This window comes from Neomonachus schauinslandi, chromosome 2, assembly GCF_002201575.2.
Source record: "Neomonachus schauinslandi chromosome 2, ASM220157v2, whole genome shotgun sequence".
Classification (NCBI taxonomy): domain Eukaryota; kingdom Metazoa; phylum Chordata; class Mammalia; order Carnivora; family Phocidae; genus Neomonachus; species Neomonachus schauinslandi.
In genome coordinates this window covers 148,405,596-148,477,684 of record NC_058404.1, presented here as the reverse complement: position 1 = coordinate 148,477,684, position 72,089 = coordinate 148,405,596, and the positions used below count along the sequence as shown (strand labels likewise).

Genomic DNA, 72,089 nt, shown 5'->3' with positions numbered 1-72,089 from the left:
ATTGAAATGTTTGATTAGCTAATTGAAGACATGATAATTTTTCTTACTGTGAGAGGCGTGGTTTCTTCCATGGACTCTGTGATGTTAATTCTAAAAATCTCTACATTGGTAACATACAGTCCCATATGTTCAAGTCAAAAACAGAAAATTCAGTTATTCAAAGTTTAGAAATCAGTCTGGGATTTTATTATCTGGAGTAAAAGTTCAAGGGAATGAAATTGCATTCAGGTATGTCACTTCTCTTTTGGCTTTGCTTTCCCTCTATAATGGCTTTATTCTTAGTTGTAGTCTAAGTGTTCTAAAAATGTCCATCACCACCTCCAATCTTCCATTATCCATATACTTAACCAGTGTCAGAAGGAGAGAGACCAGTTTTCCACTGAGTTCTGTATCATTTCCTCAGAAGGACTGAATAGCCATGATAGTTTTCATGGAGCCAGTTCTGATCTAATGTGTGTTCAGGGAAGTGGGGTACTTTGACCAGCCAGTGTGGGAGGCAAAAGAGGCAGGTGATAATACGGTCAGCTCCAGGGGAATTACATCAGGAAGGGCAGTTTCCAAATGACAAAGTAACAGATGTCTGATCAAATTAAATGCACAATCTCATAGAACTATTATCTGGATGTGTGACTTTTCACTCAGAATATTTTGTCATAGGCATAGCTTTCTTCTGGATATCTCTTTTCATCCTGCTGTAGAATGCATTGGTCACTCTTCTGAGGGACATAGATCCTGCTTTGTCATACTATTAAAATTACCCCAAGGGATGTTGGATGTATGGAATAAGAAAAAGGAAATGAGAATTGTTGCCAGCATTTCACTGACTATTCTAGAGTTTCCTGACCTCAAGGTAAGGGTGACTGACACATGAATCGTTTTATCCTGATTTTTAAAATTGTTTGATTTGGATAGAAAAAGTGCCTAATGCAATTTGGTACACTTACTAAAATGAGGCACATGACATTATTGGGCCAAACTTCCTTTTTGTGGTGTGGGTGGCAAACTTTTAGACCTCAAGTTCACTGTAATAGGGATAGGAATCTTAACAGTTTAATTTACAGTCATCCGGCTCATCTAATTTTTTGCCTCCTCCTCGTTTTTAACTCTCACACTTTTGTGTTTCCCTTTCAGTTTCTTCTTTCTGTGTGTCTGTGTGGCATCTGAAAGACTGTTCAATCCTACTAATGATATTCAGGGTGTAACAGGTCAGTAAACTCTTGTCATAGATTTGGCTTCCACTGATGTCACTGAAAGGAACTTTATTTTTAAATTATATGGTAGGCAAGAAGACAGGCGGCTACAGTTAGCCTCTCAAAGTTTCTAAGGGACTCAGTGATTCTGAAATGTAAGCTGTTTTTAGCTGAAAATATTAAATCAGTTGGCAAATAATTGGCTTATCAAATGCAAAGATGTGTACTTCCCTGTTCATTTGTAGTATATTTGAGAAGTAGATGAGAATTTTGGTACAAATTAAGACTTTTTAAAGATTTTATTTAATTTATTTGACAGAGTACAAGCAGGGGGAGGAGGAGAGGGAGAAGCAGGCTCCCTTCTGAGCAGGGAGCTGGATGCAGGGCTTGCTCCCAGCACCCTGGGATCATGACCTGAGCTGAAGGCAGAAGCTTAACCAACTGAGCCACCCAGGTGCCCTGATACAAATTAAGACTTAAGTGGTTTTTATGGGAACATTCCCTTTAGATGAAGTATTTTCCATCTATTTAACTTTAGAGAGTTTTTAACTGAAATCTATGGGGATAGAATGTTATTGGGATTAATTTTAAGCTTAGAACATTAACTTGTTCTTTTTTTATTTTTGTGTTTTCAAACTTTAAATGCATATGAAATATATACTATATACAGACTTCCTTTTGGGGATTTTGGATAAGGTTAAATTCCCATTTTTGTCATGTCTTATTTCAAAATCACATACCCATGTTCTGTTGTATAGAAAACCTCATGCAAAAACTGAGGCTATCATCATACTTTGTAAGCAGACATCTTTAGAAACATACATTGTAATATAGCAGCTGTCATTACTGCCATGAGGACACACAGTTTTGAGAATTTGAGAACAGACCCCACTGACTTTTTATTATTAAATGTTAAATAATGGTTATGGTGAATGTTACTGATTTCCTATATGGCCACCATTCTTTTATTTATCCTGACAGTTCTTTAACTATCACTTAAGTATCCTGTCCCACCTTGTGAATTAGGAATAGCTGGCCCCATCCTCAGAGTAGACTTGATTGGCCTATATTAGTTTATTTCCCTAGGAACTCCTAAATCAGTAAGGGCATGGCATTCCTTTTGCCAGGGCTTGGCTTAGAACTGAGCAGTTTTACCATACATAGATAGGCCAGTGAAATGCCATGGGAGTTTTTCTGAGGATTTCTGGGAAAGAGATTTATTTGCTCTCAGGAGACAGACACTAGAAGAGATACTTTTTCACCTCAGGGAACTAAAGTATGTGACTGAAGCCTGGAATTGTTCAACTATTTTGCCAGCTTCAGGAAACTGGTTTAAGATAAATCCAACAAACAAGAAGACAAAGCCCGAATTACCTTGCATGATAGAATAGAATAGAACTTTTTTTAATCTTTGAGGAACTTTTCTTTTTCACTGGACCTTGAAACAAAGACCCTGCAAGTACAGTCAAGGATTTGGAAAGAGGTCATAGATCTGAATAAAATATAGAGGATGAGGGCGCAGGATCATTAGGGACAAACACATTATGTTAAAGTACATTTCAGCTTATCCAGAAGTCATACAGGGATATGTCTTGTAACTGGACTCATCAGATCCAAGTGTGGATGTGGAGGAAAGGTGCTCAGAGCACATTGGAGTTGCATAATAAAAAATAGGGTAAGGAGGAAAATCAAAGGAGAACTTTTATAACGTCACATTTAATCATCATCTCTGGTGGGTGCTTCAGACTATTGCATGCAATAAAGTCAGGCTTTTTGGTTTTTGTTGTTTATTTTGAGCCTCATTATTTTAACTCAGTAGCCCACAATCCTATTTTTTAAAATTTGAGGTATAATTGACATACAACATTATATTAGTTTCAGGCATACAAGATAGTGGATTTGACATTTATATATTTTGCAAAATGGTCATCACGAAAGTTTGGTTACTGTCTGTCACCTTACAGAGTTAATGCAAATGTTATTAACTATATTCCCTATGCTGTACATTGTATCCCTGTGGCTACTTTTATAACTGGACCTTTGTACTTAATTGCCTTCACCCATGTCTTCTCCCACCACCACCTCCCTCTCTGGCAACTACCAATCTGTTCTCTGTGAGTCTGGGTTTTGTTTGATTTTTGTTTTAGAGTCCACATATAAATGAAATCATATGGCCTTTTTCTCTGTTAGACCTATTTCACTTAGCATAATACCCCAAGGTTTCTCTGTGTTACTCAAATGACAAGATTTCATTCTTTTTATGGCTGAGTAATATTCTAGCGTGTGTTTGTGTGTGCACGTGCACATGCATGCGTGTATCCTGTCTTTACCCATACCCATTTGTTCACCAGTGGACACTTATGTTGTTTCAATGTCTTGGCTGTTGTTAAGTAATGCAGTGAAAGTCGGGGTGCATATATATCTTTGAACTGGTGTTTTCATATTCTTTGGGTAGATACTCAGTAGTGGAATTGCTGGGTCCCATGGTAGCTATAAAATTTTTTGAGGAACCTTAACACTGTTTTCTGCAGTGGCTGAATCAATTTACATTCCCACCAACAGTGTACAAGGGTTCCTTTTTCTCCATATCCTCAACCACACTTGCTATTTCTTGTCTTTTTGATAATAGCCATTCTTACAGGTGTGAGGTAATACTTTGTGGTTTTGATATGCATTTCTCTGATGATTAGTGATGTTAGCACTTTTTCATGTATCTGTTGGCCATCTGTATGCCTTCTTTGAAGAAATGTCTATTCAGATCTTTTGCCTAATTTTTTTTAAGAATTTTTTTTTCTTGAGAAAGCACACATGAGTGGGGATGGGGAGGGGCAGAGGGAAAGGGAGAAGCAGACTCTCCACTGAGCAGGGAGCCCAACTCAGGGCTCAATTCCAGGACCCCAGGACCATGACGTGACCCAGAGGCAGACACTTAACTGACTGAGTCACCCAGGTGTCCCTTTTGCCCATTTTTTAAATTGGATTCTTCTTTTGCTATTGAGTTGTTACTAATTCTTCATATATTGTGGATATTCAGCCTTTATCAGATACGTGATTTGCAAGTATTTTCTGCTCTTCTGTAGGTTGCCTTTTCATCTTCTTGATGATTTCCTTTGCTGTGCAGAGGCTTTTTACTTCGATACAGTCCCACCTTTTTATTTTTGCTTTTGTGGCTTTTGCCTTTAGAGTCCTATCTAAAAAATCATTGCCAAGATCAGTGTCAAGGAGCTCGCCACCCATGTTTTTCTTCTGGATTTCTGTGATTTCAGGTCTTAAGTTCAGGTCTTTAATCCATTTTTTTTTTTTTTTAAGATTTTATTTATTTGAAACAGAATGAGAGAGAGAGAGCACATGAGAGGGGGGAGGGTCAGAGGCAGAAGCAGGCTCCCTGCCGAGCAGGGAGCCCGATGCGGGACTCGATCCAGAGACTCCAGGATCATGACCTGAGCCAAAGGCAGTCGCTTAACCAACTGAGCCACCCAGGCGCCCCTCTTTAATCCATTTTGTGTTAACTTGTGTATGGTGTAAAATAGTGATCTAGTTTCATTTTTTTGTTTAGGGCTGTCCAGTTTTCCCTGCTAACACCATTTATTGAAGAAACTGTTCTTTCCTCATAGTATATTCTTGCCTTTGTTGTGAATTAATTGACAATATATGCATGGGTTTAATTTTGGATTCTGGATTCTGTTCCATTGTTTTGTGGTTTTGTTTTTTAAGTAGGTTCCATGCCCAGCATATAGCCCCATTGTGGGCCTTGAACTCATAACCCTGTGATCAAGATCTACACTGAAATCAAGAGTCTGATGCTTGCCTGACTGAGCCACCCAGGCGCCCCACCAGTACCCTTCAGTTTTAATTACCATAGCTTTGTAATGCAGTTTGAAATCAGGGAGTGTGATGTATCCAGCTTTGTTCTTTTTTCTCAAGGTTGCTTTGACTATTCAGGGTCTTGTTTCCATACACATTTTATGATTGTTCTTCTATTTCCATTGTAAATGCCATTGTGATTTTGGTAAGAATTGCACTGAATAGGGCGCCTGGGTGGCTCAGTTGGTTAAGCGACTGCCTTCGGCTCAGGTCATGATCCTGGAGTCCCGGGATCGAGTCCCATATCGGGCTCCTTGCTCAGCAGGGGGTCTGCTTCTCCCTCTGACCCTCCCCCCTCTCTTGTGCTCTCATTCTCTCTCTCAAATAAATAAATAAAATCTTAAAAAAAAAAATTGCATTGAATATGTTGTTTTGGGTAGTATGGACATTTTAACAATATTAATTCTTCCCATCTGTGAGTACAGAGTATCTTTCCATTTATTTGTATCTTCAGTTTCTTTCAGCAATGTCATAGTGTTCAGTATACAGGTCTTTCATTTCCTTGGTTAACTTTCTTGCTAGGTATTTTATTCTTTTTGATGCAATTGTAAATGGTTTTTCTTAATTTCTCTTTTGATAGTTCATTATTAGTTTGTAGAAACGCAACAAATTTTTTATATTGATTTTGTAGCCTATTAACGTTACTGAATTTATTAGTTTTAACAGTCTCCTGAGAGCATCTCTATAGGCCTCTAGAAGTGTGCTATACCAGAAGGCTGGCCCTTAGGCCAAAGCTCCTGGAAATAGGCCTCTCTCTCAGAAAGACTGAGGATGTGCTTCTGTCTGCTATCTGTGCAGTACCCTTGGGATAGTAATCTGCCAAGAGCTGCCTTCCCAGTTGTTATAGCCCATGGGACCCAGGAATGAAAGCCCAACAGGCCTCCCAGGGCTGAGTGATCAAGGGCTTCCTCTGAGTTGGAGCCATAAGGTCAGGGACACTAGATGTAAAAATTGGGGATCAGAGGAGTGTAAAAGCTTCCCTCTGGGGAATTCTGGCACTCTGGAGAGTGGTTGGTAGAGGGAGAGTATGAAGATGATGAGGAGGGGGGAAAGTTGTCAAAAGTGGCTCCCAGCAGCCTCCATCCCCTGAGAGTATCCCAAAAAACTCCTGCCCTTCTGGCCAGTGCTTTTAAAGTTAGCAAATGAGTTTCTTTCATACAGGTTTGGAAACTTTTCAGATAGCTGCTTCTGCGCTGGGCCCTGTGGTGAGTGATTCTGCATGCGAACCCTTTTTAAGAGCTGTTTCTCAGTTCATTACAGTCCTTTGGGTCTTGTGGACATGAGCCCATTAGCTTTCAAACCATGTGTTTTGGGGGTCTTAAAGTTGGGGTGTCCAGGGGCGTCTGGGTGGCTCAGTCGTTAAAGTGTCTGCCTTCGGCTCAGGCCATGATCCCAGGGTCCTGGGATCGAGCCCCGCATCAGTCTCCCTGCTCGGCAGGAAGCCTGCTTCTCCCTCTCCCACTCCCCATGCTTGTGTTCCTGCTCTCGCTGTGTCTCTGTCAAATAAATAAAATCTTAAAAAAAAAAAAAAAGTTGGGGTGTCCAATTTGGGGGACTAAGCCTTTGCTCTTCAGGAAGAAGTTTCAGGGTTGTGAGTTCCCTCCCAGTTGTGGTTCACTGCACTTGGGGTGGGGTTTATGGTGAGATTGGGTCTCAAGCTCTCCTGTTTGCCTTAATGTGGCCTCTTTCTCATTTGCCCAATGTAAAGGCATTGCTTAGCTAGTTTTCAGGTCTTTCTCAGAGGTAATTATTACATATGTAGCTGTAGATTCCATGTGTCTGTGGGAAGAGACAAGTTCAGGATCTTTTGTACGTTACTATCTTGAACTGCCTCCTCCAAAAACACTATCTAGTCTTAGAGCTTCATTAAAAAGGGTAAGCAAATCTGAACTAATATTTGTAAGTATATTCAATACAGCATGTCAGTAAATTTACATTAAATTCAACAAAAATGTATGATACATTTTCAGTGGGATACTTTGGGAGATAAAGAGATATAAAAGACAATCTTGGGCGCCTGGGTGGCTCAGTTGGTTAAGCGACTGCCTTCGGCTCAGGTCATGATTGTGGAGTCCCAGGATCAAGTCCCGCATCGGGCGCCCTGCTCAGCGGGGAGTCTGCTTCTCCCTCTGACCCTCTTCCCTCTTGTGCTGTCTCTCATTCTCTCTCTCAAATAAATAGATAAAATCTTTAAAAAAAAAAAAAAAAAGACAATCTTTGCCTTCAAGGGGGTTAAATCTTATATGGAGATAAAATACATATTCAGGGGGCGCCTGGGGCTCAGTCGTTAAGCATCTGCCTTTGGCTCAGGTCACGATCCCAGGGTCCTGGGATCGAGCCCCACATCGGGCTCCCTGCTCCTCGGGAAGCCTGCTTCTCCCTCTCCCACTCCCCCTGCTTGTGTTCCCTCTCTCACTGTGTCTCTCTGTCAAATAAATAAAATAAAAATAAATAAATAAATAAAATAAAAAATAAAATACATATTCAGGGAGAATGTGAGTTTAAACTCAGATGATGAAGCAGGATTGTTTGGGGAAGTGGATGAGATTTAGAAATGGTATAGACGTATGGGTGGGGTTTTGGAAATGGGAGAGGACTATAGTTGAAAATGTATTCAAAGCTATGTTAGAGCTAGATTGCCAGGAATTATTTGCTGGGGTTGTTTTTTTTAATGTAAAGTAATACTTTGGAAAATTCTGAAGTACTATAATTATCTATTGAAATTACAACAGTAGTAGATACCCCTTGAACAAATATTAAATCAAAACGTACATAAAATGTGATAGTCTCACTTTCCAATCTTAATTTCCATGGGAAGCGTTATCAGTTTGATATTTATTATTCCAGGCTTTTTAAAAATATTTATATAATCATCTGTATGCTTTAAGATTATTATTTTAGAAAATAATGTATATTTTTGCAAAGAGCTTTTTTGCACTGCACAGTGTACCATGAACATTCTTCTCAGTGTGTATTGAATGCCTTTTTTTCTTTTTAATGGCTTCATATTTTCTAATAATGAATGTACCAAAATGTCTTTTATCCATTTACTTATCCTTGGACAGTTACAGAACTTCTAAATGTTGCTATTACAACTATGCTATAATGAATATTCTTGTACCTATATTTTAATACTTAAACTATTTTTCGTAAGATAGTCTTGAATGATATGGTTTGGTCATTTTACATTTTGATAGGTATTGTCAAGTCCTTCTTCAAACAGTTGTACAATTTACTTAAACAGTCTCTGAGATTTGCCCGTTTACTACATTCTCTTATCAGTACTAGAATATTTAGAGCCCTTAAATTCCTGTGAGTCTAACAGGAGAAAAACACTATTTCATTTTTGTATTAGTTTGTGTTTCCATACTTACTTATAAATTTGAGCATCTTTTCATAAATTCATTTAACCATTTATATTTCTTTTCATGGCAATTGCCTTTCCTAGTCTCTGCTCATAGATTTGTGAGTACTTTTTTATTATGCTTTAAGTATGTGAATAATACACACATGAATATTAATTGTTTGTGATGTGTATTCTCTACTAATGATCAGTTATCTGTTTATGGTATCTTCCTTCATACAAAACTTTAAATCTTCATACAGTTAAATACATAAGTAGTTTATTTATGGGCTCTTGATTTTCTGCCGTTTTCACTGCCAGTTTCTTTTATATATTTTTAAATTTTAAAGTTTTTTTTTTTTTAAGTCTGTACTATTTGATCTGAAATTTCTTTTTCTAAGAATATGGCTTTGGGATCTCATTGCATATTGTCCCATCACCATTTATCATTGAGTAATCATGTCTGAATGATTTTCCAAGCCTCTTTTATCACACACTGAATATCTATATACACCTGGTTCTGTTTTGGATGTTGTTCTGATACTTGATCTCCATATCTATGTCTGCACCAGGGCCACAGTATTTTAAAGCTGTGGTCCACCCTGTGTGTATTGTTCACTTTCAGTTTTCCTTTTTGTACATTTAATATTATTCCATAATAACAGTATAACATTTTCGTGCCTTTTAAAAATATTTTTGGGATTTTGAAATAGATTCATTGAGCCCATTAACTCTTTGGAGGGAATAGTTTAAATGTTGAGATTACCCATCCAGGTACATGGTAGTTCTTGTCATTTTTTCATGTCTTTGTTTATGTTTTTAAGTAAATCTTTATATTTTTCTTCCAATATGTATTACACATTTCTCATTAGGATTATTTTTATTTATTTTATGTTTCTGTTGCTATTGTGACAAATTCTACAATACCTTATGATTGATTTTTTTTCTCTCTTAGGAAATAAACTGATTTTTATTTATTTAAAGATTTATTTATTTATTTTTAGGGGTCAGGTGGGGAGGGGCAGAGAGAGGGACAGAATCTTCAAGCAGACTGTCTGCTGAGTGTGGAGCCAGAAGGGAAGTCGGGCTAGATCTCACAACCATTAGATCATGACCTGAGCCAAAATGATGAGTCAAGATGCTTAATCAGCTGAGCCACCCAGGTGCCCTGGAAATAAACTGAGTTTTGATACTGCTCTTATATTTGGTCATCTTACAGAATTTAAGTAATCTGTGATAATTTTTCATTTGTTGTGTTTGATTTTTCTCAACACCATATTACTCACAAATGATGACAAATTTTCTTCCTGTGTTCCAAATTTTATTATTTTTACATATTTTTCTTTTGAATTGGCTAGGCTTTCCAGTACAGTACTGAATAGTTAAGGTTAACAACTAAACATTCTTGTCTAGTTCTTGACTTTAATGATAATACTTCATTGAGGAAGGGGAAAAAAACCAACTTAGCAAAAACTTAAGAATTCATACTTGTGGTTGAACATATCAAATGGTATCTATGGGCTTATATTGAAAAAGAAGTATCTTACGATCAGCCTTATTTAACCATTTCAGTTTTTGTTTTTGCTGATAGTTGTCACATCTCTAAATAATAGTATATAGCTGTTTCAAAATTTATAAAGTTTAGATAAATAAATTTATCCAACCCTCATAAAACTTTTGCCTCCTTCCAAATCAGCCATATTTTTAGTCTCAGTTCCTCCACTGAGAAACTGTGACCACTATCTTTTTTTAGAGAAAGCTTCACTTGTCTCTTCATTTTGTAAGATGAGGAAATTGGTTCTTCTTTCCTTCTGCTTACCTCTTTACTTCCATTAACCTCCTGCCTTCAGCTAACTACTCTAAAATATGCTGCTTTTACGTTGTCAAGGTTGATAACGTTTATATTGTTTTGAGCTGTAGTTAAAGCTTCTGTCATTTGTAGATTGATTCTTAACATAGTCCATAAATACCATTTTCTTTGCTTTGTATATTGCAACTATTCACTCCAAAGCCAAATATACTGCTTGCTTCTTTATGTGTTACATGTCGTGACACCCATGCTCCTGAATGGGATAATATTCCTAGGGTAAATTTTAATTGGATTTCTCCCCCCCCCCATCTTTCTTCCTCTTTTTCCTCTTTCTTTATCTCTTTACCTCTTCCTCCTCCTCAATCCCCTTCAACACCCCCTGCCAGTAATTTTCTTCATTTCCTCACTTTTTTCAAGTTTCTCAGTCATCCTCTCTTTCACTTATTTTTTAACCAAGAGGTCTTCTGCTGGAGGCATGTGTCTTCCTTTTCCAACCTGACTATAGGACTTGGCCCAGCAAATCCACAGAATCACTGTTTAGTGATTCCAATTCCTTTTTGTTTCTTGGTTTAGAGTTTTGTTTTTTTGGAGTAAATTCTTCACATAAGTACCTGAGAAAGTTTAATAGTCATTAGTGCTGTTTACCATATATTTTTTTCCTCTGCACACACCACCCACCTTCTAGGTTTGTATGTTTCTACTGCCTAAAGTTAACTTGCTTTCTTTAGTGAAAAGCCTCTTTTCTTATGTGAGAGTCACCAGATAGTGGCAGTTTTGTCAGCCTGGCTTCTAGGCTGAGGATAATTTGACACAGAACTTCCAGTGTAACTGCAGTGGACATGGAACATGAGAGAGAAATACACCTTTATTGTTTTAAGACTGGAAAATTTTGGGGTTATTGCAGCATAACGTAGTATATTCTGACTGATGTAGGAAGGATGTGTGAGTTTGTCTTAATTCCTAAAATATTTGAAAGTCTGTTTTCTGAATACTTGATAGCTAATTTGGAGAGATGTAAAACTCTAGATTAATAAAATTTCTCAGAAAAATAAAGACATTGATCTGTTTGTCCTAGCATTTCTTGTTGCTGATGAGATGCTGGGGGAAATATAATTCCAGTTCCTTTGCAGGTAATCAAAAATTTTCCCTTCCCAAATCTTTTAGGATCTTCCATTTATCCTCGTTTAAAATTTCATAGTAATGAAAATTTTTTTTTTTTTTTAAAGATTTTATTTATTTATTCATGAGAGACAGAGAGACAGAGAGAGGCACAGGGAGAAGCAGGCTCCCAAGGAGCAGGGAGCCCGATGCGGGACTCGACCCCAGGACCCTGGGATCATGACCTGAGCCGAAGGCAGACGCTTAACCATCTGAGCCACCCAGGCGCCCAGTAATGAAAATTTTATGCATCCAGCTTGGCTCTCCATTGGCTGTTTTTGAAGATCACATACATGTCTACTGTGGAAAACTTCATTGCATTGTTCTGCTAATTGCTGCCTTTTTACCTTCTCAGTTCTTTTTTCTTCAGTTTATCTTACTTGGACCCCTACCTAGATTAATACTTTCTCTCATTTCTCACATTTTTTGTTATCTTTGTCTTTTGTTTATACATTCTAAGAGATACCCTTATATTATGTTCCAACATGTCTTTTGTTTTCACGTATTTCAAGTTCAGCCACTATATTTTTATCTTTCAAGAATGTCTCTCTCAGGGCGCCTGGGTGGCTCAGTTGGTTAAGCGACTGCCTTCGGCTCAGGTCATGATCCTGGAGTCCCTGGATCGAGTCCCGCATTGGGATCCCTGCTCGGCAGGGAGCCTGCTTCTGCCTCTGACCCTCCCCCTTCTCATGTGCTCTCTCTCTCTCTCATTCTCTCTGTCTCAAATAAATAATAAATAAAATCTTAAAAAAAAAAAAAAAATAAAAATGTCTCTTATCTTAGTTTCCCCCAGAAAGCTGCAGTTAAGACAAGGACTTGCATGTTAGTATTTTGTTTCTCGAACTGATCCTATGAAACAGGAGTGTGGGAAAAGGAAAATGATATAAGGAAGGAGGGAAAGCCAGTACCAAGGTATCAACCTAGTCACTGTTGTGGAGAATTGGTTTCTATCCTGCTGGGACCATCTACAGTAGTATGTAGAATAATGGTAGAGGAGAGAATGTATTATGGCTCCTGTCTCCCCTTTGTCAAGGGTTCTGTATGGTGTATCTCTGCTGTATTTGGATCTTCATGTGGTCAACAGAGGTTCTCATAGGTGTCCCACACAGTAACATCGGAGAGACTCAGGGGCAGAAAGCAAGATTGTGCAGGACAGCTGGTAAGTGATTGGTTATCTCTTTAAGGAAGCTGATTGATAATGCAGTGGCTGAAGGGAAACAAGGGTGGTGGCGGGATAGCAGTGAAGAGGTGAGGTGGGGCAAAATTAATGATAACTATAGTCTACATTTTGCAATGCTCTTATCCCTTGGTGCCCTCTCTTAAGTCCATTCAGTGACAGAGTTTTCAACATGGTGGCCAAGTTCAGCCTTTACAAAGGGGTGTTAGTAAGAACAACGTTTTGTCCTCACTGTGCAACTGGTTCTGAGGGAATAAGTATTTATCATCTTCCTCCTCTATTACAAATTTCATATTTCCCTCTCTGTGGGCCAGCAGTTTGGCTCTTTGTTCTGAATTATTAGTCTGATGGGATGACATGAGCCTTCATCCCCAAGTTACCTTAGCCTTCTTGGACATGGTTGCTGCAAGTACATGCTTAAGAGTTACCATTAGGCACTGAGTTCCTATCTCTCTGAATTTTAGGCATTCCTTTACATCTCCTGGGTCTTGGAACAATCCCTATTTCTTTCCTATCATGTAACTGTGATCCTAATCAGAGTAATTGTCAGAGTCAGTTGTCCCCACTAATAACTATTTTCTGTCTCACTGATACGAGGAGTCCAAAATGACCAAGTCATAGCTTTAGTTGGTGGAAACCTTACTGTGTCCCCTGATAGATTTTTCTCTATCAACCTACCCTCAGAAGCAGAACCCAGAAGAATCTGGGGATTCAAGATTTTCAGGCTTTTCCCCACACCCCAGGTCTCAGGGTTCCATTCTTTTTCTTTCCAGGCCCTGAGTTTGGCATAGGAGGCCTGTTGAGGTTGTGAGTTGGGTCTCTTTTGTAGCTCTGCTATCTTTGCCATTAAATTCTAAACCTGGTTTTCTGATGCTTTAGAAGAAAAGAGTCTAAACACTGCCAAGGAGAACTTCTTTCACAGCATCTTTCGATTTGATATTTGTTTAAACTGAGCTGTCATTTTGTTTTTACAAGCCTTCTAAAACTGTTAACAAAGCTTTTTTCACTCTATATACTATGTAATTAACGGTTGTGCCCATATAGTCTTAAGTCAGTACTTTACTTCCCCATTCTTTACTCCCCTGTATGAATCAAAAATTGTGATTTTACTGAATTCTAGGAGTTGTCACCCTTGCACATGTCATCAGCAATGAGATGATTCTTGCCAGTTACGAGTGAATTGTCCCATTCCCAAGTTTCATCTTGCGGATCTGCTTTTAAAGCCAGCTCTGGTATATGTGATATCAGTCTGTGTTCTCCTCAGAGCCTGAGATAAGGATCAGAATGCAGTAGTTTATTTTGAGAAATCCAAGGGTTCCAGGAGTAAAGGACAGGGAAAGGTGAAACAGGAAAGTCCAGGAAAGGGAAAAAGTCAGTACCTGTGTATTACAAAGCTGATCATCACTGTGGACAAAGTTGATCATCACTGGGACTTAATCCCACTGAGACCCAGTAAGCAGCTATGGAATATACCCACAAATGACTACCTGAAGGATAGGAGAGAGCTCCTGTTGAACATACTGCTAGATTATACACATAAGTGCTAGGTGAGTTCGTTTAGCAGTTGTATGCAGTGGTGCATGGTGCAGAAAGTGAGAGATCTGTGCTATTAGGTTATAACTGTACAGTAACTCCTTGTCACAGCAAAAACTGGAGGAAAAAAAATGGGCTGAAAAGATAGGAGATGGAGCATCAGAGGTGTGAAATATACAAAAGCTCTCCCTTTTTTGTTTTATTTTACAGTATATTGTATGGATTAAGTATTTTTGATATCTGAAGTTATACAGTTAATCTTTCATTTTTAAAAATTCTCTCTTCATTAGGTCCATTGTGAGGGTGTGTGTGTGTGTGTATTTGGCACCAAAATACACACATTGCCGTCTTATTAGCTTTCCCCAATGTTTGCTAATCTTTGGTTGTCTGTTTATATTTAAGAATGAGGCAATAGAATGACTCACTGGGATCTCTTTGTACCAGTGAAGGACTTGATAATGATGGATTTTTGTTTGTTTTTTTAAGTTCATCTAAGACTTTTATTTTTGGCCAACTTTGACATTCATGCTGTTTGTATATACTAGGCATTACCTAAGGGGCCCTGTAAATGTCAGAATAAGAAAGGCTTTACTTAGATGTGTTACATTGATTCTAGTTAATTTATTTCACCCTAGACAATTTATTTCCTTTAGAAAAGGACCCAGATTTTTTGGTGGTGGGGAGAATAAGGAGGGTAGAGGTAGATAGGGTGTAGGGACCATAGTATAAGTGTCTAGCTTCTAGACTTTTTTTTCCTGCACCAGGATCCAATCCAGGATCATATGTTACATTTAGTTGTCAAACCTCTTTAGTCTTTTTTAATCTGAGATAATCTTTTAGTCTTCTTTTTTTCTTCTTAATTTTAACACTTTTGATGAATTCTTGGCCAGTTATTTGATAGAATGACCTTCAGTTTAGGTTTGCTTGATGTTTCTTTGTGATTAAATTCAGATTGTGCATTTTTGGCAAGGATATTGCAGAAGTGATGTGCTCTTTTCACTATCATTTTCATGAGGCATATGCTGTTAATGTATCTCATTAACTCTGATCACTTGATTAAGATGATGTCTGCAGGTTTCTGCACTATAAAGTTAGATTTTTCCTTTTAAAATTAAGTATTTTATAAGGAGATACTTGGAGATAGTGTAAATATCCTGTTTGTCATCATGCCTTTGCCTTCCAATTTTAGTATCCATTGAGAGATAATTCTTGCCTAAAACAAATATTACTGTGGTGTCTGCCTACTAGTGATTTCTGTATCCATAATTTCTTCTATAATTATTAATTGGAATTCTACCATGAGGAAGAACACCTCCTTTCCTCCACTTACTTATTTTTGTTTCTTTCAATATAGATTTATGGATATTTCATTTATCCTATGAGTCATGATCTATAACTATCATTTTTTAATTTTATTGTTCAAATTATTCCAGATTTGATTCAATGGAGCCCTCTCCAGTTGTTTCATATTTCCTTTTGACATGTTCCCATCATTTAATATACTTCAAGATGATTCATGCTTATCTTGTACTTCTCTTGTTCCAGAACTAAAATCAATCATTTGTCTAGGAAGCTATGGTTCCTATTATTGAGGAATAATACCTAGAAATTAAGATCTGGGTTGTAGCTATGCTCATTGTTGCTAGGATGTTACTGCTTCTAGGCCCTTCCTGTCAGAGAGAGTTGAGAAATATATGTATGTACAGTGTAACTTTTATTGGCAGTTGAGAAAAAACATTTTGATCATTCTAACAAAAAGGCAGGAAAAGGAGAATGCAGTGAGAAAAAACATGGTAATTAAATGTTAAATTGTTACAGGTAAGTGCAAACTTTTAATGTAATACATTCATTTCATTTAATGTAATACATTTACATTAAATATGAATTAAGTAAACTCACCTATGAAGAACGAGTATCAGACTTTTTAATCCACCTTTTATTGTTTAAAAGAAAAATAACTAATACAAAATGACCTAGAATTATTTTATATATGTGTGTATTTAGCCAGTACTAAGTGAAAATTAATGTAGTACTATTAATATCAAAGTAGAATAAAAGATGCAAAGTACAACGTGTGATAAAGAGAAACATTTCTATGGGTAGAAGTAATTCACTACGAATTAACAAATAAGAAAAATTGTAAGATTTTAGTATACCTCAGAAACTGATAAATCAAGCAAACGAAAAATTCATATGAAAATTCTTTTGGTAACAAAAGTTGGAAGTTGTTTATTTTAGCAACGGAAGTGACAAGATTCATCAATTGAATTCGGCAGCTCACAGAATGTATATACATTCTTTTCAAATGCAGATGAAAAACTTTTAAAATTGAACTTAGGGTCACAAATTCTAAAGTAGCTCTGTAAAACAACTCTGGACTATAGTGCAATAACATTTTTAAAAATCATTAAAAGGAAATACCCTTTCCCCAAACATAGACATTTAAGAGTACCATTCAGTGTAATAGACGGAGCTGATTTTAACTGACTCAACCCTTTTCCACTTCTGCTTCAATTGCATATACATCCTGAAGAATAGACAACATAGAACAACATACACAGCCAAGTATGAAACCAAGAAAGGATATCTGCCAATTGTTAGCATAAAAGTAAATACCATAAATAGATGCTTATAGGAGCTATTAAAAAAGTGGCTTTGGGAAAGAAAAAAAAAAGATAAGGGCCTCAACAGTAGGCATCGAAATTTACTCTTACTGTAGAGTGCAGTGACTTCAGGCAAAAGAGTAAATTGTAATGAAACTGGTGATCCTGCTAGGCTGCAGCAGAGGCAATCAAAAAACATTCTGAAGGGATGCTTTCACAATACAGGATGTGTGGAATGTTTGCAGAAGTCAATACCTGTTTAAGATTAATTCATGAAAACCACATGAGGGGATAACCGACTATACAAAATAGGATGATTTGCACTTAAAGATTGTAGATAGAGAAAAAAAGTTGTTTAGACATGAAAGAGTGGTTAACATAAGAATGGACTGGGTTGAGAAGGATGTATAAAACCACCATTCTAAAATTCTAGAAATCAGTCATTTATTACATGAAATATAATTGATTATTTGAAATAAAATAGAACTGAATGGTTGAATAGAAGAATGAACAAGACCAGTTGTAGAGAGAATTAGTGAATTTTCTGTTTTCCTGACTGAACCTTAGACAAAGGCCCTAGGAATTTCCAGTAAACTGATTAAAATATAGGTGTTACTTGCCAGCCCCTTACATCAGAGCCCTCCTAATTACCTGTTGTTCTTCTAAAGCTCTCTTGTTTCTAATTGTTTTCCTGACCTTAACCACCCATCCTGTGCTTCATTGCAGCATTTGTGATTGAGTCACTGTATTTGCCTCAATTTTTGTCATTCCACTCCGACACTTGTAACTTAATCATAGCTCCAAAAGTCGTCATCTTTGGGTTAGGATATCTGATTAATTTTTACCAGTTTATATCATTTTCATTGATCTTATTGCTTTGTCAATCACTCTGAGCCACTGTCATCCCCAGAATTCTTTAGATTTTTTACAGATAACAAATTTACCCTTTGTAGCTTCTTGTCACCAAAGAAGAGTCAGTAGAAAAACACCACAGTAGAGAATGAGTGCAGTACATGCAAACAACAAACCTGAATAGACAAAAACATACAAAAAGATGGCCAGTGAGATAAAGAATTAGGGATTTGCCAATTAAATCAATGAAATACATTTCTGTATCTTTTGAATTGGTAAAATACATATCCACGGTAGGAGAGGCACCAAATAACGGATCACTCTAGTGCTGGTTCAATGGCCGGCTGAACAGATTGGTGATGAGTGCAGAGTGGTTACATGTGGGCCTAACAGAATGACTCCCTCTAACCACTACTGCCCTAGCTACTACTGATACAAAGACTCTAGCCTGCTAGTGTGTCTATTCTGATTATACATTTGGAGATCAATGAGGCTACAGACTTCATGGGCCTCCTTCGGCCTCATCTTTGAGGCTGGACTTCCCTATAACCCCCCATTTTGCAAACTTCATTTTAAAATTATTCATCTGAGTTTTACCATGATGCAGTGCCCAAAGGTACAAAATCTTTGGGATTCGAACAAATGAGAAATGTGGAATACCATCTGCTGTGCCGGTTTTCAGTGTATTGTGTCTCAGCTTCAGATTCAGCTTTGTGATATTGAATCTGAACACTGTCAACATTTCTTCTTTGCTAACTGGCTAAATGTCAAGCTTCATCAGTAGAGGACATTGGGGCGACTGCATAGTGTCAGGGGGACCCATCCCTTTAAAGGCCTCATCTTTCTTTATTATTCAGTAATTTTTGTGACTCTTGTTGGATTTTAAGAACATGTAAAGAATGTATTTCAAAATCCTAAAGATATACTAAACAGTATAAGAAAACTAGTAGTATATTCGTATTACTTATCCTTTAATAAACATTGCATTCTATATGAAATATGGAAATTAAAACTCTTGGTTACATAGTTCCTGACATAGATGGACCCAGCTTCCTACATTATTATCAATCATTTGATTTTTGTCTTCGACTTCTATGGTGCTTATGTAATTCTGGTTGTAAGCAATATATTTGAAATAAACAATACTAGCACAGAGATTATAAAGATGAAAAAAGTTACATCAGTTCTGTCATTTTGTGTAACCACTTGGGAGTTTTGTGTTTAAATTTTTTGGACTTCTTAGACATTTCAGAGCCGCTAGAATCAATCTTGAAGAAACGGATAGTATTGCAATTTTTGGAATTTATAATGGGATTTTTGTGACTGCTGAATGTGTCTTTATGTTTACATCTTTTCCTAACTATAAGTATTACATTGCTTTATGAGAAACTTTTCAAAATTAAAAGGAATGAGAATTCCTGATCATCTATGATTGGACATAGGTTTATGTATTTGGCTGTATGGTCTAAGGATTGCAAAGATCAATTTTGACAAAGTCATCATTTGCAGAAGTTACTGCATTAAGAGAAGTAGATTGGAATTCAGCTTGGGTAGTACACGCAGAGCTTCATTATGCCTCAGGCTAATGTGTATGTGTACGGTTTCGCTCCTTCTCTGCCCCCCCCCACCTCACTATTTTTTCAAAAAGAAATTAATGTAATTAAAGAACATTAATGCATTACTTTTTTCTTCTTTGTACTTTACTATTTATTTTTTACTTTTTAGTGAGATGATTATATATTCTAAGTTTAATAAAAGAAAATATTCATTGTTTCCTTTCTGGATATTATTATTATAATTAGTTTCATCAGTGATTATTGCTAAAAGTAATTTTGTTGTATAGAGGAATGCTATAAAAATCTCCTCCATATAATCAAAAGTGCTAAGAATGCCTCATTTCCATCCAACTGTTTAAATATATCTCCTGTCACGCAGAAGAGCTGCTCTTAACTTGGTTTGCTTTTTCTTTTTGTGGTTTACTTTGTAAGTTGTGTTCTGAGTCTAAAGGCTCTATTACCAATATTTAAAGGCAAGCACTGGAGACCTTTTTGCTATTTCAAATGCTTTCTTATGCATGTACTTTAAAAATTGTTGCACAAAATATTTGGCTCTTTATGTCATCTGCAATTTGCTTTTCTATGTGATGTGAGAAAAGAATCAATAAAAAGGTTATGTAAGTTTCTGTTTTGATATCCTCAGTATCCAATGTATTAAAGGAGTTGGAAATATCTGACTTGAGAGGGTAAGGCCAAAAAATGGGAGATTATTGTAGGAGGAGGGGAATCTTCTAACATTATAATCCAGAGGAATTGGACTAAATCTTGCTGGGCCCCACCTATCATTTCTATTCTTTTATTTCGTGTCTTACTATCCAGTTATAAAGGTTGTTCAATAAAGTGAGAACAGGAATTCAGACATAGCCAAGGCTTTGTGTGGAAAATATCTTTTGTCCTTTCAACAAAAGATTTTACTGGTTGCATAGTTTTAGGTAAGAAGCCAGTTAGAACCATTCAGAATTCCTGTAACAAAGGAAATTTACAGGAAAGAATATTTTGTATATCGAGAGGATTGTGAACTATAAACTCAAAGGACTTGTCTAAACACTGTGCTAAGGCTCTTGACCAAACTTTAACTTCTCTTCCATCTGTACTTAGGTCATGGCTTGTGTCCTTAAAGATGGCCCCACCTCCTGTGTTGAGTCCTTGCTCAAGAAAATGTGATCCTGCCAAACAACAAAACATACATTGTCTAACTCACTTAGCCAAACCATTTTCAGTAATTTTCCACTTACTCCTTTCTGTAATTTTCCATTTCCACATAGCCCCCTAGTCCCTTTTTTTTTTTTTTTAGGGTTTTTTTTAATTATGTTAATCACCATACATTACATTATTAGTTTTTGATGTAGTGTTCCATGATTCATTGTTTGTGCATAACACCCAGTGCTCCATGCAGAACGTGCCCTCCTCAATACCCATCACCAGGCTAACCCATCCTCCCACCCCCCTCCCCTCTAGAACCCTCAGGTTTGTTTTTCAGAGTCCATAGTCTCTCATGGTTCGTCTCCCCCTCTGATTCCCCCCCTTCATTCTTCCCCTCCTGCTATCTTCTTTTTTTTTAACATATAATGTATTATTTGCTTCAGAGGTACAGATCTGTGATTCAACAGTCTTGCACACTTCACAGTGCTCACCATAGCCCATACCCTCCCCAATGTCTATCACCCAGCCACCCCATCCCTCCCACCCCCACCACTAGCAGCAATGTCCACAATAGCCAAACTGTGGAAAGAGCCAAGATGTCCATCGACAGATGAATGGATAAAGTAGATGTGGTATATATCTACAATGGAATATTATGCAGCCATCAAAAAGAATGAAATCTTGGGGCACCTGGGTGGCTCAGTCGTTAAGCGTCTGCCTTCGGCTCAGGTCATGATCCCAGGGTCCTGGGATCGAGCCCCGCATCGGGCTCCGTGCTCGGCGGGAAGCCTGCTTCTCTCTCTCCCACTCCCCCTGCTTGTGTTCCCTCTCTCACTGTGTCTCTCTGTCAAATAAATAAATAAAATCTTAAAAAAAAAAAAAATCTTGCCATTTGCAACAATGTGGATGGAACTGGAGGGTATTATGCTGAGCGAAATAAGTCAATCAGAGAAAGACATGTATCATATGACCCTAGTCCCTTTTTTATTCCTTTCTCTTTTTACTTGTGTATAGTTCTTTTTTGTTCCCAGTTGCTCTCCCTTTAAAAACCATCAGTCACCTTTGTCTTAGTTGGAGTTAAAAGTTTATACTGGAATCTCTCTTCCCTACTACAGTAGTATGAATAACATCTGTCTTGCCACCTTTAACAAGTATTCAGCTGTGTTTTTCTTTGTCAGGGGCACATGTATTCTATTTGATTTTATTTATACAGCAGATATTTCTGAAAATGCATGGTAAAAATAATCAGGCTTCTTAAGTCACAGACTAAAACGCTAGTGAGTCTTTTTTTCAGTTATGAGATTATATATGTCCATATTAAAGTAGAATTATTTGAGGATTTTTAAAATGAGAATTGCGAATGGAATATAATCCATCTTTATAGGTAGCATGTCTCTTTGGTTTGATGAACAGAATTGAATAATGACAAGAACATTGAGGGAAGTAGATGTCAAAAAATACATAGGATCATTTACCCCTTAGGGTAGAATGGATTAACTAATACAATATATTTAACCAAGAGTAAAATATTTGGGTGAGGCACAAGTCTTATAAAATGTGGAGGAGAATCTGTCACAACTTGATCCACAGTGGTTGAATTAAATGGAGTGATCTTACTTATGCTTGCTAGCTTACTTGCCTACTATGTCTCAAAAGTCTATTCCCTTTTTTTCTTTTCTTTCTTAAACTTTTTTTTTTTTAAGATTTTATTTATATATTTGACAGAGAGAGAGACACAGCGAGAGAGGGAACACAAGCAGGGGGAGTGGGAGAGGGAGAAGCAGGCTACCCAGAGAGCGGGGAACCCGATGTGGGGCTCCATCCCAGGACCCCGGGGTCATGATCTGAGCCTAAGGCAGACGCTTAATGACTGAGCCACTCTGGTGCCCCATTCTTAAACTTTTGACAACAAAACAAGCAACATTTTATGACAAGGAAAGTAACAATTGCTACAGAGGCCAGTAGGAACCCAATCACATCCAAAGAGTGGTACTGGAACTAGGTGAGGTTGTAAGAAGCTGGGCGTAGGTACTTGGCTCCTTTATGATGAATGACAAACTCAGTCCAGAAGACTGCGCCATCCAGAGGCTTTATAAGCTGATCATGATGAATGGTTGATAACCACATAACATTTTCTTTATAGCCGAAAGAAAATCAAATGATTTACAGAACAAAGTAGAAAAGATAAGTGAAATTTTCATGCGGATGGTAAAAATGAGTGCCACATAACACTGGAAGAATATTTTTTTTTTTTAGAGGCAATTATAGAGATCTTTATGGGCTGGAATTTGTTGAATGTCTAGGATTTCAAACTGAAGAAAAAAAAGTTGGGAGATGACAAGTATTTCTAGCTTAGAAAGTGGAATGAGTTAAGTCCCTAAGGCCAAAAAAAAAAAATTACATGATTTTGACATGCAAATTTTGAATTATCCAGTAAGGAATTGTTAATAGATCTGGTAAGCAAGTTTCAAAATACTATCATAATCCAGAGATAGGAGACAAAATCCATGTGAGGTTCAGGGACATGTCTGGGCAGAGCTGATCAAGAGCTGGTATTGACTTGATAACAGTGAATTAGTGGTTGTAAGTGTGGAATGGATTGTGTTGGTTTGAGTCTTGACTCTGACACTTTGCTTTTTTATCATTTCTGTTTCTCAGTTTTTCATTTTTGAATGGATAGGCATAGTACCTTTCTTAATCTGATGATTTTGAGGAATAATGTATTGATTCTTGGAGATGTCCTTATCATTTAGAGACTCCATTTGTATTTGGTATTGTGGTTTTTCTTGTTAGTATTGTCATTTTAGAATATGGAGAGTGCTCAACGTTTCTCTTGCAGGCATTGCCAGTTGCATTTGTTTCTACTGTTGAAATGATTATGGACTAACGGAAAGAAGAAGGATTAATAAAGAGGGCTTACAAACTTTAGGTCACAACGTGCTATGGCACTGTAGCAATAACCATGGAGGTAACTTCTGTCTGTCCTGTGAAAACCACAGTGAGAGCACCACAGGGTTTTTGAGAGGAGAGAAGTAATCCTGAAACATATCTGTAATACAGTAGGGAACAACTATAATGAAGTTACTTAATCCGTACAAAGAACTTAGTACAGTGTGTACCAGTATCATAAACATTCAATACATATCTGCTAATAAATTTTCTTCATTTTTGGGGTACAGCTTTACCTTATTAAGAATTAAAAAATGTAAAAAGACATCAATTTTAGAAAGATACACTTTTACATAAAACTGCCAGGTCAAAGATATCCTTAAAAAAAAAACAGAAACAAAAATGTGCTTCCCATGGTGTTTACTTAGGATGAGTAATAGTTGGGCTAAATTAAAATTAAACAACATTACTTTTAAAATGCAGATGTCCCCTGTGATATTATAACCAAACATTCACAAAATTTTATTTTTAAAGTCCTGAAAAAAAAGGGGAAACATATACTTAATTATGATATTAGTAATAATAGGAAGAGTATACCAATTAATGTATATACTGAAATAATTTGGAAACCAAATATTTCTGGTCCAGAAAATTTGGCTTTTAAACAGGAATATTCTAGGGGCACCTGGGTGGCTCAGTCGTTAAGCATCTGCCTTCGGCTCAGGTCATGATCCCAGGGTCCTGGAATTGAGCCCTGCATCGGGCTCCCTGCTCAGTGGGAAGCCTGCTTCTCTCCCATTCCCCCTGCTTGTGTTCCCTCTCTCACTGTGCTTCTCTCTGTCAAATAAATAAAATCTTAAAAAAAAATAAAAGGAATATTCCAATAGATCTCTTCCAAATCAATTACTTTTTGATTTTATCGTTCTATCAAAACAAAAACAAGCATAACCAAAATTACTAAGAATATAACTGCATTTATAAGTAGTATTCACAAAGTTTTAATTGGATAAATTTGAAAGTTGTAGTTATTTATCGTTTATCAGTGATGGGATCAAAATATTAGCATAGAAAATTTTGGAAGTGTTTAATGGGAATTTGAGATTATTAACATCATGCTGGTTTACAGAAATTAAACCATTTTAGAAGAGTTTAAAACAGTTGGTGAGTTACGCTGAAAGTCGTAATTGTGCAGATTAGTACTGTTGTAGCATTCATGGTTCCCTCCTTCAACCTCATTCTCAATGCTTCCTCTTAGTCTTTCTGTTAACCATTTTGGGGATTCTTTTTATTGATTAATGTCAAAAGTTTCTTTACTATCCTTAAACGTCTTACAAACTTTTTCCCTAAAACTACCAAAAAAAAACTTACTCTGACACAATGGATTATTGATGGTGGTCTTCAAAGCATTGAGCAAATCTTAGTCATAATTGTTTTCCTATTTGGACTCATTGCTTCCTGCCTGGCTTTCATATGAGCATCTCTCTAGAAATAGTATCTAGTAAAAAAAAAAAAAAAAATTGTACTCATGAAGGATCATTAATGACAGTCTTCAATGCACTGAGCAAATCTGTACTTGACACTGTGTTCAAGTTCAAACTAATAGCTGCTCCCTTGGCCTTCATGTGAGCAATGTTATCAGGTTGATCCGCAAACAAAGGAATGCCCACCATGGGGATCCCGTGGTGGATCGCCTCATAGATGCCATTGGCTCCACCATGAGTTACAAAGGCTTTGGTTTTTGGATGACCTAGGATTGAGTGAATTTCACTAAAATTATTATATCTTTAAAATGAGAAATGAACATTGTAATGCACTGAATCTAGAGGCAGTGTTTTTCTTTTTTTAGATAACATTATTATACATGTGAAAGTGCATTTAAATTACTTTCAGAACTCAGAGCAAGAAGCGTGTAAGTCTTCTAGAGAGGTAGATGAAAATTACATTAAAGAAGTGGTGTGTTTGACTTCAAAAATGAATACAAGATTGGCAGGCGAACAAATTGAAAGAACATTTTGGATAAAAAGAAACAGCATGTGGGGCGCCTGGGTGGCTCAGTCCGTTAATTATCTGCCTTCAGCTCAGGTCATGATCCTGGGGTCCTGGGATCCAGCCCCACATTGGGTTCTCTGCTCAGCGGGGAGCCTGCTTCTCCCTCCCCCACTCCCCCTGCTTGTGTTCCCTCTCTCACTTTGCCTCTCTCTGTCAAATAAATAAATAAAATCTTAAAAAAAAAAAAGAACGTGCAAAAAGAGGAGGGCATGTTAGAAACATTCTCTTAAAGAAATAGTGAAGTCATTGAGTCTGATACATAGGGTGTGTCAGGGTTGCAGGAAGAGTGATGGTGGTGGCACTGGAACCAGAGGAAGGAGAAGCTACATTTAATCATAAAATGTGTTATTAATGAAAAATACTGTAGATTTTTTTCCTATAGAAAATGGAGAACTGCTGGCAATAGAAGAGCTATTCTTTTTCAATAGCATTTGAAGTACCTCTGCAAGTAGGAGAAAGGTATAAGGAGAGAATTCAAAGAGAGCAACAATTTAGGTTGTTATTGAAAAATTCACCTGTGAGAAGTAATTATACCTGAAATAAAGGTATTTTGATTCTGGCCATAAGGAATGTGACTGTATGTAATAAAATGCTAACTTTTATATTTTTTCCTAGGACTAGAAATAATACAAATAACTTGTTTTATTTTTTAGTATTTCAATAGTAAATGCTCAATAAATTCGTTTTTTGTTGAGCTATCACTCTGCTCAGCTGTTACCAGCTGTTACTCATGTTTGCAGTATTTGTTCTCCGGAGTCATACCAAGAAGGTCATTTTGGGGGATCCACTTATACAGCTGAGTATTGGGTCCTAAGGTTTGTGGTTTCTTGCCATCAAATCTCCATAGAACCTGTTGGGGTAAAGAAAATACCTATTCTATGAGTTGAACTTCAAAGTTTTACAGCATATTAGAATTCTAGAGAGATCTAAAGACATCTAGTTAAATGCCTTCCATATGACAGCTGAGGAAATGAGGACAAGAGGTGTTAGGTAATGAGAACCAATAAAACACTGATGTAATAGAAATGCTCGTATAACATGTACCTATTTTTTTATGTTCAGATATGGAATAAAGTCATGGCATTTCACACATCATGGCATGGACAAATCATAGTGGCATAGATTATCAATAACAAATTCATATATTTAAGAAATTGTTAGGCAATCATGATTCTAGTACAGAAAACAGTGACAAATTAATCTATACATTTATTTTGCTATATATACTAACTCTTGTTTTCTAAACTTAAATACTAACCTGTATTTCTTTTTAATTGTCACAGAGGGAATTTACTTATATCCACCTGTTTCTCAAGTTCTTATATTGAGAAGTATTTGTTTCTCCTTACAATTTATTAATTCTGCTTAGGAAGTAAGTGTAACTTCTTTTAGATTATAAATTGTTAAGCAATACCTCCAAGAAAAATTTCAGTTGATAATTTTTGACATGGACCCGGAGTATTACCACTATTGCTAGGTTTGGAAATTCTTTTGATTTAGAAAGAGCTTGTTGATAATTTACAAATTACATGGATGTTGAAAAAATTCCAAAATCGGAATGCTAAAATTTATTCAGCTGACTTTTAACACTTCAAAAAAGGCATATAGCATTGCCTATGCCAGTACCAAAATCTGGTGTCGACTTTGGAATTCCCAAGCAATCCCCATAAACTGGATTACGATTTATTAGTGTTTAACTTCTATTTGTTATGTGAATATAAAGTAACTTTAGATTCTCAGCAAAAAATTAACATAGGTGATTAGGTGAAGATTCTATCAGAAAGGAAAAGTTATTTATATATTAGTAAAAACTAATATATTTTATGGAGGAGGCATCTGAGCCCTTTTCATGCCAGTCTTCTTTCTGCCTGACCCCTTTTTTCCCTTATTCCTCAATCAGGAGCAGTAATCTGATTGATTAGAAGCAGAGTCCATTTGCGGCCAGGGCTCACCTCAAGGACAGAACCCATCTCCACCCTTTATCTTTTACCTTCCCATTTCAGACTTTGGTAGGGCCCATTCAACTGGGGCAGACCGATTTTTCTTTCTCTAAAGCATTGTAGCTTGCTTGGACACCCGGACACAGCTTGGTGAGCTCTGGCTATCCTTTCTCTGAATAGCACCCTGAAAAGCACACTGAATAGGCCTATCCGAAGTTTAGGGGAAATAAAAGAGGCCAGGATTACATGGAAAGTGCAAAAACTGCATGATGCATTCAAATTTTTATCAGTATTGCTTAACATTGTGCTGGTACAGCTACTATTAAAGTTTAACTTTTTCCTGGTAACATCTATAGTGTGTACAGTGCCCTTCATCGAAAAGGAACAAATGACAAAGCAAAATTTGGAGATTTTTGTACCTGTCCACAGTACCATTATAAATTACCAAAATTTCATACTGCACCTCATATGTGTGTGTGTGTGTGTGTATGTGTGTATGTATATATATATATATATCTCACAGTTTTAATGTCAAAAGTTATCGTCAATGAAGTACACCCTCTGTACTACTACAGCATCTGCCATGTATATTTTGGTTTTTAAACTGATATCTGAGATAAATTGTAGATGTAATAATTTACCTTTCTTACAGGAAATGTTTGTAATCAAAACTTTTAGAGAGTTTGACCATTAAGTAGCTGTTCACTAAAAGGTATTTTATCTACCTTTTGTGGTATTTGGCAAGAGCTGATGCAATCACATTGGCTCTTTCTTCCGTCATGTTACTGACCATTGACCCCAGAGTGAAAACCACAGTACCATTTTCTCCAGAGCTCTGGGCAAACTCTTCCGTTTCCAGTGAAGAAAGAATTTGCTCCATCACAAAAGAGGAACAGCGAAGCAAGCACTGTTGAAAGGATTACTATAAACAAATAGAGAAAATCAGATATAATCAGGAATTAAAGTAGCATCTGTTTTTTTTTAAATCGTAAAATATATATAAATTTTACCATCTTAATTGTACCTAAGTGTACTCAGTAAGTGTGTTGTGCAATCAATCTTCAGAACTTTTTTATCTTCTAAAACTGGAAGTCTATACCTATTAAAAGAACTCTATTTCCCTTTTTCTCAGCCCTTGGCAATCCTCATTCTACTTTCTCTTTCTATGAATTTGATAAGTCTAGATACCTCATGTAAGTTGAATTGTATAGTGTTTGTCTTTTTGTGACTGACTCATTTCACTCAAAACAACTTTGTCCATGTTGTGACAGATGTTGAATTTCTTTCCTTGTAAAGGCTGAGAAATATTCCATTGTATTTACCACATTTTGTTTATTAATCTGTTGATGGCCACTTGGGTTGCCTTGGCCTCTTGGCACTTAATAGTGCTGCTGTGAACATGGGTCTGCAAATATCTCATCTGGATCCTGATTTCAATTCTTTTGGATATATACTCAGAAGTGGAATGGGGGGATCATGTGGTAATTCTGTTTTAATTTTTTGAGGAAACTCCTTATTGTTTTCAATAGAGGCTGTTTTATTAACAGACCTAATCCCTCAGGTCCTTGGGAAAGAAATGTGTGCATGAGGTCAGTTCCTTCTATTATGTGTATTTGTGCAAATGAGTGTGTGTGTAGGCAAGAAATGAAATAGAGCCTGTGCACAATAGTGAGGGGGGAGATACTTTTAGACAATAATAGACAGTATACCCAGACTCTATCAATAATATCAATAATGTTATTAATTATGATGGTAGATTCTTGGAAGTAGGCCACACAGCAGGATCTTAAGTTAACTTTAATTCTTTATTATTATAGTTCTACTAAATCATTTGTTTTTATTCCAGACAGGTTTTCTGCAGTATTAAATAAGTCATTAGTATTTCATTTCCCTGACTATGAGCACTAAGAAAATGTTACTTATGATTAAGATAACTTTATAACATTAACTCAGGCCTATAATCCTTTATGCCTTACCTTAAACTTTGTCAAAATTTCCCAAACTCTCTCCCTAAATTACTAATTGCTGACATTGAGGAGTGTCGTATTATAGTTTGGAATTTCTATGAAACCATCCTACAAGTCTTCTTTATAACCCAGAAATATATTGTGTAGTTACCTTTTTTGAGTAACAGTATTGTGGGTTTGTTTACATATGACACCCTTTGCCCTGAAATCATACTGTAAAATTGATGTCTCATTAGAATGTGCTTTGTGTGACTGGCAGTGAGGGGCGGGGCCCTAGTCATCACCACAGTGAGGGTCCCAGGGAGCGCTTGCACCACAGCAGAGCTGTGATCACCCTCCTGAGTAGCTCAGTTCAGACTAGATAAAGCTCCTGGTGAAGATGTGTTTGCCTGGAATTGTTTCAGAGTTATTTTGTCTTGTCCCTGATCCATGCCAATTAAAAAAAATATATGTATTACTTTCTATGCTAGAATAACTCCACATTGTTCAGTGTACTCTCCTTCCAAAGGGGGGAAAATGTAGGTTCCTGGATACCTGATTAAAACTATATGCTTATCCTTTCTCCCTCCCTTGCCTTGCCTTGCCTTGCCTGTGCCTTTTTGCCTTTTTGCCTTTACGTTTTTGCCTTGCCTTGCCTTCCCATCCTCCATCCTCCATCGTCTCTTTTTTTCTCTCTGGAACATAATGATCTAGCTTTCCAATATAAAAGCTATACTTTCTCATCCTAATCATTGTCATAAAACTTTTCAAAATCATTTTTACAGAGAAAGGAAACAGTTTTCAAACTTCAGTAGTCTTGTATACTGTATTTTGTAGAGCAGCCTTCAAAAGTATAATTCCACCCTGAATGCATTAATTTTAATATACTGAATTTTCCTATGACTCACATGGTGCATCCTGGTATAGTGTGTGTGATTCCAGTGACTTGTAGCAACAGTTAAGATTACCTATTTTCAGTGTTTTGTTTCATTGGCCTAAAGCTTCTTCATCCATGCTGTGGAAGATAGTTCCCTATAGTATTATACTAATAGATTTTCTGCAGATTAATCACTGATGTGGACTGGTTGTTCTCATTCCCTGACATCCTTATGACAATAAGCTTATTGCAAGAAAATTTGCAAAAGTATAAAAAATTGCAAAAGAAATAAGATTTACTCATGCTGTCTACCTGGGGATATATGCCTGGTTTAGAATTTGCTTTCTTTTTTTTTAATTGAAAAATATATATAACATTGTGCAACTTAAGGTGTACAACATGTTGACCTCATACATTTATATATTGTAATATGATTTTCATCGTAATTATAGCATCTCTATCATGTCACATAATTATTTCTTTTTTGTGGTTAGGGTAATTAAGATCTAGTCTCTTAGCAAGTTTGAGGATTCTAATACATTATTTTTGTATTCACTATACTGTGCATCAGCTCCCTAAGACTTATTACTGCTAGTTGCAAGTTTGTACCCTTAAACAGTATGTCTCCTATTACCCCACTTGCCAGGATGGTTAGCTCCTGATAACCGCCATAACCATTCATGATTCCACATATAAGTGATATCATATAGTATTTATTTTTCTCTCTTTTTGAAAAGATAAAGTTGACAAACCTTTTAGATAGACTAAGAAAAAAACTCAAAATTAGAAATATGAGAGGAGACGTTATAATTGGTAATAACAGAAATGCATAGGATCATAAAAGACTACTATGAACAATTATATGCCAACAGGTTAGATAACCTAGAAGAAATGGATAAATTACTAGAAAAACACAACCTACCAAGACTGAATAATGGAGAAGTAGACATTTGAACAAACCAATATTGAATAAAGAGATTGAATCAGTAATCAAAAACCTCCCAACACAGAAATTCCCCAGGAACAGACCACTTCACTGGTGAATTCTACCCAACATATAAAGAAAAATTAATGCTAGTCCTTCTCAAATTCTTCCAAAAACTTGAAGAGGAGGGAGCACTTCCAAAATCCTTCTCCAAGGCCAGCATTACCCTGATACTAAAGCCAAATAAGGACACAAGAAAGAAAACTATAAATCAATATCCCTGATCAATATAGATACAAAAATTCTCAACAAAATATTAGCAAACTGAATTCAAGACCATACTAAAAGGATTATACACCATAACCAGGTGGGATTTATCCCTGGGATACAAGGATGGTTCAACATGGAAATCAACACAGTGATACATCACATTAGTAGAATGAAAGACAAAAATAACATGATCCTCTCAATAGAGGCAAAAAAGGGTTTGACAGAATACAGCATCTTTTCATTATAAAAACCCTCAACATATTGGGTATAGAAAGAACACACCTCAACATAATAAAGGTTATATATGGCAAACCCACAAGTAACATTATATTAAATGGTGAAAAATTGGAAGCTTTTCCTCTAAGATCAGGAAGAAGATAAATATGCCACTCCTGACACTCTTATTCAATATAGTACTAGAAGTCCTAACTAGAGCAAGTAGGCAAGATAAGAAATAAAAGGCATCCAATTGGAAAAGAGTAAGATTGTGTTTATTTGCAGATGATATGATTTTGTATATAGAAAATTCCAAAAACTCACCCAAAGAAACTGTTGGAACTAATCAACTAATTTAGTAAAGTTGCAGATATAAAATTGACATACAGAAATCAGGTGCACTTTTACACACCAATAATGAAACATCTGGAAAATAAATGCTGTGCTATTCACAAGAGCATCAAAAACAAATATCTAGGTGTAAATTTAACCAAAGGAAAAAAAATAAATTTAACCAAAGAAGTGAAAGGTCTGTACAAAAAAACTACGAGACATTGTGGGGAAAAAATAGAAGACACAAGTGGAAAGATATCCCATGTTCATGGATGCAAAGAAAATATTGCTAAAATGTCCACACTACCTAAAGCCATCCATAGATTCAGTGCAATCCCTATCAAAATGTCAATGACAGGAGCACCTGGGGGGCTCAGTCAGTTAAGGGTCTGACTCTTGATTTTGGCTTGGGTCATGATCTCAGGGTCTTGAGATGGAGCCCTGTTTTGGGTTCTGTGCTGAGCTTGGAGCCTGCTTAAGACTCTTTCTTTCCCTCTCCCTCTGCCTCTTCCCCCCTCCCCCGCCCCCAACTCATGCTCTCTCTCTCTCAAAAAAATGAATAAAAAATAAATCAATGACATTCATCACAGAAATAGAACAATCCTAAAACTGGCATGAAACCACAAAAGACTGCAAATAGGCAATGCAACCCTCAGAAAGAAGAACAAAACCAAAGTCTCCATACTCCCTGATTTCAAAGTGTATTACAAAGCTATAGTAACTAAAACAATATTGGACCTACATAAAAACAGACACATAGACCAGTAGAACAGAATACAAGAGTCCAGGGGCACCTGGGTGGCTCGGTTGAAACAGCTGGCTCTTGATTTTGACTCAAGTCATGATCTCAGGGTCCTGGGATCAAGCCCTGTGTCAGGCTCCGTGCTCAGCAAGGAGTCTGCTGGAGGATTCTCTCTCCCTCTGCCTCTCCCCACAGAGTGTGTGTGTGTTCTCTCTCTCTCTCAAAAAAAAACCCACCCCCCCCCCCCCCAAAAACCAAAAACCAATAGTCCAGAATCAAACTCTGCATATATGTTCAACTAATATTCAGCAAGGGAGCCAAGAATACCCAATGGGGAAAGGATGATCTCTTCAGTGAATGGTGTTAGGAAAACCGCATATACGTGCAGAAAAATGAAATTGGACCCCTGTTTTACACCACTCACAAAAATTAACCTGAATATATCAGAGACTTAAACATAAGATCTGATACCATAACACTCCTAAAAGGAAACATTGGGAAGAAATTCTTTGACATTGGTCTTGACAGTGATTTTTTGGGACCTGAGACCAAAACCACAAACAACAAAAGCAAAACCAAAAAGTGGGACTACATCAAACTTAATAGATTTCACACAGCAAAAGAGACAACAAAATGAAAAAGCAACCTACAGAATGGAAGACAATTTTTGCAAACCATACATTGGATAAGGGGGCTAATATAAAAAATATATAAGGAACTCCTACAACCCAATTACAAAAAATGAACAATCTGATTAAAGAATGGGCAGAGGAACTACATAGACATTTTTTCAAAGAAGACATTCAAATGGCCAACAGGTACATGAAAAGATGCTCAACATCACTAATCATTAGGGAAATTTGAATCAAAACCACAATGATATATTCACCTCATGCCTGTTAGAATGGCTATTATTAGGAAGCGATAAGTGTTGGCGAGGATGTGGAGAAAAGGGTATCCTTGTACACCGTATATGGGAGTGTAAATTGATACAGCCACTAATGATAAACAATATGGAGATTCCACAAAAACTAAAAATAGATCTACCCTATAACCCAGCAATTCCACTTCTGAGTATATACTCAAAGAAAAACAGGATATTGACAAGATATATGCACTCCCATGTTTGTTGATTATTTACAACAACCAGTGGAAACAACTTAAGTGCCATTTGTGACCATATTGATGGATCTTGAGGACATTATGCTAAAATTTGTATGTTTTCATTCTAATCTTTATTCATATAATTAAATCTACATTATGAGGAATTTGCAAACTGTTTTCCAAAGTGGCTGTACCATTTTTAATTCCCAGAAGCAATATATAAGGATTTTAATTTCCCCATATTCTTGCCAACACTAGTTATTATTTGTCTTTTTGTTTACAGCTATGCTACTGGGCATGAGGTTGTATCTTATTGTGGTTTTGACTCTATTTCCCTGATGCCTAATGATGTTGAGCATCTTTTTCATGTGCTTATTGGCTATTTGTGTATCTTCCATGTAGAAATTTCTTTTAGATATTTTGCTCATTTTTTATTGGATGATTTGTCTTATTATTGAGTTGTAGGAGTTCTTTATGTGTTTTCAGTACAAGCTCATTATCAGACATGATTTGCAAATATATTCTCCAATTCTGTGGATTGGTTTTTGGTTTTGTTTTTGTTTTTTTTTACTTTCTTGGTGGTATCCGTTGAAGCACAAAGTTTTAATTTTGATGAAGTCCCACTAATATAAATTTAATTTGGTTGCTTGTGCTCTTAGTGTTATACCTAAGAAACCATTGTTAAATCCAAGGTTACAAATATTGCCCCCATGTTTTCTATTATGAGCTTTTAAAATTGATTATTCCATCTTACATTAGATTTTTGATCCATTTTGAGTTAATTTTTGTATATGGTTTGAGGTGGGGGGTCCAATTTCATTCTTTTACATGTGGATAATTAATTTTCCCTGAAGAATTTATTCTGGATTGTAAAATCAATTCCAAAGATCTATGTCTATCCCTTTGCCTATAACACACTCTTGAGTGCTGTAGATTGGTAGCTGGCTTTGAAATCAGGAAGTGACTTAGATCTTTTTTAATTTCCTTTCACAATACTTTAGAGTTTTCAACAGTATGAGTTTTGAATTTCTTTTGTTAAATTTATTTGTATTTTATTCTTGTGGATGGTATTGTAAATGGAATTGTTTTCTTAATTTTATTTTGGAGTGGTCATTACAAATGTTAGAAATGCAGTTGATTTCTGTATATTGATCTTGTAATCTGAAAACTTGCTTAGTTTGTGTTTTGATCTAATATTATTTTAGTGGCACGCTTTAGATTTTCTCTACATAAGATCATGTCATCTGCCAATAGGGATAAATTTGTTTCTTCATTTCAAATTAGGATTTATTTTATTTCACATTCTTGTCTAATGTCTTAGCTTAGTACCTACATAACACATTGAACAGAAGTGAAGAAAGTGGCTTTTCTTGTCTTTTTCCTTATCTATGAAAGAAAGCATTTAAGTCTTTCACCATTAACGCTGGCATGGGTGTTTTGTAGGTGCTTTTTTTCAGTTTGAGGAAGTTCAATTCTATTCCTAGTTTACTGAGTATTCTTATCATGAAGGTTGTTGGAGCTCATGAAATAACAATGAATTTGTTTTTATTTATTAAGATGATCATGCAATTTTGTCTTTTATTTTTTGGTTTCAGTATCTTGTTTTACTTAGTATCATGTGTTTTCTCTTCTGTATTTTTTGGAAGATTTTTAAAAAAAAATGATATTAATTTTTCTTTAAATTCTTGGTAGAATCCATCTGGACCTGGGATTTCCTTTGTGATAGTTTTTTGATTACTAATTCAGTCCCTCTTTCTGTTGTTATGGGTCTATTCAGATTTTCTGTTCTACTTGAGTTATTTCATAGTTCATGTTTTTCTAGTGATTTGTCCATTTCACCTAGTTATCTCATTTGTTGGCATACGGTTTGTATTAGTATTCTCTTATGATCCTTTTTATTTGCCTAAGGTTGGTAGTAATATCTCCAATCTCATTTCTTACTTTAGAAATGTGAGTCTTCTCTTTTTTTTGGGTGTCCATCCAGCTAAAAGTTTATTAATTTTGTTGATATTTGGAAAGAACCAAATTTTGGTTCTGTTCTTTTGCTTTATTGTTATTCTGTATTTTTTGGTATTCCAACTCTAATCTTTGTTATTTTCTTTCTTCTACTAGCTTTGAGTTTTGTTTGCTCTTTTTTTTTCTAGTTTCTGTGTTTTAAAAATCTGTTTTCCAGTTTTACTGAGATATATTAGCATATAACACTGTAAGGTATACCACTTAATAATTTGGTATATGTATTGTGAGTTGATTACTATAAATTCAGTTAACATCCATCACCTCATATAGGTATAATTTTTTTCTTGTGATGGGAACTTTTAAGATCTACTCTCTTAACTACTTTCAAATATACAATACAATATCATTAACTATAGTCAACATGCTGTATATTACATCCCCAGATCTTATTTATGTTATAACTAAAAGTTTGTACTTTTTGACCACCTTCACGCATTTCCCCCAAACTCCAGCTTTGACAACCACCAGTCTGTTCTCCATTGCTAGGAGTTCAGTTTTTTAAATTTTTTTAAATTTCACATATAAAAGAGATCATACAGTATTTGTCTTCTCTGTCTGATTTATTTCACTTAGCATGATGCCCTCAAAGTCCATTCATGTTGTCACAAATGGCAGGATTTCTTTCTTTTTTATGATTGTATAATATTTCTAGATACATATATACACCATTTTTTTTATCCATTCGTCATTGATGGACACTTAGAATGTTCCTATGTTATGGCTATTGTAAATAATGCCAAAATAAACATGGGAGTGCAGATACCTTTTTGAGATAGTGATTTCATTTCTTTGAGTAGCTGGGTCATATGATAGTTCTATTTTTAATATTTTAAGGAACCTCCATAGTGTTTTCCATGGTGGTTGCACCAAGTTACATTCCCACCAAAAGTGTACAAGGGTTTCCTTTTCTTCACATCCTTGCCAACACTCACACATATATGGTCTCTTGTCTTTTTGATAACAGCCATTCTAATAGGTGTGAGGTGATATCTCATTATTTTGTTTTGCAATTCCCTGATAATTACTGATGTGGAGCATCTTTTCATGTACCTGTTGGCCATTTGTATGTCTTCCTTGGAAAAATGTCTATTCAGTTCTTCTACCCATTATTTTAATTGGATTGTTTGTTATTTTGCTATTAAGTTACATGAGTTCTTTATATATTTTGGATATTAACCCCTTATCAGAAATATAATTTGTAAATATTTTCTCCCATTCTGTAAATTACCTTTTCTTTTTCTTGATGGTTTCCTTTTCTGTGCAGAAGCCTTTTATTTTGGTGTTGTCCCACTGGTTTATTTTGCTTTTGTTGCCTTTGTTTTATGTGTTATATCCAAAAAATTATTGCCATGATCAATGTCAAGGAGCTTAATCCCCTATGTTTTCCTCCTTGAAGTTTTATAGTTTCAGGTCTCACATTTAAGTTTTCAATCCATTTTGGGTTAATTCTTGTTTTGTATGTGGCTGTCCAGTTTCCCCAACCACATTTATTGAAGAGAGTGTCCTTTCCCTATTGCGTATTCTTGCCTCCTTTGTCTTAATTGACCATATATGTGTGAGTTTATTTCTGGGCTCTCTCTCCTATTCCATTGATCTATGTGTCTGTTTTTATGCCAGTATTATACTTTTTTGATCCCTGTAGCTTTGTAATATGATTTCAAATCAGAAAGTGTGATGCCTCTAGCTTTGTACTTGTTTTTCAAGATTGCTTTCACTGTTTGGGATCTTTTGTGGTTTCATACAACTTTTGGGATTGTTTGTTCTATTTCTGTGAGAAATACTATTGGAATTTTGATAGAGATTGCATTGAATCTATAGATTGCTTTGGGTAGTGTGGGCATTTTAACAATATTAATTCTTCCAATACATGAGCATGAACTATCTTTCCACTTATTTGAATTTTCTTCAATTTCTTCCATCAGTCTCTTTAGTTTTCAGTGTATAGATTTCTCACCTCCCTAGTTAAATGTATTTAAGTATTTTAAGATTTTTATTTATTTATATGAGAGACAGTGAGTGCAAGCAGGGGAGGGACAGGGACAAGAAAACTTCACACTGAGTGGGGAGCTTGATGAGGGGCTTGATCTCACGACCCTGAGATCATGACCTGAGCTGAAATCAAGAGTTAGATGCTTAACTGACTGAGCCACCCAGGTGCCCCAGTATTTTATTCTTCTTGATGCAATTACAGATGGGGTTGCTTTCTTAATTTCTCTCCCCCTTTGTTTTGGTAGTTTTATGGTTTTACTAACACAAATACAACAGGCACATAAGCTGTCTATTCACTTTCTCCACTGTGCATTCTGGCATTGGGATTGATGACTCTGATGGCCAGCTGGGCTGCTTTTTCTGCAATGACTTTGTGGTTCTTGGAGGACACGTTGTGAGCAATCTCTGCACATCAGCAGCACTTCAAGCTCCTTGATGTCGTGAAATAGGAACTTCCAGAAGCCACTGGGCAGCATGTGCTTTGTTTTCTTGTGGCTCCCATAACTAATGTTGGGCATCAAAATCTGGTCCCTGAATATTCTGTGTACCCTATTGTCAGTGCCTCTGGGTTTCTGCTGGTTGTGTTTTATTTTGCCATATCGGTCTGACTGGTGCCAGCTGAACTTCTTGGTCCTCTTTTTAATGATCTTGGGCTTTACCAGAGGTCTGAGGGCAGCCATGATGCTGAGTAGGAGATGGCTGCTGCCTTCTCAGGCAGCACTGAGAAAGAGAGCTTAATTTCTCCTTCAGATAGTTGATGTTAGTGTATAGAAATGCAACTGATTTTTGTGTATTGATTTTGTATACTACAACTTTACTGACTTCCTTTATTTCTTCTAGTAGTTTTTTTTTTTTTTTGGTTTATGCAACTTTATTGAAGAAAAATCAATTACTAGCAGAGTTGATCACTCATCCATTGACAACTTGTACCATTTATTCAGTGCTATATTAAACAGTGTATTGAAAGACAGATTAACTAATAGCTCCAAACCTCCTAACAATTTAAATGAGGATTACAAAATGTTTGAGACCCTAGTTTTGAATACAAAGGGTGTTTGACTTCCAATTTCCATTCTCTGTAGAGCAAGAACAGGTCATTCCATTATTGATATGCATAAAATACATCACATTTTCTGTTTTGCTGATGCTATAAATGCAATACCAATTTTCCAGCCACATCAGTTATGAGCATAAAGTATATCATGTTAACCTTGAATGAGTAACAGTGGAAGGCTTAAAAAAGACTGGGTGCTAGAATAATGCTGCTTCCTTTGATGTGACAACTGAGCATCCATCTCCCTCCCCCTCAGATGATTTCTTCAGCATGTTAGAGCACTGAGGAATGGTTTTGCTCTCATAACCAAGTAAGAGTGAAGGCATTGGCCACATAATAAACATGCTCCATTTTTTTTAAAAATTCTGAATCTTGGGCAACTGTTCTCTTGTAACTATTTTACAGTTTCTAAAATCAATTATTATTGAAAGCTGGAAGAACTTAAGTCTTCTCAAATAAGCATGTGAATGAATGGAGGGAGGTAAACAAAAAATAAAATAAAAAAAGATGAGGTCTGATACGGGAGCAGCTGGATAAGAACATAAAAAAAGGAACAGTAATTTAAAGTTTATTCCAGCTATAATGCAGGTTATTTGACTTTAAGGTAGCATGACATGACATAGTTCTGAGTCCATTCCCAAGATATTCCGTTGTACTTATCTCTGCCTGTTTTATAGATCTATGCGATCTCTGGTACTAGGGGGTCATCTGGGTTTGGATCACATAGCAATGAAAAAATGGATAAAAGAACTTTAGAAATAGTTAAAGCAGGAGACCATTGTGATCTTAGACTATCAAGACAAATGCTGCCATTACTGTTAATATTTGGATGATAAACTCTTGTTGTAAATGCAACCTTAGATGGTTTGAAGGTATAATCTATAGGAAAATGAATTGTCAAAAAGAATACACTGCCTTGATATGAGCTATCATTAAGTCCCATAATTGTTGCTTGCCAATGAAACATGCAATCCCCAACTAGACCTGCAGAACATTGTGCTGGTGAGTCATGGGCCAAATCACTAAGTTCCTTATTAATCCGTTTCACTGCCATAGTCTGTGCTTTTTGGCTGGCTCCTCACTGGCTCAGTGTGTACTCAAAGGTCCAGCCAAAACTCTTGATTATCCGGGGCAGCAGGAAAGGATTGTCTCTTCATCTCACACCGGCTCTGACAGACACAGGCGCAGAGAGGCTTGGGCCTCCCTCAAGATGTAACCTTGGCCTCCTCTCCCTGGGGAAGCTGGTACCTCCCCCATAAGGGCTCACACTCCGGACATAGCCCTCATAGTTGGTTTTCACTCTTTTTGTTTTGTTTTTGGGTTTTTTTTTTTTGGTGGAGTCTTTATAGTTTTATATATATAATATTATGTTACCTGAAAATAGAGACAGTCTTAATTTTTCCTTTCCAATTTGGATGATTTTATTTATTTTTTTTAAAGATTTTATTTATTTGTTTGACAGAGAGAGACAAGTGAGAGAGGGAACACACGCAGGGGGAGTGGGAAAGGGAGAAGTAGGCCTCCCGCTGAGCAGGGAGCCTGATGTGGGGCTTGATCCCAGGACCCCAGGATCATAACCTGAGCCAAAGGCAGACGCTTAATGACTGAGCCACCCAGCCACCCACCCCTCTTTTATTTTTTCTTGACAATGCCCTGGGAAGGACTGCCAAGTACTATATTAAATAAAAGTGGCAAGAATGGGTATCCTTGTCTTACTCCTGATCTTAGAGGGAAAGCTTTCAGTTTTTCGCCTTTGAGTGTCATCTTAGCTGTGGGATTGCAATATATGGCCTTTATTAGGTTGAAGTGTTTTCCCTCAATACCCACTTTGTTGAGAGTTTATATCATAAATGGATGTTGACTTTTATCAGTTGTTTTTTCTTGCATTTATTGAGATGATCATATAACTCTCATCCCTGATTTTGTTGAGGTGGTATAATTAATACATTGATTGACTTGCAGATGTTGAACCATCACTGGAATAAATCCCAATTGATGATGTGTGATTCTTTTAATACATCCCTTTAATTTATTGTTAAATTCAGCTTGCTAATATTCTGTTGAGGGCTTTAGCATCTATATTTATCAGGGATATCGCCTGTAATTTTCTTTTCTTGTAGCGTTCTTGTCAGGTTTTGGTTTCAGGTTAATGTGGGTTTCATAAAATAAGTTTGAAACTGTTCTCTTTTATTTTTTTTGAAGAGTTTGAGAAGAATTGGTATTAATTTTTCTTTAAATGTTTCGTAGAATTTGCCAATGAAGCTATCTGGTCCTAGACTTTATTTGTCAAGAGATTTGATTACTGATTCAGTCTGCTTACTGATAATTGGTAAGTTCAGACTTTCTATTTCTTCATGATTCAGTCTTGGTGGGTTGTGTGTTTCCAGGAATTTTCCCATTTCTTTTAGGTTGTTCAAATTTTGGTATATATTTTTTCCTAGTAGTCTCTTATGATCTATCACATTTGTGTGGTATCATTTGTGATGTCTCTTCTTTCATTTCTTAATAAAATTTTCTTTTGGGTCCTTTCTCTTTTTTCTTCATTAGTCTAGTTATATGTTTTCTAATTTGTTTATCTTTTCAAAAAAAGGCACTTCGTTTCATTGATCTTTTCTGTTGTCTTTTTAGTCTCTATTTCTGCTCTGATCTTTGTTATTTCCCTCCCTCTACTAATTTGGGTGTAGTTTATTCTTTTTCTAATTTATTGAGGTGTAAAGTTATTTTTTTTAAATATGGGATTTTTCTTTTTAGATGTTTATTCATAGGAACTTCCCTCTAGAACTGCTTTTATGGTATCTTATAAGTTTTCTTATTTTATATTTGTATTTTCATTTGTCTCCAGATATTTTTTGATTTCCTTTTAATTTTTTCTTTGACCTGTTCGTTGTTTAGTACTGTATTGTTTAATCTCCACATATTTGTGAATTTTCCAGTTGTCTTTTTTGAATTAATTTCTAGTTTCATAACTATGTAAGGAAAAAATCCAGTATTCTTCCTGTGTTTCTCCTTTACTTGTACACTACTACCATGTTCGCAACACTTGTGACACTCTGGCCACCAAATATGCAGGGTTTTTTTTTTTTTTAACCACATCAAGCAATTCTTTGTGACACCACCTGGGTGTCCTTGAATTTAACTCAGTTCTGACATTAGCTACCTGGAGACAACATCAGATCTCACAGGTTAAGGACTGTTGTCTCATGAGATGCCAATTACAAGTAGTACATCCTCTGGTTACCTATAGCTTCTGTTCAACTTGGATACAAATTGGAAGTTTTCATGGCCTCCTCCCCCTTGGTTTTGATTATTTGCTAAAACAGCTCACAAAATTCAGGGAAACACTAAATTCCATTTATCGGTTTATTAAACGGTATGGACAGCCAAATGAAGAGATACATAAGACAAGGTTTAGGAGGTTTTGGAGTGTAGCAGGCTCTATATCAGTGAATTTGGGTGTATCACCCCCAAATACATGGGTATGTTCTCCAATCTGAAAGCTCTCTGAACCCTATATTTTTGGGAATTTTATAAAGCTTCCTCACATAAGCATGATCAATATTAACTCCAGTTCTAGCCCTATCCCCTCTCTAAAGAAGTGGGGGTGAGGTTGAAAATTGCAAGATCCAATTATGCTGTGGTTTTTCTGGTTTACCCCCCTTCCCCATCCAGGAGCCCACCTAGAATTACCTCATTAGAATAAAAGATGCTCTTAGTGCTCTTATCACTTAGGAATTTATAAGGGTTTTAGGAGCCCTGTGTCATGGACTGGGGTCAAAGACCAAATATTAGAACAAAAGATGCTCCTAGTGCATGTATCACTAAGGAATTTATATGTCAGGAACTGGGAGCCGAGCCAATATATGTATTTCTTATTATTTCACAATATAACACTTCTGACACTTCTGGCCACCAGATCAGGGAAGTTGCTTGATATGATTTCAATTTTCTTAAATTTATTTAGACATTTTTTGTGACCTAACATATGATGTATTTGAAAAATATCCCAGAGCCAAGCAATCAAGTTTTATGTCTCCTGTGCTCCTGCCACAAAGGCCAGCATGCCAGTCATGTGTACAAGCTCATTTCAGTGAGACAGTGGTGATCTGGAATGGGTGAAAGTGTGAGCATGAAAAGGGCACTCACTGGACTCCAGGGAGGTTTGCAGTTTGTTGCTAGATGTATGCTGAATTTGAAGCCTAGTCCTTGGGCAGCAGCTTTTAAAATACACAACTAGGCCTCTTTCAGGGAAAAACTGGGAGATGGGCATTTCTGTCTCCTGCCTCTGCTGAGCCCTGAGGAGCTAGCCAGGTTAATAAGACCTTACATCCATTATCAAAGGCTGAACATGAGAGTGAAAGCAACCAGGTGAATATTCTTAAAGGTCAAGAACAGGAAACAAACTGAGGCTTATTGGAGTGGTGGAGGGTGGGAGGGATGGAGTGGCTGGGTGATAGACATTAGGGAGGGTATGGGCTATGGTGAGCGCTATGAATTGTGTAAGACTGTTGAATCACAGAACCGTACCTCTGAAACAAATAATACATTATATGTTAAAAAGAAGAAGAAGAAGATAGCAGGAAGGGGAAAATGAAGGGGGGAGAATCGGAGGGGGAGATGAACCATGAGAGACTATGGACTCTGAGAAACAAACTGAGGGTTCTAGAGGGGAGGGGGGGATGGGTTAGCCTGATGATGGGTATTAAAGAGGGCATGTACAGAATGGAGCACTGGATGTTATACGCAAAAAATGAATCATGGAACACTACATCAAAAACTAATGATATAATGTATAGTGATTAACATAGCATAATAAAATAAAATTTTAAAAAAAGGTCAAGAAAAGGAAAGAGAATTTGGTCATGAAATCAAAGACTTTCAGATAGTTCAATTTTATAATAAGATTCAGGTAGTGGTGTTACATTTCTAATTCCACAAACATTTCACTGAAAAATGAGTAAACTGGATGAAGGCCATCAACTTCCCATGTCCTTAGGTAAGGAGTGATGCTGAGGCTGGATCCACAGTAAGAGCCAAGGAGAATTAGTGGTCTTCCAAAACAAAATGGATGGGTAAATCATTTTACACAATTTCAACTATCTGTAGTTTCTCTAGCAAGGTACAAAACTACAAAATTCTGCACCAAAATTAAGTTAAAATATTCTGAGTATTTGCACAATCATAGTGATATTGTGAATAGCCTTCTTTATGTTCTTGTGTCCATGCCCAATGTTTGAAACACAGTTAAGCTCAATAATTTCTGGAGGGGGATGACTTTTGATTTAGAATAATAATTTTCAATAAATACCCATACAGTTTTATTTTTATTTTATTTATTTTTGCCAGTTTTTCTGTTGGCATGACATATTTCTAACTCTTAGGGAGTAAATCCCTTAAAAGCAGATTTTGATCTGAGAAGCTAAGTTGTGAAAAGTCATTTTGTCGCAGGAGGAAGGGAATCTTACATCACAACTTCTTTCTGGAATAAACTTGAGGAGTCCCATCTATGAGGCATACCAGCTTGAGGCCCCAGATACAACTACTCCTTTTTTTCCTTCGTCCCTGTTTTTGCAAACTTCCGGTAACAAAACAGACAACACTGTGTGGTGACAAATATAGCAGTTGCCACACAGGCCAGCAGGAACCCAATCACATCCAAAGAGTGGTACTGGAACCAGGTGAGGTTGTGGGAGGCTGGCCTGAGGTGTTTTGCTCCTTTGTGGCGCATGACAAACTCGATCCAGAAGACTGCTCTATCCAAGGGCTTTACAGGCTGATCGTGGTGAATTCTTGATAATTTCATAGCATTCTCTTTGTATCTAAAGGAGAAACATAAAGATACTGATATTGAAAGGAAGCTAATTTGCCTAATCATATAATTCCCATGAAAGGTTTTTGTAAAGTGCCATACAAATGATTCAAAATAAATGCCATAGAATTACAGAAGTAGTGTGTTTTTTATTTGGGTCCACATAGGAGATTGGGCTTTTAAATTGGAATTTTCCCATCAACAAATATTTTAAAAAGTGAAAATGGAAGTTTATTTAGGATAGTTTTATCTTTTCTAACAGAGAAAATGATATAGGCCATTGTAACAGCTAAAAATGAGATGGTGGGAATGCACTTATAGAATGATCCTCATGAAGCAGTAAAGGGAATTATGTCATGGTGAGTAAAATGCCACCTCACTGGTCTCCGTGTCTCCACTCTTCTACCCTCTACTCTTTATTTTCCATCATGTAGACAGTCTGATTTTTGAAACAGATATCAGATCATGACACTTCCCTGCTCAAAATTTCTGTCTGGCTTCTCATTACATTTAGAATAAAATCCAACTATGAATTTTGGACTATAGGATCTTACAGATACAGACGCCTAGCAACCTCTTCTCCTGTCACTTTGTCCCATGTACACTCTGTTGTAGGCACAGAGGTCTGCTAGCAGTTCACTGAAGTTGCCAAACATGTCCTCACCTCAGCACCTTTGCACTTTCTGTCCCCTCTGTCTCTCTGCTGGACACTATTCCCAGCAAAACCCCAAGGCTGTTTCTACCTCTTGACCCAGCTTCATGTTCCATCTCAGAGAGGTTTTTCTGGGCACACTATCAAAGCACCCTTGGACATTTGTTCTGTGTGTGTGTGTGTGTGTCTGTGTGTGTGTGTGTGTTGCTATCTGAAACCTAGAATTTGAAAACATGTTCTCTTTTCCAGAAAAACATTTAAATATATTATATAAGAAAAATGCACATAGTCCTAACTGAATAGCTCATAAATTCAAAATTAGCTAAAATATTCACTTTTAGCTAAATTAGCTAAAATATTATTGTGAAGTGGATGTAATAATATACCTACTACTAAGGTATTTTCTTTTTCTTTCTTGCCTACTTTAAAGTATTTTTATTATTTGATTGTTCTATCATTTTCTTCTTGATAATACATTTTTCAGCATTTCTTTAGATGATACCCTCCTAATATAATATTAATACTATAGTAGTAATAAATACTGAATTCATGGTTGCTGTGCTAGGCACTACAAATTCCCTCACATTGTTTTCCTCTGTAATATAGAAAATTTCAATATTTATCTTATCATATTTAAAAAGTTTTATCTTCAATAGGACACAATCAAGAAAGTGAAAAATCAAGTCAGCCAGAATGGAAGAAAATATTAACAAATCATATATCTGATAATGTATTGTATCCATAACACATAACAAATTCTTTAATAAGGTGAGACAAGTAATCAAATTTAAAAATTATCAGAGAATTGGAATAGACATTTCTCTAAAGAGGATATATGAATGGAAATTAGTATATGAAAAGATGCTTAATAACTCTGGCTATGGGGGAAATGCAAATCAAGACCACAAGGAGGGACCACTTCACACCCACTAGGATGTCTGTAATAAAACAGATGATAACAAGTGTTGGTAATGATGTGGAGAATTTGGATCTCCCATACTCAGCAGGTGGAAATGTAAAATGGTGCATGCATCTCATTTGGACATCAATTTGGCAGTTCCTCACAGAGTTAACATATGATCACCAACTCTACTCCTAGATGTCTATCCAAAAGAAATGAAAAATTTTGTTCACACAATAACATATGTAGCAATATTTGTAATTCCTAAATGTGGAAATAACCAAAATATTCATGAACTGATAAATGAATAAATAGATTGTAGCATATCCATACCATAGAATATTATTCAGCAATACAAAACTACCACATGAATGAAACTCAAAAACATGCCAAGTGAAAGAAGCCACATGCAAAAGACCATAAATTGTATGATTCCATTTGTATGAAATATCCAGAATACAGCCAATTTGTAAAGATAGAAAGTAGATTGTTTACTTAAGGCAAGAGGAATGAGAAATGACTTCTAAGTCATATGTGATTCCTTTTTGGACAAATGAAAATGTCCCAAACTTAGATTATAGTGATGGTTTCATAATTCCATAACATTTTTATACTTTAAGTTTTATGGTACATAAATTACATATTATAAAATATATTAAAATAAGAATAAAAATTAATTTTTGGGCAAAAAGAGATTTTTAGTTTTAGAAATTTTTGGTACTGAATTGAAAGTTATTTTACATAACTGCAAATTCTTCATTCTTTCATTTTATGGATTCTATTATATCTTTAAAAATGTTTTCTTACAATTACCTGTATGACTTTTGCATTTGTTCATGTGGAAAATTGTTGCAGCAATTGGTTACCCATTAAATCAATGGGGTTAAAATGCAACTTTGAAATAAATGTCTGGTTGAAAATAAAAGTAGATTTAAGATCAGTTAAATCATATTAAAATTTCAAAATTAGCCTCTTAAATATAGGATGAAACTCATGGTCACCATTGACAGAAGAACCTATCTATAAATACTATTAATGAAAAAAATTATAATACTCACGAAGCATCATCAATGACCATCCTCAATGCATTGAGCAAATCTGTACTAGACAGTGTGTGGAAATCCAGACTGACAGCTGCTCCCTTGGCCTTCATGTGAGCAATGTTATCAGGTTGATCCGCAAACAAAGGAATGCCCACCATGGGGATCCCGTGGTGGATCGCCTCATAGATGCCATTGGCTCCACCATGAGTTACAAAGGCTTTGGTTTTTGGATGACCTAGGATTGGATGAATCTCAGCACATTATTAATTATAAGTCTTAGAAATAAAATGAGAGTTGGGCAACATAAGGCATATAGTATTATACACATGAAACAGCATTAAAATGTCTTTCAGATCTCAGAGCAAGAAGCACATAACTCTGCTGGAGAGGTAAATGAAGATTGGTGTGGTACTTGTAACTTGAAAAATGAATACAAGATGGCTGGACAGACAAAAGGGAACATTCTGGATAAAGAATAGCATGTGCAAAAAAAAAAAAAGACAAGGAGGTGGCATATTAGAACATATTCTCTTAAACAGTAAAGTCACTGAGTTTAACATGTAGGGTGTCAAGGTAGCAGGAAGTGTGATAGTGGTGGTTCAAATCAGGGAAAGACTGCACTTTGTCATGAAATGTGTTGTGACTTCATGAAAATTATTATGGTGTTTTCCTAGAGAACATGTAGAGTCACTGATAATTAAAGAGGGGCTTTTATTTTTCAGTGACACTGAATACCCATGCAGAATGAGAAAGGATAGGAATAAGGTGGGAGAATTAGGAGACAGAGTGATGATCCAGGTAGTTATTAAAAAGTTATTGGGGGAGGCAAAATGGTGGGAGTAGGGAACCTCATTTCATCTTGTCCCTGAATTTAGCTAGAAAACTATCAAATTATTCTGAACACCTATGAATTCAACCTGAGATACAAGAAAAGAATTGCTGGAATTCTACAAATAGAAAAGTGACCACTTTTTGCAAGGTAGGAGGTGCAGAAAAATGAATCTGAGGGTATATTTGGAAAATAAATGGAGGGGGAGGGAGCCTCCATAAGCTGGCTACCAAAAATTGATATAGCCCCAGAGTGCAAACTCAGACCCTTTCGAAGTCTGCTCCAGGGAGAGACACTCCTGCCTGAAAGGTACTCAGGTGGTGAGGTGGGGCAGAATCCTAGGTGAGACAGTGTGGTCTCAGGATCCCTGGGGTCACAGAAAGAATGGGGTGCCTGAGCTGGCAGAATTCCCAAGCATTAGAGCAGAGAAACCAGTTATGTTCAGTGAGACAGGAGGGGGTCTCAGCTCAGTTCGCCATGAACCACAAACTGCAGCATGATCGGGTGACCGCTCTCTGTGTGGGGGCCCTCCAAAGGGCAGAAACGTGGTGACTCTCCACCTTCCCCTAGAAGGGGCAGTGCAGGAGGGTGCAGGACTGGGCAACTGCTCTGTGTGTGTGTGTGTGGGGGGGGGTCCTGAAAAGGGCAGAAATGTGGTGACCCACCTTCCCCTGGGAGGATCAGTGCGGGCATGCACTGCAAGAGTCTAGAGTTTGGCAGACACAGTAGTGAAGACTGCTTATCCCTGAAGGTTTACAGAAGAGAGGGGACTGCAATCTTTCAGCTTCAGGGCTGGAGATTGGGGTGCAGCCATTTTTATTTTCATCCTCTAAAGAGGCACAGAGGGCCTTCAGGGAACAAAAGCCACATAGAGCAATCAGAATCAGCTTACACTGAGCCCAGGCCCCTAGCAAGGGGTGGTGCAAGTCTGCCCAGGCAAAGACACCTGATAATCAGCACAGTTGGTCCCTCCCCCAGAAGACCAGCTGAAACAAGAAGGGAACACCCAGTTTGTGGAGCACACAGGACTGCAAAACTCCAACACTATGGGAAAATAGTATATAGAAATTGAGGTTTTTTTCTCAAGATTCATTTATCTTTCAGTTTAAAATTTTCCTTTTCTTTTTTTCCTTTTCAATTGGTTTATTTATTTTTCAAAGATTTTAGGGCGCCTGGGTGGCTCAGTCGGTTGGGCGTCTGCCTTCGGCTCAGGTCATGATCCCAGAACCTGGAGATCATGACCTGAGTTGAAGGCAGTTGCTTAACTGACTGAGCCAGAGAGGCATCTCAGCTGGTTTCTTATTTTATCAACTCTTTGTTTTTAAGTATTTTTTTAACTTTCATTTTTAAATTTACATTTTATAGATCTATTCTTCATTTTTGGCTTTCTTTCACTATTTCAATTTTATTTTTGTATATATATAAGTTCTACTTTCTTTACAATTTTAGGATTTAGTGTCTTCTAATAAACAGACCAAAATACACCCAGGACCAAGTGGATCACTGTGTTTTGTCCACCTGGGAGATTATAATCTCTCTTTTGCCCCCTTTTTTCTGTTTCTTTTTTCATTTCTGACCTCTTTGGATTTGTCTGGTGTGTTTCATTTGGGTCATGGTTGATAGTTTTTATTTTGTTCTCTCATTCATCCATTCTTCTCTGGGTAAAATGACTAGAAGGAGGAAATCACAACAAAAGAAAGAACCAGAGGTAATACTCTCTGCCACAGATGTAATCAATATGGACATAGGTAAAATGTCAGAGCTGGAATTCAGGATAATGATTATAAAGTTACTAAGTGGGCTTGAAAAAAGCATAAAACACTCTAGAGAATCTCTTAGTGCAAAAATAAAATCTAATCATGCTGAAATTAAAAATGCTTTAACTGAGATGCAGTCTAAAATGGATGCTCTTACAGCTAAGGTAAATGAGGCAGAAGAGTCAGTAACATAGAAGACAAGATGATGGAAAGGAAGGAAGCTGGAGAAAAGCAAGAAAAACAACTAATGGACCATGAGGGGAGGCTTCGAGAAATCAGTGATACCATAAAGTGAAACAATATTAGAATTATTGGGGTCCCAGAGGAAGAGAAAGAGAAGGCCATGAGGTATATTTGAGCAAATCATAGCTGAGAACTTCCCTAATCTGGGGAAGGAAACAGGCATTCAAGTCCAGGAGGCACACAGACCCTCCCTCAAAATCAATAAAAATAGGTCAATTCTTCGACATACAACAATGAAACTTGCAAATCTCAGAGACAAAGAGAAAATCCTAAAAGCAGCTTGGGACAAGAGGTCCGTAATCTACAAGGGTAGAAATATTAGACTTGCAGCAGTCCTATCCACAGAGACCTGGCAAGCCAGAAAGGACTGGCATGATATATTCAGGGTGCTAAATGAGAAAAATATGCAGCCAAGAATATTTTATCCAGCAAGGCTGTCATTGAAAATAGGAGAAATAAAAAGCTTCCAGGACAAACAGAAACTAAAAGAATTTCTGATCACTACACCAGCCCTGCAAGTAATATTAAAGGGGATCCTTTAAGTGAAGAGAGAGTCCAAAAGTAACATAGATCAGAAAGGAACAGAGACAGTCCACAGAAACAGTGACTTCATAGGTAATACAATAGCACTAAACTCATAACTTTCAGTAGTTATTCTGAATGTAAATGGGCTAAATGCCCCAATTGAAAGACACAGGGTATCAGATTGCATAAAAAAGCAAGACCCATTAATATGCTGTCTGCAAGAGACATATTTTAGACCCAAAGACACTTCCAGATTGAAAGTGAGGGGGTGGAAAACCATTTATCATGATAATGGACATCAAAAGAAAGCTAGGGTGGCAATCCTTACATTAGACAAATTAGATTTTAAACCAAGGACTGTAGGAAGGGATGAAGAGGGACACTATATCATACTTAAAGGGTCTATCCAACAAGAAGATCTAACAATTATAAATATTTATGCTCCTAACTTGGGAGCAGCCATTTATATAAATAAATTAATAACCAAATTAAAGAAACACATTGATAATAATACAGTAATAGTAGGGGACTTCAATACCCCATTCACTGCAATGGACATGTAAGCAGAAGATCAACAAGGAAACAAGGGCTTTGAAAGACACACTGGACCAGATGGACTCCACAGATATATACAAAGCATTCCATCCTAAAAGAACAGAATACACATTCTTCTCAAGTGCACATGGAACATTCTCCAAAATAGATCACATACTGGGTCACAAATCAGGTTTCAACACATACCTAAAGATTAGGATTATCCCTTGCATATTTTCAGACCATGATTCTTTGAACTTGAACTCATTTACAAGAGGATATTTGGAAGGAACTCAAACACTTGGAGGTAAAAGAGCATCCTACTAAAGAATGAATGGGTCAACCAGGAAATTAAAGAAGAATTAAAACATTTCAGGGAAACAAATGAAAATGAAAACACAACTGTTCAAAACCTTTGGGATGCAGCAGAGGCCGTCCTAAGAGGGAAGTATTTTTTAAAAAAGTAATTTTTAAAAAAGATTTTATTTATTTATTTGAGAGAAAGAGAGAGCACAAGCAGGGGGTAGCGGCAGGCAGAGGGAGAGGGAGAAGCAGGCTCCCCATGAAAAGCACTCACAGGTGGGCGCCTGGGTGGCTCAGTTGGTTAAGCAACTGCCTTCGGCTCAGGTCATGATCCTGGAGTCCCTGGATCGAGTCCCGCATCGGACTCCCTGCTCAGCGGGGAGTCTGCTTCTCCCTCTGATCCTGCCCCTCTCATGCTCTCTGTCTCCCATTCTCTCTCTCAGATAAATAAATAAAAAATCTTAAAAAAAAAAATAGAGCTTCCCTATGACCCAGCAATTGCACTACTAGGTATTTACCCCAAAGATACAAATGTATTGATCTGAAGGAGCACCCGCACCTCAGTGTTTATAGCAGCAATATCCACAGTTAGCCAAACTGTGGAAAGAGCTGAGATATCCGTGGACAGATGAATGGATAAAGAAGATGTGGTATATATATATATATACAATGGAATATTACTCAGCCATCAGAAAGGATGCATACTTGCCATTTATAATGACATGGATGGAACCGGAGGGTATTATGCTGAATGAAATAAGTCAACCAGAGAAAGACAATTATCTTATGGTTCCACTCATATGGCAAATATAAGAAACAGCACAGAGGATCATAAGGAAAGGGAGGAAAAACGGAATGGAAAAAAATCAGAGAGGGAGAAAAATCATGAAAGACTCTTAAATATAGGAAACAAACTGAGGGTTGCTGGAGGGGAGGTGTGTGGGAGGATGGGGTAACTGGGTGATGGGCATTAAGGAGGGCACATGATGTGATGAGCACTGGGTGTTATATGCAACTGATAAATTATTGAACATTACATCCAAAACTAATGATGTACTATATTGGCTATTTGAATTTAAATTAAAAAATAAAAAAATTACCTTTGAGAAGTAATTACACCTGAAATAAAGATACTTTGATTCTGGCCATAAGGAATGTGACTGTATATAATAACATGCTGTATCTTATCTTTTTCCCCCTAGGACTGCAAAATAAATGTAAGGAAGTTAAGTTTGGTTTTTGAGTTTTTCAATAATAAATGTTCAATCAATTTCCTTCTTGGAAACTCTTATCATTTTGTTTAGAGTTACTTTCAATTCAGTGTTTTCCAGATTCTTACCAAGAAGGTCATTCTGGGGGATCCACTTATATAGCCGAGTATTTGGCCCTAAGGTGTCTGGTTTCTTGCCATCAAATCTCCATAGAACCTGTTAAGAAAATACCTTATTTCATGAGTTGAACTTTGAAGTTATAGCATGTAGGAATTTTAAAGAAATTAAGAGATAATCTAGTTAGACCCCTTTCATCGACTGGTAAGTAATAAGGACAAAAGATATTAAAAATAAGACTACTAAAACACTGGTATAATAAAATACCCACATTTTTGTTCCTTATTTTTATATTCAATCAAGTATGATTGTAATCATGATGGTTCACACATAGAGATTAGACAAATGAGATTATCAGTGACAAATACAAGTATTTAAAACATTTTTAAGCAGTTATTATAATTCTAGTGCAAACAAGTAGGAAATTACTAAGATCTACACATTTGTTTTGTTTTATCTATTATAATTGCTTTCATCTTCCGATGTCATATTAACCTATTTATTCCTTTTTAAGTGTTACAGAAGGAGTTCACTTGTATCTACTTGTTCCATACATTATTTTATTAGAGTTTTATGTCTTTTGATATACAAAAAAGCTAAGTATGCAATCTGCTGCTTGTGAGAAATAATTCTGTTTATTAGTAATTTATTAATATAAATAATTTCTACTTAGTACATTTAATTTCTTTTACATTACTAATTATTAGGCACTACTTCCAAGAAAAAGGTAATTTTTTACATGAATCCAGATTATTATTACTATTTCTTGGTTTGGAAGTTTTTTAAATGTTACAAAGAAGAGCCTGTTGGCACTTCAGAAATAACAGTGTAGCTGCTGAAAAAAATCCAAAACTGTGATGATGCTAAATTTTATTTAACTGATTGTTAACACTTCAGTGATGCACTACAAAGCATTGACAGCATTGATTAATATGAGGTCTATACCCAAGCAATTTCCATTCTCAGTACCAAAATAGATTGATTTTAGAATTCCCCAGCAATCCTCATAAACTGGATTATAGTTTTCATTGGTTAACATATATTTGCTATGTTTCAAGTAACTTTAGATATTAAGCGAACATTAGCATAAAGAGAAACTATATCAGTAAACTAAAAAGTAGTTCACAAATACCCAAATACTCTAGGTTTTTTTCTATATATTGGAAAGCAATTTACTACTATATTTTATGTAGAAAGAGGCATCCGAAACTTTCCCTTGCTAGGCTTGTTTCTGGTTGACTCCTTAATATATTTACATTTCCTTCCTGAATCAGGAGGAGTTAGTATTCTGATAAGTTAAAGTCCTTTTGGAACCACATATTAGTAAGCACAGGGTCACCTTGAGGGGTAGACCCATCTCCCCCTTTTTCATTTATCTTACTCTTTTACTCTTAATAGGGCCCACTCCACCAGTCATGTCAGTTTTTCTCTTTCTCTAAATAATCTAGGCTGGATGAATGCCTAGACATAGCTTGGTGAACCCTGGCCATCCTCTCTCTGAACAGCATACTGAATAGGCTTATCTCAAAAATTTAGGGGAAGGAAAAGAAACCTGGATTATCCAGCAAGCATAAACTGCATGATGCTTTTCAGACTTTTATCAGTTCCTGCTTAACATAACTTGAAATTTAACTCCTTTCTGAGAACATCTATGAGGTATTCAGTGCCCTTGGAAATCCTGTAAGGAAAAGGAGTGAATGACAGGACAGAATTTGGTGATTTCTGTATCTGCCCATGATACATTATAATAGCAAACTTTACGCTGTACCTCCTAAATATATACCTCCTAAATATATTTCTTTCTGATCTCAATGTTAATACCAAAGTTATTGTCAAAACACCTTCTGTACTACTTTAGCATCTGCTGTGACAGGCGGGGATACTCACCACTATACTAATGAGGATAGCATCTGCTGTGTATATTTTGCTCATATCTGAGATAAATTGGAGCTATCATCATGGTTTCCATGTCATGAAGGAAAGGGTAATCAAACCCTTTACACAGTTTAACAGACTTATTAAGTAGTTGTATACGATTAAGTTACTTTATCTAACCTTTTGTGGAATCTGGGCAAGGGCTGATGCAATCACATTGGCTCTTTCCTCTGGCATGTTATTGACCATTGACCCTAGACTAAACACCACAATACCGTTTTCTCCAGAGCTCTGGACAAACTCTTCCATTTCCTGTGAAGAAAGAATTTGCTCTATCACAAAAGAGGAACAGCATAGCAAACACTATTAAAAGAATTTCTACAGGGGCGCCTGGGTGGCTCAGTCAGTTAAGTATCTGACTCTTGATTTCATCTCAGGTCATGATCTCAGGGTTGTGAAATTGAGCCCCAAGTCTGGCTCTACACTCAGTGGGGAATCTGCTGGGTATTCTCTCTCTCCCTCTGCTCCACTCCCCCCAATGCCCCTACTCTATCTCAAATAAATAAATCTTTTTTAAAAAAGAGAATTTCTACAAACAGCTAAAGAGAGATACCAAATATTATCAGGAGTTATTAGAGTAATGCCTGTTTTTATCTTTAAATTGTGATAAAATACACACAAAAATTGCCATTTTAACTATTCCTGGGTATGCAGTTCAATAATGGGTACATTTACACTGTTGGATAACCAATCACCGGAACTTTGTCATCTTGCTAAACTGGAACTCTGTACCCATTATATAACAATTCCCCATTCCCTCCTTTACATCTTTAGCAACCATCATTATACTTTGTATTTCTATGAATTTGACTAATCTGCATACCTCATATCAGTGGAATCATACAGTATTTGTCTTTTTGTGATTACCCCTTTCACTTTGCCTAATGTCCTAAAGTTTTCCACGTTGGAGTATGTGTTAGAATTGTCTTCTATTTTATGACTAATATTCCATTGTGTGTAAATACATTTTGTTTATGGATTTATCTGTTGATGGACACTTGTATTAGACTGAATAGAACTTTTGCTAGTTTTACCTCAGGATTTAGACCTTGAGAAATTTACCATATACACCTAAACATTTTGTAATCAAAATTGATATTAGGTTAACCACCAAATAAGATCTTAGTTTCATCTTATTACCAATAAGAAGGTAGACAAACAAGATGTTGAAGAGACCATAAAATCATTCAGTAAGGGATGCTTGTTTTTCAATTATGTCTTAAAGTTACAATATCAACTTAAAACATATTACATTATTGCTTTCTTTCAAAAAAAGAAGAAAGCATACAGAACTCTTTTGTAATTTTATATTGTGGATGTTTTTCAGATATAAGTGGTAGAAATTATTTGGTCCTTATTAAATATGCAGAATTTATGGTCCTTATTATATACACAGTGTAGTTTTCTCTGCACTCATTTTGTCAGCTATAATGTTGAGAACCATGTTCCCCCGATCTTTACTGAGATTTTGTCCAGTCTTGGTGTGTGGCAGAAAACACATGTTCTTATAGGCTAAGCAAACCCTTTAATGCTCTAAGTTGTCAAACCTTGGCATCTCAAATGAATTGTGTAAATGTTGGAGTGACAGCAAGTAAACATTGGATTTGCCTGCAGATATTGTTGGGACACACAAACATTGTTGAGGAATGGTGTTTTTAAGCTAGAATACTGGTGAAATGCCTCAGAGAAAATAAAACAAAAGAAACAGGAATCAGCTACCTTAGGCAGGGGTTTGGCAGGTTTGCAGTGGAGTCCTCCAACAAATTCAAAATTTGGTAGGAATGGGCGAGGAAATTCAAAATCCCAGTAGGTTCGAATGAGCCATATTTGAGCCTTTCCCATTAACTCAAATAATGTAGTGGGTCTTCCTGAAGGGAAAAAACCAAACATCACATCAATAAGAGAAGGGATAAAAACCATATGATCATTTCCATGTATGCAGAAAAAGCATTTGACAAAGTACACATCCATTCATGATAAAAACTCTCAACAAAGTTGGTTTAGAGTGAACATACTTCAACAAAATAAAGGCCTTATATGGAAAACCCACAGTGAACATCATACTCAATGGGGAACAACAGAGAGCTTTTCCCCTAAGGTCAGGAACAAGACAAGGATGTCCACTCTTACCACTTTTATTCAACATAGTACTAGAAGTCCTGGCTACAGCAGTCAGAGGACAAAAAGAAATAAAAGTTATCCAGAAGCAAAACTTTCACTATTTGCAGATGACATGACTTACCAAAAAACTACTAGAACTGTTAAATTAATTCAGTAAAGTCACAGGATGCAAAATCAGTATACAGAAATCTGTTACATTTCTATATACTAATAATGAAGCAGAAGAAAGAGAAATTAAGAAAATAATCCCATTTGTAATTGCACCAAAAATAATAAAGTACCTAGGAATAAGGATATAAGAGGATATAAGGAAATGGAAAGGCATTCTGTGCACATGAATTAGAAGAACAAATATTGAACTGTATATACTACCCAAAGCAATCTACACATTTAATGCAATCCCTATCAAAACACCAACAGCATTTTTCACAGAACTGGAACAAACTATCCTAAAATTTGTATAGAACCACAAAAGACTCCAAATAGCTAAAGCAATCTTGAAAAAGAAAAAAATGGGAGCTATCACAATTCCAGATTCAAGTTATACTACAAAGCTGTAATCAAGACAGTATGGTACTAGCACAAAAACAGACACATAGATCAATGGAACAGCATAGAAAACTCAGTTATATGGTCAATTAATCTTTGACAAAAGAGGAAAGAATATCCCATGGGAAAAAAGATAGTCTCTTCAACAAATGGTGTTGGGAAAATTGGGCAGCTACATGCAAAGGTATGAAACTGGACCACTTTCTTATACCATACACAAAAATAAATTCAAAATGGATTAAAAAACTAAATGTGAGGGCGCCTGGGTGGCTCAGTTGGTTAAGCGACTGCTTTCGGCTCAGGTCATGATCCTGGAGTCCCTGGATCGAGTCCCGCATCGGGCTCCCTGCTCGGCAGGGAGCCTGCTTCTCCCTCTGACCCTCCCCCCTCTCATGTGCTCTCTCTCTCTCATTCTCTGTCTCAAATAAATAAATAAAATCTTTAAAAAAAAATAAAAAAATAAAAATAAAAATAAAAATAAAAAACTAAATGTGAAACCTGAAACTATAAAAATCCTAGAAGAGAGCACAGGCAATAATGTCTCTGACATCAGCCATAGGAACATTTTTCTAGATATGTCTTCTGAGGCAAGGGAAATAAAAGCAAAAATAAACTATTGGGACTACATCAAAGTTAAAAAAAAAAAAAACACCTCTGCATAATGAAGGAAACAATCAATAAAACTAAAAGGCAACATACTGAATGGGAGAAGATATTTGCAAATGACATTTGAGAAAGGGTTAGTACCCAAAATATATACAGAACTTGTAGGGTGCCTGGGTGGTTCAGTTGTTAAGTGTCTGCCTTCGGCTCAGGTCATGATCCCAGGGCCTGGGATCGAGCCCCTCATCAGGCTCCCTGCTTGGCAGGAAGTCTGCTTCTCCCTCTCCCACTCCCCCTGTTTGTGTTCCCTCTCTTGCTGTGTCTCTCTCTGTCAAATAAATAAATAAAATCTTGAAAAAAAGAACTTATACAACTCAATACCCCAAAACCAAATAATCCAATTTTAAAAAGGACAGAAGACATGAACAGACATTTCTCCAAAGAAGGCATACAGATGGCCAATAGACACATGAAAAGATGCTCCACATCACTCATCATCAGGGAAATGCAAATCAAAACTACAGTGAGATACCACGTCACATCTTTCAGAATGGCTAAAATCAAAGCCACAAGAAACAAGTGTGGAGGTTTCTCAAAAAGTTAAAAATAGATGTACCCTATGATTCAACAATTGCACTACTAGGTATTTACCCAAAGAATACAAAAATACTCATTCAAAGGGATACATGTACCCCAATGTTTATAGCAGCATTATCTACAATAGCCAAATTATGGAAACAGCCTAAGTGTCCACCAACTGATGAATGGCTAAAGAAGTGGTATATTTATACAATGAATATTACTCAGCCATAAAGAAGAATGAAATCTTGGGGCACTTGGCTGGCTCAGTTGGTTAAGCATCCAACTCTTGGTTTTGACTCATGTCATGATCTAGTGTTCGTGGGATGGAGCCCCAAGTGGGGCTATGTGGTCAGTGTGGAGTATGCTTCAGATTCTCTCTCCCTCTCTCTCCCATTCACTTTCTTTCTCTCTCTCTCAAATAAAGAAAATCTTTTTTAAAAAATGAAATCTTGCAATTTGCAATGACACAGACGGAACTAGAGAGTATTATACTAAGTAAAATAAGTCAGTCAGAGAAAGACAAATACCATATGATTTCACTCATATGTGGAATTTAAGAAACCAGACAAACAAAAGACAAAAAGATAGAGAGACAAACCAAGAAATAGACTCTGAACTGTAGAGGGCAAACTGAGTGTTACTGGAGGGGCAGTGGGTGGGGGGATGGGTTAAATAGGTGATGGGGATTAAGGAGGACACTTGTGATGAGCACAGAGTGATGTCCAGAATTGTTGAATCACTATATTGTACACCTGAAACTAATATAACACTCTCTGTTAACTATACTGGAATTAAAATGAAAACTTAATAGAAAAATAAAAGTAAATAAATAAATAAGTAAAAAAAAACCCACAACAAGCAACAGGTAGAGGAAATAAGAGTAATGTAATGTGAATATACTAGGGAATTTTCTGAAAAGAGTTTGGAATAATTTAGTCAAAAATGTTCAAAAATATTTGTAGTTTGATAATAGAGCACATATATGATACAAACATGTATAATGATGCAAATATGTATTTACACATTTATATATGTTGTTCATATGTATATTTGAAAGACAAAGCGTAAGACTCATTTCTAACATCACAATAGTACATTCACAATCATAAACAATTATTAAACCTAAGCTACTATCAAATTAAACATGCATTTGTTTACTTTAAAATGCTGCAGAAGTAGCAGATGCAAATGTAAACAATTATTTGAGCTCCCCAATCAATTAACCAATGGAAACACCTTTCCCTAGGGTACTCAGTCTCATTTCTATAATTTAGCAAGTTATTCCCTTGATCCTAGATTTTCCAAGAAAACTGTGAGGTTTTGAAGGTATGGTTTGATTCCTTGTACTTACCATTGCACTTGGTTCACATTAGGAGCTTAATATTTGTATATTAAATGATATTTGCAAATAACAGCTGGAATATTTTCATCAAGTATGGAAATAGGTATGTGCACTCTTAATTTTGGCTCACTTTTTCTTTAACGGAGTAACAGTTTTTAAAAAATGTGAACTATTAATGTGTATGTGCAACTTTCAACAAGATTTTAGGCCTTTAAAACATGATTTATAAGCCCTGGTGAAAGAATTTGTAATCATTAGAAACTTCTTATTATAGGTTCCTGAGTCTGGGGTAGAGCCACTATTTAGTCCAATTATGAAGGACTCTTTCAGGTAATATGACAAAACACTTTAATTTTTAAATTAAAGAAGGGAAACAAGTGAAAATAATATCCTCAATACTTTATAGACAGTTATACTAGAAATATGTGACTCCTCAATTAACATGTCTGCTTTCATCAAGATAGTGAAATTTCTAATGTCTTTTTTAAAAAAGATTTTATTTATCTATTTGGCACAGAGAGAGAGAGCACAAGCAGGGGAAGTGGCAGGCAGATCAAGAGGGAGAGGCAGGCTTCCTGTTGAACAGAGAGCCTGACGTGGACCTCAATCCTAGGACTCTGGGATCATGACCTGAGCTGAAGGCAGATGCTTAACCAACTGAGCCACCCAGGGACCCCTCTAATGCCTTTTTTAAAAAGTGGAAAAAGTAAAGTAAAATGGTATGTAGGAAATAGGCACAGCAGAGAGGATTTTTAAGGCAGTGAAACTACTCTGATACAATAGTGATGTATACATATCATTAAAAATTTGTTAAAACCTTTTTTTTTTTAAAGATTTTATTTGACAGAGAGAGGCACAGTGAGAGAGGGAACATAAGCAAGAGGAGTGGGAGAGGGAGAAGCAGGCTTCCCGCGGAGCAGGGAGCCCGATGCGGGGCTCGATCCCAGGACCCTGAGATCATGACCTGAGCCGAAGGCAGACGCTTAACGGCTGAGCCACCCAGGCGTCCCCCCAAAATTTGTTAAAGCCTATAGAATGTACAACACCAAGAGTGAACTCTAATGTAAACTATGGACTTTGGATGATAATATGTGTCAATGTAGGTTCATCAGTTGTAACAAATGTACCACTCTGGTGGGGGATGTTTTATGCATGTGTGGGGGGGCAAGGGTTATATGGGAAATCTTGACTCAATATGCTGTGACTTAAAATTATTCTAAAAAGTAAAGCATATCAGAAGTAATACTTTCACCCTGTATTTAATAAATAACAAAGAAAGGTTAAAACACTTTATCCAGAAAAAAGTAAAAATTTTTTTAAGTATTACAAACAAACACACAAAGAATAGATATCTAATTGCTTCAAGAAATCCTTAGTGTTTTAATTTGTGGTTATTGACTTCCTGGAGTGTAATGTACTAAATAATGGACCACAGGGTTCTAACTGGCCCTGTCATATAAGTCTTTCCATAACATTTGTGAGGTTGAGAGATCATTTTATATTTTCATTTCATCATTGCACTTATAAAGGACAAATTTCTCTGATTTTATATTTATACAAACTCACCTTCCCAGGCACTAATTAAAACTTCATGCTACCAATTAAAAACATGACTTACCTAATACTTCACTGTAAAACTGATCCCAACTCTTCTCACTAAATGATTGGAAACAAAAGTCAAAATAAAGCACATATATCATATTTTTTACTCTCTCCATGAATGTCATTTGACCACTTAATTCTGACATAATCATAGGCACGTAGGATGGAGGTAAAGGAAGTCCTCCACTATGCTTTTCAACTCTATAGCCAGGAGAGAAGCGGAGACTGTACACCAAAGGTATTTTAAGTAGCTCAGCCAGCAGTTCACCACAGGGTCCAATGGCATCTGCAAGAATGACATCAAACTTTGATTCTTGTAGTTTTGTCATGAGTTTCCTGTTCAAAACTATATCTTTACAGAACTTTTGAATACAGTCAGAATATTCCCAAAAGATTTCTTGCAGTTGTGAAAAATATCCCCAAAATGTATCTCTTGGCAAATTATATATCCATATGTGGATCAGTTTCCTGAAAATATCCTCAAAATCCTTTCTCTGTAAATATACAGGATAAATCTCATATTTAATAGTAGATGATTTGCTCGGATCAACAAGAATGGAAGCTGAAGATGTCAGAACAGTCACTTCATGACCTCTCTGGATAAGTTCATCCAGGATTGTCTTTATATTGATCCAGTGGCTATATTCTGTGGGCCACACTAGCACATTTCCACAACTTCCAGAGCTGAAGTAACAGCTCAGCTGAAGCAGCAGAAGAACTGAAATCCATTTCATAGACATCCTAGTGGAATGCAATGCTTCTTTTCAGACTCCTGTTTCCTTCTCCCATTGCTTGTACTTATATCCAAGGAGAAATCAATCAGTAAGTTAAAGTATAACTCCTACATTTCAAAGTAAACACATTATATCAACAGTCAGAGCATCTGAATGGCAAGTGGAAAAAGCCAAAGGTAGATGATTTCATTTGTATACAAATGTGTTTAATATTTGTTTGACGCTTGTAAGTTCTATCATCTAGCGAATGATGAATATACAGGTGAATTTATTTCTTGGATATGATGGTTCAAGAAATTTTTTTTGTTTTGTTCATAAAAATTTGGTTGACATGTAATTCACATGCTATAAAATTGTCAGATTTAAAGTGTACAATTCAGTGGTTCTTAGTATATTCCCAGAATTGTGCAACTACCATGACGATCAATTTTAGAGCACTTTTATTACCCCAAATGGAAACCTTCACCCTCTAATGAAACTGTGTTTTCTGCATCTCCCAGCCCTAGTCAACATTTTATCTACTTTTTGTCATATATATTGTCTGTTCTCTTTGTGACTGGCTCCCTTAATTAGCATGATGTTTTATGTTAAAAATTTGTTTTCTGACTTTATTGAGATATCATTGATATAACAGTGTGCAGGTTTAAGGTATACAGCATGATGACTTGATTTACTTATGTACTGTGAAATGGTTACACCACAAGATTAGTTACCACGTCCATCACCTCACATAATTTTGTTTTGTGGTGAGGACTTTTTAAAAATCTTTTTTTATTACTTTTTTTTTTTTTAAAGATTTGTTATTTATTTATCTGAGAGAGAGAATGGGAGACAGAGAGCATGAGAGGGGGGAGGGTCAGAGGGAGAAGCAGACTCCCCGCTGAGCGGGGAGCCCGATGCGGGACTCGATCCTGGGACTCCAGGATCATGACCTGAGCCGAAGGCAGTTGCTTAACCAACTGAGCCACCCAGGCGCCCCTTTATTACTTTTTTATTAAAGCATAGTTCACACAAACATTTCATTAGTTTCAGGTTACAACATAGTGACTCAGCAAGTCTATCTGCTATGTTATGCTCACCACAAATGTAGATTCCATTTGTCACTACACAACATTATTACAATAACTTTGACTATATTCCCTATGTTGTACCTTTTATCCTCCTGACATTCATTCCATAACTGGAAGCCTGTATCTCCCACTCCCCTTCACCCATTTTGCTTTCCCTCTCTCCCTCTCTTTTTTTTTTAGCAACCATCAATTCTCTGTATTTATGAGTCTTTCTGCTTTTGTTTATTCGTTTTGTTTTTTAGATTCCACATATAAGTGAAATCATATGGTATTTGTCTTTCTCCCTCTGACTTACTTCATTTAGCATAATACTCTCTCAGTCTGTCCATGTTATCACAAATGGCAAGTTAACATTTTTTTTTTATGGTGGATTAATAAAGGATTGTCTACATATACTACATCTTCTTTATCCATTCATTTATTGATGGACATTTGGGTTGCTTCCATATGCTGGCTATTGCAAATAATGCTGCAGTAAACATAGGGTGTATATATCTTTTTGAATTAGTGTTTTTGTTTTCTTTGGGTAAATGCCCAGTAGTGGAATTACTAGATCATATGGTATCTTTTTTTCTTTTTCTCTAGCTTTATTGTAATAATATAGTATATAATACATATAACATACAAAATAGGTGGGGTTTTTTTCATGTGCCCTCCTTTATTAACATATATTATTTATTTCAGGGGTACAGGTCTGTGATTCATCAGTCTTACACAATACACAGTGCTCACCACAAAACATACCCTCCCTAGTGTCCATCACCCACCCCCCTCACCCAGTTTGTTTCTATTTTTACTTTTTTGAGGAACCTCCATACTGTTTTCTATAGTCGCTGCACCACCAACAGTGCACAGTGTTCCTTTTTCTCCACGTCTTTGCCAACCTTTGTTATTTCTTGTCCTTTTGATTCTAGCCATTCTAACAGGTGATATCTCAATGTGGTTTTGATTTGCATTTCCCTGATGATTAGTGATGTTGAGCATCCTTCCATGTGTCTGTAGGCCACCTATTTGTTGTCATCGTCTTTTTCTCCTCCTCCTCCTTCTTCTTCCAGCTTTGTTCTTTGACAAGATTGCTTTGCTTGTTTGGTTCCATACAAATTTTGTGGTTCCATACAAATTTTAGTATTATTTCTTTTGGTTCTGTGAAAAATGCTATTGGTGTTTTGATAGAGATTGCATTGACTCTGTAGATTGTTTTGAGTAATATGGACATTTTAACAATATTACTTCTTCCAGTATGTGAGCATAGAATATTTTTCCATTTGGTTGTGTCATTTTTAATTTCTTTCATCAGTGTTTCATAGTTTTGAGTAGGTCTTTCAGCTCCTTGGTTAAGTTTATTCCTAGTTTTTTTATTCTGGGAAACTTTTTATCTCTCTTTCCATTCTGAACGATATCCTTCCCAGGTAGAGTATTCTTGATTGTAGGTTTTTTCCTTTCAGTACTTTGAATGTATCATGTGTTCCATGAGAGGGAGGTATTTGCAAAATGACCTCCAAAGGCCAGAGGAGCCATAAAAGAGAAAAAAAGGCTGACAAACCCAGATGGACAATAAATGGTTTATTAAGGATACTTATGGACAGAAGTATGTCTTGGGTGTCTACAAATAGATCTCTGTAACCCCACTTCCTACAAGACCTACTTTTATAGCTCTAGTGGCTGGGGAGTATATGTTGATAGACCACTGGGGAGGAGATGTTAGAATTATAGTCATATCTCTAAAGCAGATCAAGGACATTATGCCCCAAGAGTGTACGTAAGGGTTGGTTAAACAAAAACTGTGACCAACTAACATAGTTGACTTATTAAAACACAGCTTTCTCACTAAGACTAAATTTCAAGATCTCACCTAGCTATGTCCAGAAATCCAAAGTTATGTCATAAACTTTGCCCAGTCCCAACAATTTTCATGCTTTACAATGTTTTCCTTGAGATCATCAACCCAGGAGCCAACACCTTAGAATGATCTTCCCTTGACTTCCTTCTCAAATCGTAGTAAAATCCTATCAAAATGCTGTTCTCCCTTCATGTTATATCAAATAAACCTAGCTTTGCTTGATCAATTTTTTATTTTTTTTTTAATTTTTTTGAGGGGTTGGCTGTTGACTTATATATTAAAAAAATCTGAACTCCTAACAGAAATCCTTGAATAAAGTGAAAGAATCTGTAACTAGGCTTCTTGAATTTGTATGTCACTCTGTGTCCAATATAGTTGTTATTGAATTGACCCTTATTTCTTCTTGGCAGTTTTTCATGAACGCTCTTTTGATATGTAGGTTTTCCTGATTATGAAAGCTACATATGATAATAAAACTTAATTATGAGATTACATTTAATTGCTTTGTTAAAAGAAGGAAAGTGCTCTTGTTAAATCATCTATATGCACATAAGAACCCTCAAATTATTAACCACAACCTTTTCTGGTGTTTCAAATTCCCAATACCAACAGGCTCCCTAAATTTAAGCTTCAGCTAAGATTTATCTATTAATCTTTTTTTCCTGGTGATATTATTTTAATTGATTCAATGAGACAGATTTATGAAAATAATTTTCCTTTTCTTAAGGTTTTATATCCTTTTCCTTTCTGCCTCATGCTCTGCCAATATCTGGCATGATATATTAATTTCATTTCATATTAAGGAAATAACTTTTCACAACTTTCTGTACTTTGTTTCCTCCTATTTTTACTAAGAGTTCTAATGAAATTACAATGATGTGTATTAACATTATTTTTATACAAAATGATTAAATGTTGAATATAAAATTGATTCTGTTTCTGACCCTGGCCCAGATATTTTGAGGAACTAAAGCTATAATTTATAATGAATGTGACAAATTTTGCCTATAAACTATTTATCTTGGGTGGATTTTACTCCTTGAGAGTGTGATTTAATGGATAAGACATCTAATCAGTCTATATATAAACTAATTGGAGTCCATGGCATAAAGTTATTGAAAACTTTCATTTATATTTCTCATTTGTGGTTTGTTTTGTAGGTTAATATTAAACAGGATATTTCCTCCCCAATATCTTACTTACTGTATTTGTGCTCAAGTCTAGCTAGTGATACTAGGCAATTTAAATGATTGAAATAAAATTATCTAATTTATGCACTAGTGAATGAGTTTTAATGCACCAGAATGAATAATTCCTGAGGGAGGCTTATTTCCATGAATTGTATTATCAGGCTACAATGATCTGTGCTGTTTTGTGCTGTGAAATTCTTTATCTCATATGTATATGTCAGAAGGGATCCTTCTAGTTTAGATGACTGGTGAGACTGCTTAAAACTTCAAATTGATTTTAACATTTTTATCTTATCCTTAGGTTTCAAAAATGAATTATTTTTATTCAAAGGGATGCTAATAAAAATTGAAATCATAATAGCTAATATTTATTAAGCACTATGTTCTTGACACTGGGTAAGGCTTTACATGTTTAGTTGATTCTTATTATTCACAGTAGTTATGTTCTCAGAAAGAACATGTTAGCAAATACTGACTCATTGCTCCCAGGGGAAATACAGAGTTAGGGTCCTGCAAGCTTCTCACGTTTTCATCAGTTGATAAACACATAACCTTGTTTCATGTGTTTTTCTGCTTAAAGACACCTTATTTAATATATATTGTTGATTCATTACCATTAAACTCATAGCCAGTAGTGCTGTTACTAATGGAACTGAATGAAGTTTAGCTAACAAACATATTTTCTCCCTGATGCACATCTGCTTGTCTCTTCAAAGGAACACTAGAAAACACTTCAGCATTGTTTTCAGGGGCCATTCTAAACAGTGAAATCACCAAGAAAAAGCATAAAAATGCAAAAAAATGTGTCATTAAATACACTAGGAAAGGGACACTTATATACAGTATGAGATGCAACAACAAGGCAATACTCTGCCTCAACTGGGAACAGGCCTATTGGGTGAGTCAATTTTTTGCTGTTCTATGTATATCCATGAGTGACCATGAAAGTACCACAAGTATTGATTTTGAAGTTACAAATAAATTTTAGTCAGTAGACAAGTTTAAAAATATGGCATCTGCAAATAATGAAGAACGACTGTCTTAGAGATTTTTATTCTCACACCAATCCAATGAGATAGGTAAGTAAAACCCTTTTTTCCTTCCCATTTTTCTCTTTTTCTTGTACATCCATATTTTATAGGAAAGGTATTAGTGCCAGGATTGGGCTTTTTGTATATTTGCTGGTTATCATATCATGTATTAAAACACAAGATTCTTTTTATCTCTAACATAGACTTGGAATACTGTCACATATTTTCACTGTACTATAACATTATTAGTATGTGATACTTTTAAATAGTTGATCACAATTTACTTGAATAAAATATGATTAGAGCTCCCATACTACCTCAGTCTTACTTATCATAGTATCATTTGTACTTTACTGAAAATAACTGCAAATACTGTTTAACATTTGTAGTTTTCATAGCTGCCTAGTCTATAAGTCCCCAAGAGAAATGACTGCATCTATCTCATTCAATGTCCTTCAGTGCAGTGTGAAATCTGAATACACATTTGTTGAAAAAATTATCCCTTCTTACATGTTGGACAGCGAAAGACTGTTTTATAATGTCTGTATCCACATGATCTTGCATTTCTTTCATACTTTGCACAACTGTTATGTAGCCCAGAATCATCAGTGATAATGAGATATGAAACACTATTATATGAGGGAATGGTGTGAAGAAATTTTATACAGTGCCCCGACTTTTTTCCATAACGTGTCTGAATTGCAGATGGAAAACTCTTTCCAAGAGACTCAAGTTTTACCTTAGACAAGGTTTTGGCAGGTTTACAGGGGAATGCTCCAACAAATTCAAAATTAGGTAAGGGGCGTGTGAGGAAATTCAAAATCCCAATATTTGTATCAGCCACATATCAGCTTTCCCCATCAATTCACATAATTTAGTGGATCGTCCTGAGAAAGGAAATAGAAAAGTGAAAATACATAAGTTTGTGATTTTTTGTTTATTTTTTCTTAGAAGATGTAGTAATAAAATTTCAGGTCTCTGTAGAGCAGGATGTTCAAAGTGTACCAGTGTTTTAAAGTTTAAACAAATGTTTAAATAACAAAATGAAAAGAAAACCATGTATGTGAGAGAGTTACATATCTTTTTTTTAAATTTAAATTAATTTTATTATGTTATATTAGTCACCACACAATACATCATTAGTTTTTGATGTAGTGATCCAAGATTCATTGTTTTCTTATAACACCCAGTGCTCCGTGCAGTACCTGCCCTCCCTAACCCATCCCCCCACCCCCATCCCTCTAAAACCCTCAGTTTGTCTCTCAGAGTCCATAGTTTCTCATGGTTCATCTCTCCCTCTGATTTCCCCCCATTCATTTATCCCTTCCTTCTCCTAATGTCCTCCATGCTATTCCTTATGTTCCACAAATAAGTGAAACCATATGATAATTGATTTTCTCTGCTTGACTTATTTCATTAGCATAATCTCCTCCAGTCCCATCCATGTTGATGTAAAAGTTGGGTATTCATCCTTTCTGATGGCTGAGTAATATTCCATTGTATATATGGACCACACTCTTTATCCATTCATCTGTTGAAAGGCATCTCAGCTCTTGCCACAGTTTGACTATTGCGGACATTGCTGCTATGAACATTGGGGTGCATATGGCCCTTCTTTTCACTACATCTGTATCTTTGGGGTAAATACCCGGTAATGCAATTGCTGTGTCATAGAGTAACTCTATTTTTAATTTTTTAAGGCACCTCCACACTGTTTTCCAAAGTGGCTGTACCAACTTGCATTCCCACCAACAGTGTAAGAGGGTTCCTCTTTCTCCACAAACTCTCCAACATTTGTTGTTTTTTGCCTTGTCAATTTTTGCCATTCTAACTGGTGTAAGGAGGTATCTCAATGTGGTTTTGATTTGAATTTCCCTGATGTCTAATGATGATGAACATTTTTTCATGTGTCTGTCAGCCATTTGTATGTCTTCTTCAGAGAAGTGTCTGTTCATGTCTTCTGCCCATTTTTTGACTTGATTGTTTTTTGGGTGTTGAGTTTGAGAAGTTCTTTATAGATCTTGGAAATCAGCCCTTTAACTGTAGTGTCATTTGCAAATATCTTCTCCCATTCTATGGGTTGACTAACTGTTTTGTTGACTGTTTCCTTTGCCGTGCAGAAGCTTTTTATCTTGATGAAGTCCCAAAAGTTCATTTTTGCTTTTGTTTCACTAGCCTTTGGAGATGTATCTTGAAAGAAGTTGCTGTGGCTGATGTCAAAGAGGTGACTGCCTATGTTCTCCTCTAGGATTTTGATGGATTCCTGTCTCACATTGAGGTCTTTCATCCATTTTGAGTTTATCTTTGTGTATGGTGTTAGAGAATGGTCAAGTTTCATTCTTCTGCATGTGGCTGTCCAATTTTCCCAGCACCATTTATTGAAGAGACTGTCTTTTTTCCATTGCATATTTTTTCCTGCTTTGTCAAAGATTATTTGACCATAGAGTTGAGGGTCCATTCTGGGTTCTCTATTCTGTTCCATTGATCTATGTGTCTGTTTTTGTGCCAATACCATGCTGTCTTGATGATCACAGCTTTATAATATAGCTTGAAGTCAGGCACTGTGATGCCTTCCAGCTTTGATTTTCATTTTCAACAGTCCCCTGGAGATTCAGGGTCTTTTGTGATTTGATACAAATTTTAGGATTGTTTGTTCCAGCACTTTGAAAAATGTCATTGGAATTTTGATTGAGATGGCGTTGAAGGTATAGATTGCTCTGGGTAGCATAGACAATTTAACAATGTTTATTCTTCCGATCCATGAGCATGGAATATTTTTCCATCTTTTTGTGTCTTCTTCAATTTCTTTCATGAGTGTTCTGTAGTTCTTAGAGTATAAATCCTTTACCTTTTTTGTTAGGTTTATTCCGAGGTATCTTATGGTTTTTGGTGCTATTGCAAATGAAATTGTTTCTCTAATTTCTCTTTCTACAGTTGCATTGTTAGTGTATAAGAAAGCAACTGATTTCTGTGCATTGATTTTGTATCCTGACACATTACTGAATTGCTGTATGAGTTCTAGGAATTTGGGGTGGAGTCTTTTGGGTTTTCCACATAAAGTACCATGTCATCTGCGAAAAGAGAGAGTTTGACTTCTTCTTTGCCAATTTGAATACCTTTTATTTTCTTTTTGTAGTCTGGTTGATGTTGCTAGGACTTCTAGTACTATGTTGAACAATAGTGATGAGAGTGGGCATTCTTATTGTGTTCCTGATCTTAAGGGAAAGGCTCTCAGCTTTTCCCTATTGAGGATGATATCCGCTGTGGGTTTTTCATAGATGGATTTTATGAACTTGAGGAATGCTCCCTCTATCCTTATGCTCTGAAGAGTTTTAATCAGGAAAGGATGCTATATTTTGTCAAAGGATTTTTCTGCATCCATTGAGAGGACCATATGGTTCTTCTCTCTCCTCTTATTAATGTGTTCTATCACATTGATTTATTTGCAAATGTTGAACCACCCTTGCATCTCAGGGATAAATCCCACTTAGTCGTGCTGGATGATCCTTTTAATGTATTGTTGGATCCTATTAACCAGAATTTTGTTGAGAATTTTGGACTCCATATTCATCAGGGATATCAGTCTGAAATTCTCCTTTTTGATGGGGTCTTTGCCTGGTTTGGGTAATGCTGGCCTCATAGAATGAGTCTGGAAGCTTTCCTTCGGTTTCTATTTTTTGAAACAGCTTCAGGAGAATAGGTATTATTTCTTCTTTGAATGTTTGGTAGAATTCCCCAGGGAATCCATCAGGCCCTGGACTCTTGTTTTTTGGGAGGTTTTTGATCACTACTTCAATCTCATTACTGGTTATTGGCCTATTCAGGTTGTCAATTTCTTCCTGTTTCAGTCTTGGCAATTTATAGGTTTCCAGGAAGGCATCCATTTCATCCAGGTTGCTCAGCTTCTTGGCATATAGTTGTTGATAATAATTTCTAATAATTGTTTCTATTTCCTTGGTGTAGTCATGATCTCTCCCCTTTTATTCATAATTTTATTAATTTGGGTCCTTTCTCTTTTCTTTTGGATAAGTCTGGCCAGTGGTTTATTGATCTTATTAATTCTTTCAAAGAACCAACTTCTAGTTTCATTGATCTGATCTACTGTGTTTCTGGTTTCTAATTCATTGATCTCTGCTCTAATCTTAATTATTTCTCTTCTAATGCGTGGCTTAGACATCGTTTGTTGTTGTTTTTCTCATATATCTATGAGGTCCATCTGGTCCAGGGTGTCATTCAAAGCCCTTGTTTCCTTATTGATTTTCTGCTTAGATGATCTGTCCATTGCTGAGAGTGGAGTATTGAGGTCTCCTACAATTAAAGTATTTTTATCAATCTGACTCTTTATTTTGGTTAACAGTTGGCTTATGTAAATAGCTGCTCCCATGTTGGGGGCTTAGATATTTACAATTGTTAGATCTTCTTGTTGGATAGACCCTTTAAGAATGATATAGCGTCCTTCTGTGTCTCCAGCTACAGTCTTTAGTTTAAAATCTAATTTGTCTGATATAAGAATTACTACCCCAGCTTTCTTTTGGGGTCCGCTGGCATGGAAGATGGATCTCCATCCCTTCACTTTCAGTCTGGATGTATCTTTAGGTTCAAAATGAGTCCCTTGTAGAGAGCATGTGGATGGATCATGTCTTTTTATCTAATCTGCAACCCTGTGCCATTTTATGGGAGCATATAGGCCGTTCACCTTGAGAGTGATTATTGAAAGATATGAATTTATTGTCAGCATGTTGCCTGTGAAGACCTTGTTTTTATAGTTTGTCCCTGTAAATTTCTGTTGTATATCACTCTTGGGGTCTTTCTCCTTTTATAGAACCCCCCTTAATATTTCTTGCAGGGACGGCTTAGTGTTCACATATTCTTTCAGTTTCTGCCGGTCTTGGAAGCTCTGCATCTCTCTATCTATTCTAAATGAGAGCCTTGCTGGATAAAGTATTCTTGGCTGCATATTCTTCTCATTTAGTACCCTGAATATGTCTTG

General features: G+C 36.2%; 3 protein-coding genes and 1 pseudogene across 6 annotated transcripts; all 4 read right to left on the bottom strand.

The window, feature by feature from the left end:
- Window positions 1–22,092: 22,092 nt before the first annotated feature.
- LOC110591360 (UDP-glucuronosyltransferase 2B10-like) lies at window positions 22,093–30,612 on the bottom strand. Its single transcript, XM_021702275.2, is given in 5 exon segments — window positions 22,093–22,372; window positions 24,646–24,865; window positions 25,930–26,029; window positions 27,844–28,014; window positions 30,565–30,612. Coding segments are annotated over 5 exon segments (819 nt in total).
- Window positions 30,613–37,814: 7,202 nt separating this feature from the next.
- LOC123324048 lies at window positions 37,815–38,205 on the bottom strand (annotated as a pseudogene).
- A 1,053-nt stretch (window positions 38,206–39,258) lies between these two features.
- Window positions 39,259–39,633, bottom strand: LOC110591466 (ubiquitin-conjugating enzyme E2 D3-like). Its single transcript, XM_044912713.1, has one exon. It carries the CDS (start codon window positions 39,631–39,633, stop codon window positions 39,259–39,261), a length of 375 nt encoding a protein of 124 aa, XP_044768648.1.
- Window positions 39,634–43,439: 3,806 nt separating this feature from the next.
- Window positions 43,440–61,994, bottom strand: LOC110591531 (UDP-glucuronosyltransferase 2B31). Of its 4 annotated transcripts, none has more exons than XM_021702443.2 (6): window positions 61,247–61,994; window positions 56,155–56,299; window positions 54,556–54,687; window positions 52,512–52,599; window positions 46,997–47,216; window positions 43,440–44,395 (listed from the first exon to the last, which is right to left on the bottom strand). In XM_021702443.2, the coding sequence occupies exons 1-6, from the start codon at window positions 61,972–61,974 to the stop codon at window positions 44,116–44,118; spliced, it is 1,593 nt and encodes a 530-aa protein (XP_021558118.1). In that variant the 5' UTR covers window positions 61,975–61,994; the 3' UTR covers window positions 43,440–44,115. The 4 variants fall into 4 exon arrangements, with proteins under 4 accessions (XP_021558118.1, XP_021558117.1, XP_021558120.1 ...); XM_021702442.2 differs by having other exon boundaries at window positions 56,155–56,303; window positions 61,251–61,994; XM_021702445.2 differs by having other exon boundaries at window positions 56,155–56,303; window positions 61,503–61,974.
- Window positions 61,995–72,089: the final 10,095 nt, after the last annotated feature.

Coding starts and splice junctions, on each gene's coding strand:
- LOC110591466 (XM_044912713.1), bottom strand. CDS start 39,633: ATGGCAGTGAAACGGATTAATAAGGAACTTAGTGATTTGGCCCATGAC.
- LOC110591531 (XM_021702443.2), bottom strand. CDS start 61,974: ATGTCTATGAAATGGATTTCAGTTCTTCTGCTGCTTCAGCTGAGCTGT. Junction 54,688..56,154: donor CTGCCAAACCCCTGCCTAAG/GTAGCTGATTCC, acceptor CTTTCTTCACAG/GAAATGGAAGAGTTTGTCCA. Junction 52,600..54,555: donor TTGCCCAGATTCCACAAAAG/GTTAGATAAAGT, acceptor TTTTCTTAACAG/GTTCTATGGAGATTTGATGG.